The 72089-nt window shown below is 37.8% G+C and overlaps 1 protein-coding gene across 1 annotated transcript; it reads right to left on the bottom strand.

Annotated features, from left to right (window-relative positions):
• Positions 1–30469: 30469 nt before the first annotated feature.
• LOC149144376 (beta-fructofuranosidase, insoluble isoenzyme 1-like) lies at positions 30470–40217 on the bottom strand. The gene is made up of 6 exons (XM_089446362.1): positions 40208–40217; positions 32313–33169; positions 31725–31886; positions 31176–31420; positions 30977–31073; positions 30470–30774 (listed from the first exon to the last, which is right to left on the bottom strand). Exons 2-6 carry the CDS (start codon positions 33162–33164, stop codon positions 30586–30588), a joined length of 1545 nt encoding a protein of 514 aa, XP_089302488.1. The 5' UTR covers positions 33165–33169; positions 40208–40217; the 3' UTR covers positions 30470–30585.
• Positions 40218–72089: the final 31872 nt, after the last annotated feature.

Genomic DNA, 72089 nt, shown 5'->3' with positions numbered 1-72089 from the left:
ACTAGGAGCGTGTCGCCTATAACCTTCTTTAAACATGAAACATGGAAAACTGGGTGCACTCGAGAAGCTGCAGGAAGCTCCAATTTGTATGCCATAGTACCAATATTTTGCAACACCTTGTATGGATCGTAATACTTTGGTGATAATTTTTTATCCTTCTTAGCTTGCTTGAGGGACATTTGTTTATCTGGTTGTAGTTGTAGGAATACCTAATCACCTACATCAAAACTTCTTTCACTGCGATGTTGATCTGCCTGTTGTTTCATTCTATTCTGCGACAACACAAGGTTATCCTTTAAGAGTTGGAGGACTTGTTGTTGATGTTCGATGTGATGTTCCACTGCTTGAACCTTAGAATTTTCTCATAAATATGATGTGATGGATGGTGGCTGATATCCATAAAGTTCCATAAATGGGGTCATTTTTGTTGTTGTATGGAAGGAAGTGTTATACCACCATTCAGCCAGAGGCAACCATTTGACCCATTGTGTCTATTTATCAGATACAAAGAAACGAAGATATCCCTCCAAACATTTGTTTACTATCTCAGTTTGCCCATCAGATTGAGGATGATAGGATGAGCTATGAGCTAACTGAGTACCGAGACAAGAAAATAATTTTGTCCAAAAATTTCCAGTGAAAATGGGATCTCTATCACTTACAATAATCTTTGGGTTTCCATGTAGCTTTTGAATTGTTTCCATAAATGCACGAAACTGTGCATACTTGGTAAGTCTGTCAACTACCACCATGATGACACTCTTTCCCTCAGACTTGGGTAAACCTGTGATAAAATCCATTGAAACCTCCTCCCAACGTTGCCTTGGAATCGATAAAGGTTGTAATAGACCCGGGGTCTTAATTGTTTCAACTTTATTTTGTTGGAAAACCAAACATTCTGCCACAAACTTTTGAATATCTGATTTAAGGCCATCTAAAAAAAAGTCCTTCTTAACCCTGTGGTAAGTTTTTAAAAATCCTGAGTGCCCTCCTAAGGGAGAAGCGTGCAATTCCATAAGAATCTTTTGTTTGAGTTGGGAATTCTTACAGAGGTATAAGCGATCTTTGTACCATAATGAATCATTTTTCCATCTAAATGTATCATATGTATTGGAATCTTGTTGTAAATTTTGAATAAGTGCCCACATTTCTTCATCATTCTTCCATTCCTCCCTTGCTTCGTTTATCCAATCTGGTTGGATAATAGAAATGGCACACAACAATGCTTCCACATCCTCATCCTTTCTTGAGAGTGCATCTGCCACCACATTTTGCTTCCCTTTTTTGTAGTTGATTTCAAAGTCATAACCCATCATCTTTGTGACCCAAATTTGTTGCTCTTCAGAGGATAATATTTGTTCTAAAAAGTATTTAAGGCTATCATGATCCGTTTTTACCTTGAAGTGTCTTCCCATTAGGTAGGGTCGCCATTTCTTAAGTGCATGTAGTATTTTCAACATTTCCTTCTCATAAATGGCTTTGTGTAAAAACTTTCCCTTGATTGGACGACTTTCAAAAGCAACGGATATTTGATCTTGCATTAAAACAGCACCAATTCCATTTCATGAAGCATCACATTCCACAATAAAGGTTTTTGTGAAGTCTGATGTAGCTAAGACCGGCACTTGACACATTGCCTCTTTAAGAAGTTCGAAGGCCTTTGTTGCTTCTGGAGTCCATGAAAATGCATCTTTCTTCAATAATGTTGTTAGAGGTGCTGCTATTCTCCCATAATTTTTAACAAACTTACGATAATACCCTGTCAACCAGAGAAATCCTCGCAGATGCTTTATGGTTGTGGGGATTTTCCATTCCTTAATGACTTTAATTTTGCTAGGGTCTACCTTAACTCCTTCATGAGATACAATATGACCCAGATATTCCACCTCTTGTACTCCAAAGAAACATTTGGATCTTTTTGCATATAATTTTTTCTCCTCCAATAGTTGTAGCACCTCATCAACATGTTCAACATGATCCTTCCCAGACTTGTTGTAGATTAGTATATCATCAAAAAATACTAAAACAAATTTTCTAAGGAAGGGTTTGAAAATGGAATTCATCAAACCTTGAAATGTAGAAGGTGCATTGGTAAGGCCAAAAGGCATGACCAAAAATTCATAATGACCCTCATGAGTTCTAAATGTTGTTTTTGGAATGTCTTCAGCCTTCATTCTGATTTGATGATATCCTGAATGAAGATCCAACTTGGTGAAGTAAATTGATCCATGCAGTTCATCCAGTAATTCATCAATGACAGGAATGGGAAAATTATCTTTAATAGTGAGCTTTTTGAGCTCCCTATAATCCAGACACATGCGCCATGATCCATCCCTTTTGTGCACCAATACTACTAGAGCAAAGAAAGAACTTTGACTAGGTTGAATTATACCAGCCTCTAGCATTTCTACAACCATACGTTCAATATCACTCTTTTGGGCATAAGGATATCTGTATGGCCTGATGTTTGGAGGAACACTTCTTGGAATCAGATGAATAACATGATCATGATCATGAATAGGTGGGAGACCTTTGGGAGTCTCAAATACCTTGGAATGATTGTCCAAGACTTTTTGGAGATATGGAGAAATAGATGATTTCGATGTGGAAACATCTAGCGAACATAATTGTGCAATTACACCTCTTTGTTCCTTTTTTAGAAGCTTTGTCATACCGTTAGAGCTGATTATATTTCCTGGTTTCCCTGCAATACCCCTTAATTCAACTTCCTTTCCTTCTGTAGAAAATTTCATGAAATGTTTTTGAAAATTAAAATCTATTGTACCCAAGGATTGTAGCCAGTGGACTCCTAGTACAACATCAGCACCTCCCATTGGAATGAAAAGCATTGGGCTAGTCAATACATATTCTCCCATGGATAGCCTGATATTATGGCACTTTCCAGAGCAATTTATTATTCCTCCATTTTCAACCATCACTTGACACTCTGGTGCTGGATATAGGAAGCAATTCAATTCTTTTTCTTACAATGAATAAAATTGTGGGTACTTCCTGAATCAATCAACACTATTACCTTTTTCTTCTTGATTTGTCCTTCTATCTCGATGGTTTAAGGAGTGGTAATTCCTGCCAATGCATTACAAGATATGGTTGGATTCATTTCTTCTTTATCTAGGCTTTGTTCTTGGATTATATCCTCTTCTTTTGACCTTTCTTGCTCCTTTTTTTCTTCCTCTTGACAATCTATGTAGAATAATTTCTTCTCAGCACACTTATGACCTTTAGTGTATTTGCTATCACAACTGTAACAAAGCCCTTTTGCTCTTTTTTCTTCCAATTGTTGTGGTGTCAACCTTATAGGTTGTGGAAGACTAGGGGCAACAATACTTCCATATTTATAGTTGTGAGTGGTATGCTTCCTGGTTGCCATAATTTTGCTTTCCATTTTTCTTGCTATCCTGAATGCCTTCTCTAATGAATTAGGTTCCCAAAGGCAAACATCATGTTGGATATTATCCTTTAAAGTCCCTATGAACACATCAATCCTATGCTCCTCCGGAATATCTTTTACCCTTATGTTCAATTTTTGGAACTCTTCAATGTGATCCATTATTGAACCCTTTTGTTTGAGACTTATCAATTGGCTAAAAAAAGTGTTGCTTTTTGTATCCTCATAATGTGCTGCCAATTCTTCCGTAAAAATTGCCCAAGTGATAATTTGTTTACGAGAGTAAAGCCATTGATACGATACAAACTGATTTGGTTCCAAATATAAAGTTGCAATACGTACCTTTTGTGTGTTTTGCACATTATTGAGATCGAAAAATTGCTCCATCTGTAATATCCATGTTGCAGGATCCTTGCCATCAAACTTACTCATATCGATTTTGGAATATGGTGGGTCTTTGATCCAACATTAGAGTCTATGAAATCATGATTAATATTTCTTTTGTTCGCATCATGAGTTTCCTTTACTACCTTTTCACCATTTGTAAGTATTTCTTGTAGAAAATTTGTCAAATCTGTCTTCAAATCTGCCATGTCTGTCTTCAAATCTATCTTCAAATCTGCCACGTCTCTCTTAAAATATGTCTTCAAATCTATATTAAAATCATCCATCTTAGCTTCCACGCCATTCATCTTAGATTCCATGCCCTTTATCTTAGATTCCACGCCATTTATCTTAGCTTCTGTTAGCTTTTGTGAGAGTGACATTTGTTGCACTTGGTCTTGTAATTTTGATATATCATGTAGCATTTCTTCCTCTTCTTCATGAGTCATACTAGAGATTTTAGGTTTCTTACTAGGTGTTTGCATTTTCTTTCCTCGAGGCATTAGTTACTGATAGTAATGCTCTACTATGGCCTTTGAATTCCTTCAAAATAATTTTTCAAACCAAGCTTAAGCAAAAATTTAAAAAAATCTACACACCTTTTTTCACTTTGTAGGAGCTCGATGTTGCCTCTAATGTATCTCTGTAATTTTGGATCATCTAGTTCTGAAATTGCAACCTAAAGTAGCCCTTTGTGTCCTCTTTCCAATGCCACCAGTCTGATCCAAATTGGATTCTCCAAGGAAGAGTTATGCCAAATCTCCCACAGTGACCTAATTATAGACTAGTTTAGTAGAGCGAACTTGTACGACATGCCACGTGTCCCTGTTTCGACCTTTGGCTCTGAAAAATATATACAAGAAACTAAAATCCATCCTCTTTCTGTACTTTCTTACCAAACTTCAATCCAATGCTCAGAGAGAAAGTTGTGACGATTTTCCCCAGGTCACCTGTTTGGAATGTAATTCAGGAGTCTATAAAAAGACCAACTTCCTCAGATCATATCTCCACAAATATAGTGCAAAAAGCTCTGAAATTTAGACCCAAGGTTTAGTGTGATTTCTTCTCAAATGGGTTTTTTTTTGCTTCTGAAACGTCGTAGAAGAAAAGTTATAGCGAAAATGCCACGATGACCTATTTGGAGCAGCAAAACCCTAGAATCCAAAGCTCTAATACCAAATGTTATGAAACCAGTTCACAAAAAGATAGAAAAGATAGATTAATGCCTTAGAATTCAGCCTCTTCGAGGGGGCAACCTCCTTTACATTACACAAATGAATGATTCTCTTATGATTCAAATGACAAAACCTCCTTTCTATATATATGAGTCTAAGGAGTCACAATATAACCCATCCAACCTAACAATAATAATATAAAGGCAAAAATAACAATAGAGGGATTCTATGGGGCATAGTAATAACAATATGGGGACAATAGGGGCACAACAATATTAATAAGGGATATAACTACAATAGTAATGGGGTAATCACTAGTATTATAGGGACCTAACATGCAGAAGCCTTCAACTCAGCCACCATTTACTTCTTGGCCCGACACTCACTTGTATTATGAGTGGAGTGCTTAGGAACTCACACAATTATCCCATGTCCTTATTTATCTTCGCCCTCTTGTTGTTTTCTTGTGGCTTCAGTAGATTGTCCTTGGTAGCCCCACCTTGGCTTGGTCCTTTGTTTTGTGGCTTGGGGGCACCTTTTCCTCACTTTGGTTTTGCAGATCCGAAGTCCCGCTTCTTCTATTTAAACTTCTGCTCAATAGTGGCAGCGTACCGGTACACCGTTCTGAGTGAGGAAATTCCCAGGAACTCCATCTCGTCTTGGATGTACTTGTGTAGGTAGTCGCGGTACTTGAGCACCAAATTCCACTCAGTATCCTTGATACCCAACATTCAATGAAGAGTATGGAAAATATTTGTGAACTTCGACACATCTTGGTCCCTTCCCTGTCGTAGCGTGGTCCACTTTATGTATTTGTCTTCATAGCTCCTGATACAGTAATATTGTCCCTTGAAAGCATCTCGGAAAGAATCCCAAATGGGTGCGGCTGAAAACAGTGAGGCTTCAATCTTTTCCTTTTGTTCACAATAGATTTCCCACCAGTCCTTGACGTGTGGAGTGGCTTTGAGAAGTGAAAAAGTATACTTTTCCCAATTGGAAAAGTCGTGAACTAAAAAATATCCTTCTAATAGATTTAACCATTTATCTATGGCGTATGCATATATCAGGCCTTCAAATATGGGAATATCGAAGTTAACTTGTACCTTAAAAGGAGTGGCACCTCCAAAGTGGCTACTGAATGAAGATGCATTGCCTATGGGTATCTGTCAAAGGATCTGGGCAAAGTTATCCATCATCACATCCCTATGTTGCTCGAGGGCTTCCTCGAGCAACATTTTGAAAGAATCTCCTACCCCCTCATCTTTATTTTCTTTTTCAATGGGAGGTCGTTTGGTTTTGTGATGCTTATCTTGCAACGGTTCAACCAGATCGAGACCTAACTCCTTATACCCTAACCTCATTGGCGACATGAAAAGAAAAACAAAGAAAGAGTAGACTGCTCGAATACCACTGATCCGAACTTAAACATGAATGCAACAACTTACATATATAATCATAAATACAAAGATGCAGCAAAAAAACACTTCATTTCATTAATAGAAAAATATTGAGCTATGTTTACAAACATAATGGAAATAAGATATCTTGGGCGATGGTATCTTATCTTTGAGAAGAGAAGTGGCGGCTACATGCCTCTGAAATGTGTTAGAATGAGGCTCAAATGCCTATTTATTACTGAGAAATAATGGAAAACTCTAAACATCCAAAATCCTAACCCTAGGAGATGAAGTGCCAAAATTGTGGGCTTCGTTTGGGTAAATTGGTACATCAACTTCCCGCGGTCATATCTTTGGCATACGATCTCTATTTGGATATCATAGTATATCGTTTCAAAGATCTCGAAGAGAAGGCGAAAATCAAATGGGCTGCATTTTTTATCTCTTCGTTTTCCCTGAAAACGTGGTTTAGGGCCTCAAAACTGTTCTACAAGTTCAGGCGCCAGAAAAACTGCCAAGAATAGTAAATTGTGCTACAATTAAGGAAACCAAAAAACTGAAAGAGACAGTGTTGGGGTTCCAAGTGGAATAGGTGGGTGGCCACCAATATGCACCTGGATGATCAGGCCTGCACTCATCCTTGCTTTATCAATTGTTATCTAACATTGTCATAATTGAATGTGTCTTGCTTGAACAAGTTTAGATCCATTGATCTTCCTACCTTAGGTTTTGGGAATCCTGAAAGGGTTTCATGTCCATGTTGGCTTGAGGGGGCTTGACCCAGGTTTGGAGTTAATTATCCAAACAAATCCCTACACTATTGGCCCTTTTGGCAACAGCCCGCGATGCGCGAACTGAGGTCTCACCTGAAGTAGTATGGGGGGGGGGGGGGGGGTGCTGGAGCCAAGTTTCCGCACCCTAGAGATGTCTAAGGGGTCAATTTAGTCCAACTATGAATACCTTCACATAGGTCACTTCGTGCACTATCCTAACCTGCGGTATCTTCGCGATCCATTAGAATTGCCTTCGCATAGCCCTGCCCAGGGGCTGAGGTGCTTTTGCGCTACTAAGGCAACAATCTGCTATTTCCCCAAGTTACACCACGGATCTTACTTATCTTCTTATAACTGTTAGTTAACTTCACGTAAATAGATACTTTATCTTATATTCACTTAATCAACATAATCATATAAGTTCGTGCACCATATAAACAATGAAATTGCAATTTATACCCAATACATTCAATGCACAAAACAGGAAAAAGATACACATAAATGATATGAAACTTCTCTTTATTACTTCTCCAACGGTTACAGACTCGACTCACCCTGCGCACTTAGCTACAGGGGCCTGCGCACTCAGTTGCAGAGCCTTCTCCTACTCTACGACCCAAAGACCCGACTCTACACTTCAGACAAGACTCAATTATTCTATTTACTCCATTATTCCCCTTTACAGCATAGAGCCTTGCTCTATTTATACAATCCAATGGTCCATAGACCATGTGTAGATCTTTAAAGCTGACATTACATTATAAAGATGAGGGTGGACAACCCTATGACTCATTTACAAGCTCGCTCTCCACGCCCACAAAACACAGAGTCTTTACATCGGATTTAGTCAAAATCTGGGCTTTAAACCCCAAAACTTCACTTAGGGGATCCCGTTCTCAACATTCCATCTACACATGCATTAAATCCTACAACACATGGTGAGATGAATTTGATGAGTCCTAAGCATGGTGTAATTCATTTCATGGAATACAACTTGGTTATTATATCTTTCATGATGTTCCATGGAGGTGTTGCTGTTTATGTTGATGTAAAAGTTGAAGGCCAAGGATTTGAGTAGACAAACCCTAGGATGGACAAATATGTGTGAAGATTAGGAATCGAGTTGTATTTCCATGCACATGTGTGATGCAACATGGCTAGGGTTTGTAACCCTAAGGAAGAAAAAAATGCTAGTGTGAAGAGCATGTGATAAAAGCTTATTGAAGCCAAGGGAGGACTTCTTGGTATTGATGCTAGCTTATTGTGGAAATTTGATGGTGGTTAGTATTTCATGATTTTACCTCGATAGAGTTTAGAGAGATAGATATTGTATAAATTTTGTGATAAATTTGTTTATATGTATTTCATTTCTTATATATATATATATAAAGTATCTTTCTATCCAAAATTGCGTGATTGCAATTTTCTTTTTATTCTTGCAGTATCTTCATGATTAAGTGATTTCAAAGGATTATCATTTATGTTGATTTCATATAACATAGGGTTGATATTATTAAGTTATTTAATATATAACTCGAAAACAAAAAACATGTTTCTATAACATAAATTATTGTAATAAAGTGATTTTCAGTAGTGGTGTACACATGGAGAAGTGTGCCTAAAAGGATAAAACATGCTACAATTTGTTTGGAGACATCAACTAAATGTATCGCCAAGAATATGCCTAATTGATATGTCTTTAAAAACCTAATGCAAACACCTTCAACAATACAACATGACTTTAAATATACAAATGACATCTCATGCCCAGACATGATCATATGGCATGTGATGTCATATATATGAAATGGGTCTTATCCATCAATCATTAACCACTTCCATCCTTACCACTATCATTTGGATCCAAAAATTCGATCTTTCTCCTCTTACTAGAAGAAGGAGCTCAACTTTTTTCTTTTGTGGCATGCTTTGTTTTCTTTGGGGACTGCAAAAAGAAACAACATTCTCATATTTTTTCCATAATAGATTCACACTTGGAAAATAATATTTTATAGTTCAAGCCCAAAAAACTCATCGAAGATCCTATAATTTGCTGAGAGGGTTTTTTCATACTTTGCATTTGAAACCTTTTAGCAAACAACCCTACAATAGTCACAAGAGTCAATTCATATAATTTAAACAAAAAAATCCTAGAATCAATTCAATTCATCATAAAGAAAAAATCATCAATGAATGACCTCACCATGAATGAAGGAATTGTGGTGAATGATGTGGAGGGGCAAGAGAAGAGAATTGTGAAAATGGAGGAAACACACACACACACACATTTATAATATTTCAGTTAGTAAACAAAAATAAGATAATGAAATGAACATCTAAGAAATATAATTTGACACATGATACCTAAGAAGGGAAACATATGTCCACCCCAAGTGGTCATCGGTCCCCTCCTTATGTCATTGCAATCTATAAAAACTTTAAATGGACACTACAACACTCAAACCCAAATAATATATATTATGGACTAAAAACATATGAAAAGTTTCCAAAGAAGGATAGTTTTGATTCACCATACCTGGTTATGCAATACACTAAATGAACATGTAACATTGAATTTAACCTCAATGGTTGAAACTAGTACTGATAGATCAATAAGGAAAGGGGGAATGTTATCAGGATGTAACAAATATAAACAACTTATAACTATATCAATAAAGAAAACACATAATAATCTCTCTCTCTCTCTCTCTCTCTCTCTCTCTCTCTCTCTCTCTCTCTCTATATATATATATATATAGATATATATCTGGTCAAAATAATAACTTCTTGTTGGAAACAATGTTAATACTGAGAGGGGGGTGAATCAATATTAAGGCTAATTTTAAATTATTTATGCCAATTTACTTTTCTTATTTAACTTGGCATTCATCCATATAACCAAAAACAATATATAATGTGGCAGCAACATAAACTCAATACACAAGCAAACAAACCATAAGCATCATACACATCGACACAAGGGTTTTTCACATGGAAACCCTTTTCGGAAGAAAACACAAAGCTTGTTGTTGTTATTGATGTAAATAAGAGTTCCTACTCTATTACATCAATATGTTTTGTGAGCACCCACTCATAGGAAGCACCAACTCCATTTTATTGTTTGCTAGCACCGATTAGTAGGAAGAACAAATGTCCTCTTGTTGTAGACACCTATCCAAGTTACCAGAAGCACCATGTGAGGCACAAATCTCACATATTTGTTGCAAGAAGCAACTTGTAGGAGACACCAACCCCCAAGCCTTCTCAAGCACCCACTAGAGAATGGAAGCAACAACATCCTGTATGCAAGAACCCACCCACATTCAAATAAGAACTAGATGTTCTTTGTAGTTTGGAAGCCACTCTGCCTGATAACAACTTTGATTTCTGCTCACTCTGCTGCACTTTGCATCTCTCTATAGCAACCTTTAGCAGCCCTTTGATTTTCTTAATATCAGCAGTCACTCAAGTCTTTGCCTCTATGCTCTCCACAACACATAGTCTACCCTCGACCTTGCTTCACACAGCACATGCTCAGTTCTCTACCTTCTTCTAAGAGCATCTCACAAGATCCTTTGGCCTTTAACATAGTGCATAGGCACTTTAGCCTCAACTCACAACACAGACACTTTCATCCTTACACATACAACATAGGAAGCTATTGGCCTTTACAAACATAACACACAGGCACTTCATCCTCACACACAAAGTGCTGCTCTCAAGGTCTCTTTTCTTCTACATAGGCACTGTCAGCCTTTTCACACACAATTGGCTCTCACTTAGCCTTTCTCAGCAATGCACACACATAGAGCTCTTTCCTCTTGGCTCTCTTTGGCAGCTATGTTACATTCCCCCTACATTGCTCATTCGAGCTCCTGGGTTTTGTTCCTCCGTTTACTCCCTAATCGATGATGTCACACTATTCTCATTCAACACTATGCTTTGTACCTTAGCATGGAACTGCACTCTGTTGTCTGTGTCGACCTTGGTCTCTGCCATTGTATTCATTGAGAATGGGAACCTGACTGTCAGTTTCCTCCATACTGAGAATTAATTCTCAGTCCACTACACACTCAAACTAGGCATAGTCCTCTCTATTTGCCACTCTTACATCACTGAGGCTCTCCATGCTGAGAATTTAATCTTAGTCCACCTGCACACTCCACTAAGACTCTCCATGCCTCTTCATGGCTTATAGTACTTCGGCATGGATTTCCTATTTTTCATTTATTTACAATGCATGCAAGGGAGGTATTTGGCCATCAACATTACAATTATACATTCAAAACCAAAATTATTGATTCATACATCTTAATGGCACCTCATGCCATCATATTATATCTTTTCATCACAGTGTTGTGTAGTGGTGTAACACTATGAAATAGCCAATTTCCAACCTCCAATCAAGTCTAGCCCCTTTTTCATTAGACCCCTGCTATATCTCCACCATAGGACTTGGTTCAGTGACCGAGCGCCAACCATATCGAAGCCCCCTATATCAACATTTTTCATTTGTTGCCAATGTCCTAGCAACCACAAACCTGTGATCACTGATCTCTGATTTTTAAGCTCCTTCTGCTCAACCCTTACCACACACTTCTCACCATAGGACCGAGGGCGGTGACTGGGGGCTTGGCCTTAAGGTTCTAATTCTTTCAGTGCTCTTTTGGGGCCCTTTTTCTTTTGTTAAAGTTCCGAGCCTTTGGTTTCTTGTGTGTTCCACAACCAAGCGCTAACACCATTGGAGCCCCCTTATCGACGATTTCCATAATGCGACCAATGTGCTAACAGCCACAAAACTTCGATCATCGATCGCTGATGGCCCTCTATGTTCAGCCCTAACCCTTGCTTCTATATCTCTTTGCGACCATGCACCAACCCTTATATCAGAGCCCCTTAATCAGCAATTTCCAATTGTGACCAATGTGCCAACAACCACAAGCCTCTGGTCATCGATTGTCGATGTGACATCATCACTTTCCATGTGGCACTCTCTGATTGGTGATAGGTGTCACCTGGATATGGCCCATTAGGCCATCCAAAACTATTAAATATGCCTGCCACATTTCCTTCCTTACCTCCACATTATGATGATGTCGGCTACCACTTGGCCTTATCAGAACCAATTAGATCCTACCAAGTGTCCTCATCGAAGGTCACCACCTACTTCCACGTGTCCTTATCAGAGCTTATCTGACACTTCCATCTATCCTTAGCGAAGTCTACCACCATCTTCCATGTGTCATAGGAGCTCATCACCGACTTCCATGTGTCCTTATTGGATGCCACCATGTGTCCTGCTTAGAGGAGAGAGAAACTGCCTCACCAACCTTTGTTTTGTGATGAATTCTTTTGTTAATTTGCATTAATCTCTCCCAGGTGCATTAAAAATGAAGGCACAATCCCCACGTTTTAATGCAATTGGCCTTCACTGATCGGTGAATTCAAATGGCTGTAATATATGAAACTGTCACTCACTGATCTCCGATGCACCACTATGCGCCAGCTACAGGGACCTTCAATATGTGATATTGAAAATCACATATTGCACATTGTTTTTGCATTAAACCACTAATCCTCCAATCACCGATTGAGATTCGCCAAGACCTCCGATATGCGGGATCTCTGATATGCAATGCTTGTTGATCCTTTGATACTCCGATCTATGATTTATGGGAGTTCTGATATGTGGGATCTCTAATTTGCGGGACTTTTGATCAGCAGGATCTATGATGCTTTGACTTGCGAAACCTCCAATTTTCATTTACCAATATCACTGCCCCTCAATTTCTGATTGCCGATATGGCTTGGACTCCCATCTCTGATCTCTGATATGCTTAATTCCCCTGCTTGAGGCTTCAAACCCCTGAACTATAGTAGGTCATAACGTTTGAACCATAAGAGTCCATTTCTGGACTTCCACATATCGTTGGAAATCTCTTTCATATCACTTTCCAATGGGAAGGGTCCAATTAGCCATTGAGCCCATAGACCACCTCAAAATATGGCCCCAAACACACTACCATTATTTCTTCTCCTTGACTCTCGAGACATTGGAAACCACACCCACCAAGGTGATCCCGTGCATGAAGCTTGCAATGACCATAGAATCCATCTTGGGCCATGACTACTAGTCATCTATTGTAATAAGCATCCAAGCTTATCTGGTTGACATCAATGCCGACACTCTTGCCAATCAGTTAGGCACTGCCAACTACCCAACACACTCTAGCATCACTATTGACATCAATGCCAACACACTTGCAGATGCCTTCTCTAAGCCACTAGCCATCCACACTACACCAACTATCCAACAATCTCCCCCTTTGGCATTGATGGCAACACATCATCCTTCTCTCCAAGTGATGGCCAAACCTCAAGTTGCTTCCACACATCTCATGTCATGAGACACCAATGGCCTTCTTTCCATCACATCTTGTCCAGAACGTTTCTCCCCCCATGAAATCAATGGAAAGGAGATACATGTCGCCTTTCTCTCCCCATGCTCTCACTAACTGTCAAGACCAGAGTCTAGCTATCTGGATGTGCATTCTGCCTTGCAGACCTCTCTACCAGGATGATTGTTGCTACTTCTCCATAAATTGGGCAAATGTGATATGCTCCCCCTGAACATATACTGCCTCTAATTTGTCCTTCCAGTTTTGGACTTCTAATGGCTGCTAGTTGAGCACTCTGTCCACCAATGCATCCTTTTGTATCAAAGGATTGATACCCATTGAACTACTCATGGTATTGCTGTTGCTGCAAATACCAATTTATAATGATGAATTTTGGCTCGCCCTTCTTCATTGTTGTTGCTGCTTCCAAGGCTGCTCTCATTCTTGAGCATCTCCACTTCTCCCGTCAGGATCATTCTCATACTATGGTGATTGCTTCACAGCTCATACCAATTGCATCAAAATAAATGATACAAGTGGAACATTGTACCAAGAAAACTCTATTATTTGTTTTCTCATAAAGAAATGTCCATTCACACACATGGTTACTCAAAATGAGCCCATTACAACCAATTGAGGGTTAAGGGACATGAAAAATCACACACCAATTGTGTTTCATGAACACAAGACTGCTATACATTATACACTTACAACTTAAATGAAATAAGAATGTTTTATCAAATATGAAAACCATTCCTTTGCTCAGAAATCTTCCTTTCTGAAGCTTCCCATTATTGCCTGTTATTGCTTTGTCAAAGAAGCTCCCCTAAGCCAATGCTTCTTGATCTCCTACAAATCTTCCTTTCTTTTTCTTGGGGACTAATCCTGTGGACCTGACTAGACTGTGATCTTCCAATCATTACACACTTCCACTGCAACCCATCTTCTTCCCACAACAAAAGATATTGTTATGTATTCCTTGCGCTAACTACATTCCACCTTCATCAATAAGATGTTCCATTATGTTCATCTTCTTGGCCTCCTGCATCTGGCTTACTCAGCCTCCCTTGAGGCCCTTCTCTTCCTTTACTAAAGAGAAACAAAAGATCTACTCCCCCTGAGCAGATCATCCTCCTCCTTCCTACAGACCTTTAAAAGGTCAGGTTTTGATAGAAGCATTCCCATCTTGCTCCTTCTTTTCCCCTAGCTGGGTCTTCTCTCTGTTCCACATGGGTAGATGATATTTTTCATTCATCTCCTCTTTCTTCACCCAATGCCACTTGGAGCCTCTCTTCCTTTTATAAGAGACTGCTACAAGAGTAGGAGGATCACTCTTTCAACTTCTTCCTCCTCTATTCACCTTTCTCTATTGACGTAGAGTATTGAGGACATTCTTTCTCCTTGTCTTCAAATCCCAAGCTACTACATTCACATGCATATCCTGAGAAGCATTATGTTTCTTCTCATTTCTATAGTTAAATCTCTTCTGCCCAATATTGCCACTGTTGGAGTATTCAACATGGCCTAAGACCGAGGCAGAGGAATTACCCTTTTTGACAAATATTTTTTCAAAAATCCTCTCATGGCTAGCTTACCTACTTCTAGCCTTATTATGCAATCTTGGGTTGCTTCTACCCAACACATATTGTTTTCTTGCATGCCATTTACAATCTATGGATTTATGTCCAAACTTATTGCAAGAAAAACAATATCCATGAAAAGGCTTCTATTGATAGAGATTACCTTTTCTTTGTAGGATTTGTTCTTGAGGAGGAGGGTTCCTTTGCTGGCTCTTCTTATGCCTTATATGACATCAATGATTGTTGTCATGCACTCTCCCTTGTAGGTTCTTTGCCTTCTTTTGTTGCACTTGTTATTGTTGCTACTTCGGCTTCTACTGCACTACTGGTTGGTTCTTCTTAGCCTTATGTTGCACTACAAGCTACTTCTTCTTGGGCTTATGCTTCTCTAGTTGTTACTACTGCATCTTCTTCTCTTCCTGTTGTTTCTTTCCTTATTGCCACTGTTGTCCAACAACCTTTATTTTTTTGTTGTTGAAACCTTTGAGCTTCTGATATTGAGAAAAATATTTATTTGTCTTTTCTAAGTCATGTCTCAATGTGACTACATCATCTTGTAGTATCTCATAGAAACCTCCTTTATACTCAGATGATGGGTTAACCTCCCAGTCAGTCTGTTAGCCTCTTCTTGTTGATCACTTAGTTCAACTATTATTTTGCTCAAATTTCCATTCTCAATCTCATAGACTTTTAGTTTCTCCTATTTCTTGAGAATTTCGTCTAATATGTCCTTGACCTCCTTTAGAACCCAGGTCAACGTATTTCCAGAAAAGATCACTTCATCTAGATCCTTTTGTTCACCACCAGAGGTACTTTCTTTTGAGCAGCATGATCTCTCTTCTGAGATATTTTCCTCATCAACAGGAATGTGATGAGCAACAACTTCAACATGTTCTGGTTTATTTCTAGAGCAGTAGGGCTCCTTAGCCTCTTCTTGAGCTAACTGGGTATCTCCACAATACAGACAATGCAGTTTGTTTAGCACTTCCTTTTCTGACTCACAATTCCTTACTTCATCAACATTTAACTCAAATATCCCTTTTAGGATGACTTCTTTGGATTTTTCATTCTCTTCTCCATTTAATATGGAAAGACATATATCACCATCCAATAACATCAAGTAGGCTTCCATTCTAACCTTCCATATTTCATACCGGAGTTCATGGTATGATCTACCTAAGAATGGAACTTCTTCTTGTAGAAATTTCTCTATGGATTAGCTAGCTTTGATACCATGTAGAATTTCCCACTAAAGATCACCTGATAATGCAAAATACTAAAGCAAAATACTTGATCTACTTCTACAAACAAACTTGCAGAAGCTTAATCGATTTTGACCAAGATCAAATAAAAAAGATAAAAAAGAGAATGAGAAATGAATCACACATAACACAGAAGAATAACCCAGGGAAAGCCTTAGCCTAAAACCCCAATCTCTGAATTATCATACAAGGGGAAATATGTTCAAGTTACAAAAAGAATTAGCTCTCAAGCTATCCTGCTCTTTCTGCAATCAAACAATATAGCTCATAGACTGAATAGACAATGTATATGTCCTCCTCAAGCCCTCCAAGCCTCCTATTTCATTGCATAGTTTTTCTTGGGGTCCAGTGAAGCCACATGTGTGAATTAGCCTCATCACACTCACAAAACCTGAAGAAGTAACTACGCAATCCTCAAGGAAATAATTCCTTCTGCATGCAAGGGATATTCACAATGGAATATTCTAGCAACTGATAGTACACTGTCCCTCCATCTGATCTCAACTAGGTCTCTGTCTGAACCGACATGCATGAGTTATTTATGAGAGAATGTTTAGTTATCTGAAGTGTAGCAATTACATGCATGCATGCATTAACTAACTAAACTCACATTAATTCAACAAATTGATTGAATTAATCTAACTGGACTTGACTCAATTAATTGAGCCAACTAATTACAACTCATCCTTATCTCTTTAACTAATGGATAAATTCCTCAATTAATGGAGAAACTATTGCATGTCCCCAAATAGACTTCATGTTTGATTTTGCTTAACTAATTAACTCATGGTGAATTAATTAATTATTTTACAAACAGTTGCTAAGATCAAATTCGAATTTTACTTCTCTATTTTAGTTTAGGGACTGACTAAAATAGGAAGGTATCCCGAAATGCTATAGCAGTACTAAATTTAGCACTTCTATATTTACAATTTCTGGTTGCTATTTTCAACACTTCCTCTCAACAAGAAAGGGATTATCAGTAACCCCAATCTTGTCTTTATGGAACTCAAACTTGCATTTTGACAATGCCTTTGTCAAAATATCTACATCCTATTCTTCGGTCAAAACATACAGCAACAACATGATCCTCTTGACCACACAGTCTCGAAGATGGTGATACTGGATATCAATGTGCTTGGACGTGCCATGAAAATCTGGATTCTCAGAGAGTTTGATACAACTTTGGTTATCGCAGTAGATCACTATAGGATCCATCCTCTAACCAAAAAATCCGACTAGAATCTTCCACATCCAAATGGCCTCACACGTAGCCTGACTAGTAGCCATGTATTCAGCCTCTGCTGAGCTAAGTGCAACTGATCTCTGTTTCCTGCTGTACCAGGAAACTGTAGTTGAACCAATGTTGAAGATTCCTCCAGAAGTGCTCTTCCTATCTAATGGATTCCCTGCCCAATCCAAATCTATGAAGCCATGAAGCTTCACTCCCTCTGTTTGTCTATTCCATAATCCAAACTGATATGTGCCTATGAGGTATCTCAGCACATGCTTCGCTGCCTTCCAAAATAGCTTGGTAGGCTGAACCATAGCTTGACTTAGCTGGTTCACTGCAAAGCATAAGTCAGGTCGTGTGTTCACTAGATACATAAGTGGACCCACCAACTACTGATAAATAACATCCTTCTTCCTCTAGTTCCCAGCTAGAGGAGTCTACATGGGCTTGCACTTCTCCATGTGAAAGCACCTGAGTATCTCATTGGCATACTTGCCTTGAGACAAAAATACTTCACCATCTTTTTGCCACACCTCCATGCTTAGAAAGTAGTGCATAAGGCCTATGTCCTTCATCTCGAACTCTCTTGCAAGGTCCTCCTTACAAGACTGTATCAGCTGATCATCACATGTCAAAATCTGATCATCGACATAAAGAACAATGATCAATGGTTTACCTTCTACCATGATGTGGTAAAGGTTCACATCTGCTTCACTCTTGGTGAAGCCCAAATTGGTTAAATAGCTATCGATCCTGGTGTATGAAGCACGAGGTGTTTGCTTTAGCCCATACAAAGCCCTCTTGAGTCAGCACACATGCGACTCACGATCGAAGGTCTTGAAACCCTTTGGCTACTCAATGTACACCTCCTCCTCAATATTGCCATTGAGGAATGCTGTCTTCACATCCATCTGGTGGATCTTCCACCCCATCTAAACTAATAGTGCCAACATCGATCTAATCGACGAGTACCTTTCTACGGGAGAAAAAGTCTCATCATAGTTGATCCCCTTGGCCTATGAGAAACCCCGGGCAACAAACCTTGCCTTGTGTTTCTCAACACTGCCATCAACTGCCTGCTTTACCTTGTAAAGCGATTTAGAACTCACCACTGACTTACCCTGAGGTCTTGGGAAAACATCCCACACACTGTTCCGAATGATAGAGTCGTACTCCTCTACCATTGCATCAACCGAGACTGGTTGCTGCACTGCCTCCTCGAATGAAGAAGGTTTGGTATCTACACACTCCCCAACCAAGGCCATGTACCCAGTGTACCGCTCGGGCGACCTCTTTTATCTTCACTGGGAAGATGGTTGTCTCACATTCTCCCACACATCCAACATCAACTTGTTAGGTTCCCTTGAGTGTTTCCACCCATCTCTGGAAGTATCAACATGAGTGGATGCCTCCACTCCTAGATCCTCTACATGCGGCTGCTCCACATCAATCTGAGGCTCTTCCTCCTTAGGAACTGAAAGTTCCTCCTTTTCATGCAACTTGAGCTCCCTCTCAAGTGACACTTGCATGGCTTTCTGCTTGTCGAACTTCAGATCCCTATGTACCACAGTCCTCTGAGTGGAAGGCAGGTACACCCGATAGTTGTGGGATGTATCCGTGTACCCCACAAGTATTCCCAACTTGGTTGTGGGGTCTAGCTTCTTCTTGGCATCTTTGGTCACATGACAATAAATTGATCATCCAAAGATTTGAAAGTGACTTACATCAGGTCGCTTCCTGGAATAGGCATCCATAGGTGTCTTCATTCCCAGTGTACAATGTGGGCTTCTATTTTGCAAGTATACTGCTATATTGCATGCCTCAACCCACAAATGCAGTGGTGGGCTTTGGTCATGCAACATCACTCGAGCTGCTCCCACAATCGATTTGTTCTTCCTTTCGGCCACCCCATTCTACTTTGGGTTATGGAGTGCCATCAATTCCCGTTTAATTCCTTCTGCAGTGCAGAATTCTTTAAACTATCAGGAGACATACTCTCCACCATTGTCGCTATGCAAGGCTTTTATTTTCTTTCCAGATTCTTTCTCTGCCAGGGATTTAAACTCATAAAACCTCAAGAAGGTCTGAACCTTCTTTTGCATAAAGTAGATCCAGAATCTACGAGAAAAATCATCAATAAAAATAACATAGTACCTTTGTTTAATAGTGGAGGATGTAGAGAAAGGTCCACAAACATCTGAGTGAACTCTCTCCAGGATTGCTCCAGCTCTATTGTCTCGATCTAGAAAGGAATATTTCGCATACTTACCCAATGTATAATCCTTGCATGTAGTCATCTGCTCAATTTTTCCCTTGGGTAATCCGGTAGAAATTTGCTGCATGATCTTTAGGGCTCCATGGTGCAAGTGGCCCAGTCTTCTATGCCATAGCTCGCCAACATCTTGGCTCTACACCATCTCAACTTTGGAACTCAAACAAGCACAGTCATCTACCTCCAGCTTGTAGAGATTCTTAACTCGAATCCCTATTTGCTTTGTCTGTCCAGTACCGATATGCCTCAGGAATACATTTCCTTTACTAAAGACTACATCATAGCCTTTATCTTCTAGCATAGCGACTGACACAATATTCTTCTTCAGACCTGGTACATACTTTACATCAGTCAGGGTGAGGGGAGCTCCATGCTCCCTCTAAAACACAACCATACCTTCACCTGAAATGTGGTACTTTCCATCATTTGCCATCTCGATCCGCATTTGGAAATCCTTCTCCTCCAAGGTACTAAAAATATTCTTGTCACCTGACCTATGGAATGAAGCTCCACTGTCTAGGTACCACACACATCCCACCATGGATGAAACCATGCATGCGATAAGCGAGAAATCCAGCTCAAACTGTGAGGCCAGTGCCTCACCATCAGATCCCTTCGAGGAAACCTTCTTGGATTTCTTTGGTGGACAATTCATAGCATAATGACCCACGTCATGACAATGAAAGCATCGCACTTTCAATTTTTCAATATTCTTCCCATCATGGGAAGAACCGGATTTGGGATGGGACGCCTTCCCTTTCCCTTTCCTCGCCTTACTCACTAAGGCTAGATTTTCCTCATCATCTTGCTTCGATGAGGATCCATCTCTTGTGCATCTTCTTATTTCCTCCTGCATCAGATCCGACCAAAGTCGTTCCTAATCTGGTAGTTTTTCTCTTCCATTAACCAAGTCTTGGTAGCTATGCCAACTCTTAGGAATATCGAGGAGTGTAAGACTCACCATGTCGTCATCAACAGTCTTCATCCCTACACTTCCAAGCTCATCCCTGCAGGTGGTGAGCTTGTTCAGATATGTAGAGATCGTGTCGCCCTTTTCACACTTGATCTTACGAAGCTTGTCTTTCAGCACCATCTTCCTCTGATCGTTGTTGTTCTGATATAGATCTTTCAATGTTTTCCACATCGAAAATGGTGTCTCCTTCCCATGGAGGCTTGAGACAATGTGGTCTCGAACTCCCTCCAAGAGGATTCTCATTGCTTTAGCTACACATTTCTTCCATTCCGCCAATTGAGTAGCATCAGTCGGCTTGGGGACTTCTTGATCAATGAAGTCCTTTAGACCATTATCCTCTAATACTGCTTCCATGTGATCCTTCTAGGCTATATAATTTGAGCTGCCATCAAGGGCATACTCGAGTCTTAAACCACTGAAATCCATTGGTGAAATTGAGATGTGATAAGAACTCGATTTCTATATTTAGAACCTCAAACTTCAAACTTCTCCTTCTTTTATACTATTCTTTGCCTTGATCACCTTTGCTCTGATACCATGCAGAAATTTCTCTATGGATAAGCTAGCTCTGATACCATGTAGAATTTCCCACTGTAGATCACCTAATAATGCAATAAACTAAAGCACAATACTTGATCTACTTCTACAAACAAACTTGCAGAAGCTTAATCGATTTTGAGCAAGATCAAATAGAACACATATAATAGAGAATGAGAAATGAATCACACATAACACAGAAGAATAACCCAGGGAAAGCCTCAGCCTAAAACCCCAATCTCTGTATTATCATACAAGTGGAAATATGTTCAAGTTATAAAAAGAATCATCTCTCAAGCTATCCTGCTCTCTCTACAATCAAACAATATAGCTCATAAACTGAATAGACATCGTATATGTCCTCCTCAAGCCCTCTAAGCCTCCTATTTCCTTGCACAATTTTTCTTGGGGTCCAGTGAATCCACATGTGTGAAGTTGCCTCATCACACTCACAAAACCTGAAGAAGTAATTGCGCAATCCTCAAGGAAAAAATTCCTTCTGCATGCAAGGGATATTCACAATGGAATATTTTGGCAACTAATAGTTCACTGTCCCTCCATCTAATCTCAACTAGGTCTCTGTTTGAACTGACATGCATGAGTTATTTATGAGAGAATATTCAGTTATATGAAGTGCAGCAGTTACATGCATGCATGCATTAACTAACTGAACTCACATTAATTCAACAAACTGTTTGAATCAATCTAACTGGACTTGACTCAATTAACTGAGCCAACTAATTACAACTCAATATTACAACTCATCCTTATCTCTTTAATTGATGGATAAATTCCTCAATTAATGGAGAAACTATTGCATGTCCCCACATAGATTTCATGTTTGATTTTCCTTAACTAATTAACTCATGGTGAATTAATTAATTATTTTACAAACAGCTGCTAAGATCAAATTCGAATTTTACTTCTCTATTTTAGTTTAGGCACTGACTAAAATAGGAAGGTATCCCGAAATGCTATTTATAGCAGTACTAAATTTAGCACTTCTATATTTATCATTTATTGTTTCTATTTTCAACACTTCTACTGCTAGCCAAACTTCATTAGCCATTGTTTCCCTTTGATATACCTTCTAGCGATTAAGCTATTTCTGAAGGAACTTGGCTCTCATACCAATTATCGGAAACAATGTTAATACTGAGAGGGGGCTGAATCAGTGTTAAGGATAATTTTAACTTCTTTATGCCAATTTACTTTTCTTATTTAACTTGGCATTCATTCATATAACTAGCATCAATATACAATGTGGCAACAACATAAACTCAACACACAAGAAAACAAACCATAAGCATCATACACATAGACACAAAGTTTTTTCATGTGGAAACCTTTTTAGGAAAAATTCACAAAGATTGTTGTTGTTATTGATGTAAATAGGAGTTCCTACTCTATTACATCAATATGTTTTGTGAGCACCCACTCACACGAAGCACCAACTCCCTTTGATAATTTTCTAGCATTGACTAGCAAGAAACACCTACTCCCTCTTGTTGTATACACCTGTCTAGCTTATTAGAAGCACAATGTGAGGCACCAACCTCACGGATTTGTTGAAAGAACCAACTTGCAACTCCTTGGATTTTTGCAAGCACCAACTTGCAGGAGGCACCAAATGCCAAGCCTCCTCAGGCACCCACTAGAGAATGGAAGCACCAAATTCTTGTATGCAGACACCAACCCACATTCAAATAAGAATTGGATGTTCATTGTAGTTTGGCATCCACTCTGCCTGATAACAACTTTGATCTCTACTTAATCTGCTGCACTTTGCATCTCTCTATGGCAATATTTAGCAGCACTCTAATTTGCTGAACATCAATAGTCACTCAACTCTTGGTCTCTCTGCTTTCCACAACACATAGTTTGCTCTCAGCCTTGCTTCACATAGCACAAGCTCAGCTCTTTACCTTCTACTCACAACAGCTCACAGGATCCTTTGGCCTTTAGCACATCACATAGGCACTTCAGTGTCAACTCACAGTGCACAGGAACTTTAGCCTCACACATACAACACAAGAAACTATCGACCTTTACACACAGAGCACACAGGCACTTTAGCCTCACACACAGAGTGCTGCTCTTGGGGTCTCTTTTCTTCTACTTAGGCACTGTCATCCTTTTCACATAGAACTGTCTCTCACTTAGCCTTTCACAACAGTGCACACACACAAAGCTCTTTCCTCTTGGCTCTCACTAGCAACTATGTTGCATTCCCCCTACATTGCTCATTCGAGCTCTTGGGTTTTGTTCCTCAATTTACACTCCAATCAATGTTTTCATGTTGTTCTCATTTAGTACTATGCATTGTACCTCGACATGGTCCTGCATTCTATTTTTTGCATTGGTCTTGGTCTCTACCACTATATTCATTGAGAATGGGCACCTAACTGGCAGTTTCCTCCATAATGAGCATTAATTCTCAGTCCACTGCACACTTAAACTAGGCATAGTCCTCTCTATCTTCCACTCTTATGTCAGTGAGGCTCTCCATGCTGAGAATTTAATCTTAGTCCACCTGCACACTCCATTGAGACTCTCCATTCCTCTTCATGGCTTACCATTATTCCGCATGGATTTTCTATTTTGCATTTATATACAACCCATGCACGGGAGGTCTTTGGCCATCAACCTTACAATTTTGCATTCAAAACCCCAACTACCTATTCATACATCTTAATGGCACCCTGTACCATCATATTAGAGATTTTCATCGTAGTTTTGTGTAGTGGTGTAACACTATGAAATAGATGATTGTCGGCCTTTGATCAAGTCTAGCACCTTTTGCATTAGACCCATGCTATATCTCCACCATAAGACTTGGTTCAGTGACTGAGTGACAACCATATTGGAGCCCCCTATATCAACATTTTTCATTTGTTGCCAATGTGCCAGCAACCACAAACCTGCGATCACCGATCATCAATTTTGAAGCTCCTTCCGCTCAACCCTTACCACACACTTCTCACCACAGGAATGAGGGCAGTGACCGAGGGCTTGGCCTTAAGGTGCTAAGTCTTTCATCACTCTGTTGGGGGCCTTTTTATTTTGTTAAAGCTTTGAGCCATTGGTTTCTTGTGTGTTCCACAGCCAAGCACTAACACCATTGGATCCCCCTTATCTATGATTTCCATATTACGACCAATGTGCTAACAACTAAAAACCTCTGATCGTCGATCATTAATGGCCCTCTATGTTCAGCCATAGCCCTTGGTTCTATATCTCTTTGTAACTACACACTAACCATTATATCGGAGCCCCTTAATTGGTCATTTCTAATTGTGACCAATGTGCCAATAGCCACAAACCTCTGATCGTTGATTGTCGATGTGATGTTATCACCTGCCACACGGAACTCTATGATTGGCGACATGTGTCCTTCCAAAACAATCAAATATGCTTGCCATGTGTCCTTCCCTACCTTCACGTCATGCTGACATTAGCTGCCACTTGGCCTTATCGGAACCAATTAGATCCTGCCATGTGTCCTCATTGGAGCTCACCATGTGCTGTCATGTGTCCTTATCGGAGCTTACCAGATGCTGCCATCTATCTTTATCAGAGGGTACCACTAGCTGCCATGTGTCCTCATCAAATCTCATCACCAGCTTCCATGTATCCTTATTGGACCCAATCGGATGCCACCATGTGTCCTGCTTAGAGGAGAGAGAAACTGCCTCGCCAACCTTTGTTTTGTGATGAATTCCTTTATTAATTTGCATTAGTCTCTCCCCGAGGATTTAACAATGAAAGCACAATCCTAGCATTTCAATTCAATCATTGTTTGCTGATCGAAGAATTCCAATGGCTATCATATATGAAACTATTGATGCCGATCTCTGATGCACCATTGTGCACAGACTGCCAAGACCTCTCATATGCGATATCACAAATCACATATCACACATTGTTGTTATGTTGCACCATTGATCCTCCAATCATCAATCATGATTCACCGGGACCTCCGATATACGGGATCGCTGATATGCAAAGCTTGTTGATCATTCAATACACTGATCTCTGATTTGTGGGAGTTCTGATATGTGGGATCTCTGATCTGTGGGACTTCCGATCTACGGGACCTCTGATGCTTTGAATTATGAGACATCTGATTTACAATTATCGATATAGCTACCCTCTGATTTCCAATTTCTAATATGGCTTGGCCTATGCTCTTCGATCTCCGATATGCTCAATTCCCTTGCATGAGGCTTCAAACCCCTGAACTTCAGTAGGTCATAAATTTTGAGTCACAAGTCCATTTTTTGACTTCCACATATTGTTGGAATCTATTCTAGAGCACTTTCCAATGGAAAGGGTCTGATTAGCCATTGAGCCCATCTACTACCTCAAAATATGGCCCCAAACTCACTGCCATTCTTTCTTCTCCTTGACTCTCCAGACATCAAAAATCACACCCACCAAGGTGATCCCCTGCATGAAGCCTACAGCAACCATGGACTTCCATCTTGGGCCATCACTACCAGTCATTTGCTGCAACAAGCATCCAAGCTTGTCTAGTTGACATCAATTCCAACACTGTTTCCAATCAATTAGGCACTGCCAACTTCCCAACACACTCCAGCATGACTGTTGAAATCAATGCCAACACACTTACAGATGCCTTCACTAGGCCACTGGCCATCCACACTATGCCAACTGTCCAACACCTCCTCCCTAAAGTTATGTTGATTTCCTCCCTCCATGTAGCCATAACAAGTCTATTGAAATTTGGTGCATATGTGAGGGTCAAGTGAGCCTCCACATGGATTCTATTAATCAAGTCCTGTTTTAGAGTCATATGATCCAACCACACTCACAATATTAGTTTTTGGTGGCTCCTCACATGATGATGCTACCAAGTTCCCATGTTGCACTAGTGTGTAAATCAATATGGCTAGCATCGTCTGGGTCTCAGTAATGCTATCCATAACTAGAATTAACTAAGAAATGGGTTAGCCCTACATCTAAGTGGATGAGGACCTAATATTGGGTTGCACCTAGCATTTTGTCTATCTTCTGGAAACACACGACCCACCCTCTAGAATTTTCCCATGTCAAAGTAGTTGACGTGGAGTCTAAGTTGAAAATGAACCCATAACTTCCTCAAGAAGTATAGAGGTACCTCCCTATTATTACAAGGAGGTTTATCGAATACAATAAACCACCTATCCATCAAATTGTCTAGAAATGGTTGGTAGGTGCACTAGTCCATTCATATGTTTTATGTTAACTGATAAAGGTTGGTTTTTTCTTAGGTCAAGAAACAGAGACAAAAGATATTTTTTATTAATGTTGAGTCTATGATATGATCTTTATTTAAATCAGTTCTATAGTGTTCATACATTCTAGCGTTATAATCAGAAATATTTATTAGCTAGCTTTCCACATTGGAGATGGCTGATACAATTAAGTATTAGACTTTGCAAGAGACACTCATGATGTCTCTCCAATGTTTTGGAGTCGAGTATCAGTGACCTCAATGTAGCTAAGGATGCATCAATTTCATCATTTGGATTTCTTGGTTCTTGGTTTGGGTTTGGTTATTCTAAATTTTGGTTTAGTGATGGTGGGTTTGGGTTATGATGAGGTTCCATATTAGCCAATTTCCTTGCCATTTAATAAAATGATTATGTTCAAGGTATTATTTTGGTTTTTTCCCAATTTAAAACCAAATTTAACGACAAAAAAGAACATTAGAATGCTTATATGGATTCCAAAGACAAAGTATGGTGTTCATTTGGTGCTCAAGGTTGTTCGAGAAGCAATAATTTAGCTCAATGTCTCCCCAAAACATGTTGTGTTGTCCCAATATGATAAAAAAATGGTGTTGTAGGCACATAAAAAAAATCTTCTCAAGAATGCGTGTCTATTCCAAAGAATGTGTGTACGTTCCTAAGTCATTTTGAGTTGGCATCCTAGTTGGTAGATTAGGCCTTGTCGGTCCTAGACACCTAGGAACATGCATGTGTTCCTGCAGGTGCATGTTCCTAATGGCCCCTATTGCCACTTTTAAGGTGGTCATCTTTGTGTGCCTACCCATATATATAAAGTTTTTTCTAATTAAAAGGCTTCACCGGTATGTTGTTCAACGAAATTATTAGGGGATCATTTTTGTAGATGTGCTAATTCTCTATGTTTTTTCCTATGTTTTATAGCGTAAAATTATTTTACCTTAATATTCACCAAATTTTATAGAGACTACATAAAATCATTAGAAATTTGAATTTTTTACAAAAATATCATCAATCATTTTATAATTTGCATATAAGGGACATATAAGATTCACCCAAGTTTCTACACTTTAAAATATATTTCCATCTTTAAAATTTTCACTCGTGTTATTCGATATGAGGGAGATGCATAATTCCTGCCATGTTTGACATAGAGTTGACACATGGAAATTATGTGTGCGCACACACACACAAATAACATTAGAGAACTTTTGAGGTCTAAAATAGGCCTCCTAAGAAAAAATGTATAACCAAAATAAACTTTCCTAATGCCCCCCATTACCACTTTTAAGGTGATCATCTTTGTGTGCCCACCCATATATATAAAGTTATTTTATAGTTAAAAGGTTTCAATGATATGTTGTTCAATGAAAATATTAGGGGATCATTTTTGCAAATGAGGTAATTCTGGTAAAATTATTTTCCTTTAATGTTGACCAAATTTTATAGAGACTATATCAAATCATTAGAAATTTGAATATTTTTACAAAAATATCATCAATCATTTTATAATTTGTGTATTAGGGACATATAAGATTCACCCAAGTTTCTACATTTTAAAATCTATTTGCATCTTTAAAATTTTCACTCATGTTATTCGATACGAGGGAGATGCGTAATTCCTACCATGTTTGACATAGAGTTGACACATGGAAATTATGTTTGTACACACACAAAAATAACATTAGAGAACTTTGAGGTCTAAAATAGGCCTCCTGAGAAAAATGTACAACCAAAATAAAATTTATAAGAATTGATAGGATTTAAGATGATGATGTCAACCATGGGGGATGATTCACCATTTTTGGGGTAAAAAAGTAAAAAGATTAAAAAATAATAAAATAATATAACTACTTTTTCAACTTGTATTTTCATCTTATCTCTCTAAGGTTTTAGGGAGAATTTCAATTGCGAGTACTCGTTGGATGCAAAATTTAATTCCTCATCCAAGGAGTACCCATGTTGCATACTTTCAATGGGCCCTACTACACGAAAAATGAAAAATAAGTGAAAAATCATAATTGTAATCACGTTTTTCATATATTTCTCATTTTTTATGTAGCAAAGTCCCTTAAAAGTATGCAACATGGTTACTTGTTGGATGAGGAATCAAACTTTGCATCCAACGAGTGTTTCCGCTTGAAATTTAAGTAAACCCATAGGGAGATAAGTTGAAAATACGAGTTGAAAAAAATATTTTTTTCTTCTTTCTCTCTAAAATTTGATGATGTAATCTAATCTTATTTTATTATTTCCACTATTATTTTATAATTTCCTTAGGAGACCTATTTTAGACCTCAAAATTCCGCTAATGAATGTAGATCCATCTTAACCCCTAATCTATCAAGTGGAAGGAGAGATTAATTCCCTGAAAGTTAAGAGTTCTTTTAGATTAAAAAAATTGAGGAAATATTTGCACCTTTTGGGATTTGATCCCTCTTGATAATGATAATTTCGAAGTCAAGATGGATCTATGTTAGTATCTTTGCATTCACATTCAATATTTAAACTAGCTTAGATATATTAGAGAGCATTAACAAAACATCTTTTGCTTTTTAGGTCAAGAGGAATCGATAACTCATAAGGATATCCTGAGCAAATCTTAAGTTCAAAGCTAGCTTGTTTCCATTATAAACTTGAGGCTAATGCTGATAGTCCACAAACTAAAGCCTAGTAGGAAACTTATAAGGATGCATCTACCCATCTAACTTGAAAAAATTGCCAACCACCCATCATATCTTAAACAACATTCTTACCATATCTTTCCACCTCAATTCAATTTAGTAGTCCTTTAACTTGACCAATTATTTTCCCACTATTTACCTAATAGTGTTGTCTCGCTTTTTTTCACCCTTTGTTCTCATGCTCTCTTCTATAAAATCTTGACCCTTCATTCCATTCTCAATTTATTTGTTTTAAAATGTTCAGTAGTATTTATAGATGAGAAGTGAAAACATAAATGTTTGATTTATTTAAAAAAATGAGTTATAAAATATAAATATTTTTCAATTTTATTTGTTTTGAAAAGTTGGTTATGTGCAGTAGAAGTGAAAACCTAAATGCTTTATTTATTTCAAAAATCAGTGATAAAATATGAGTGTTTTATTTATTTACCTAATATGATTTTTTGAAAAAAGATTATATTTTATGGTATTATTTTAAAAGAGTATTGTCTAACTATTATATATTTTAGAATTTTTGATTAAAATTCTGTGAAATTGTTTTTATGAAATTTTAATTGTTATATAGATTTTTGGTTGTATATGTAGATGAACAACATGAAAAACTTTTAGAAAACTCAAATGGTAGAAAATTCACAACTCAAATTTGTAATTATAATTATAAAAGGAGAGAATAATTTATATAATAAACACTGCGACATAGAAATTTTATTTTATCTGACCAATACCCTTTAGCAAGTGCCACAATGTTACTGGCACTTCTTGCGCTTGTAAACAGAGCGCAGGAAAAGAGGAGTAAACTCGGCCAAACACAAAATCCACAACATTTTATTTTATCCGACCAATACCCTTTTGCAAGTGCCACAATATTACTGACACTTGCGCTTCTAAACAGAGCGCAGGCAAAGAGGAGTAAACTCGGCCAAACACAAAATCCACAACATTATTGAAGGGAAGGTCAGCAAACACATATAAAAGCTCTTTAACCTAATTCCATTGTTGCCCCACAATGTACACTCCGCGAAAAGTCTTCAGCGAAATCCACATTACATTGAACGATGAACTCATCACCTCACGTTGAATGCAGATTCTACGCGTCTTTATGTCGAACAGACAACTTGTCTTCCGCAAGGAAGAGAGAGCAACTGATTATAATGACCGTTTCAAAACACAGCTCCAACTAACTAACCACACCACGAAAATCTCCGCAATTTTTTGACAAATTGCAAAGTTTTGATTACATCTCATAAAACCCATTTATTTAGCGCAGAGTACTATGATTAGAGGAAGCCATTTCCCACGCGATTAATTTGCTGACCCTGACAGTGGTAGTGCCGTTATTGAAGGCGTAAAGATGGGCGTCTTTGCCTATTGCCAATGTGGGATAAGCTCTAGCAGTTATGCACGCCTTTCCCCCTTCTCCAAAGCTCTCCACGATTGAATGATCAACCTGCATTTTCATTTCATCGCCGTTGCAACAACAAATTTAAAAAAAAAAAATTAGTATGTAGTGGGAAAATATTAAAACCTATATTTAGTTTTTCGTGCTCTCACAAAGATACCGCACTAGCAGTTTAGAAATGAATAAAAATTGCTAAAATCTTTACACTTCACAGGCAAAACTTTAAAAAATTTATTGTCCAACAGCTTACCAGGACTCGCAATGAAAGGCTCTTCTCCTTGAAAGAACCCACATGATTCACGAAAGTTCCATATGTTGTCTTATCAATGGCGCTCAACAAAGACGATCTGCGAGCATTCACACAATTTGAAAAACATTGACGTACTGTCTTTTGTCTGGGATTGATTGATTCAGATGAATACGTTTTCACTATATTTATGAAGTTTTACCTGCTATGGTCACTGCACATTAATAACTTCAATTCTGTTCGATAGCGAACGATCTGAAAAAACACAGCAGTGCGTTCATTCAAGTCCTTGGAAGCTAAAACAAGCAACCCAAATGGCCCAACAACAGTCCTCGCAGCTGACCCCATCCGGCTGCACAGCTGTTGAGCTGTCGAATTTACTCCCACCTCGTCTTCAAACTCTGCCATTTCGACCCTTGGGAGATCAAATGAGACTTCCACATCGACCTAATAACAAATCCAATTTCACCAACTAAATTAAAAAAACGAAAAAAGAGATTATAAAAAGGGGAAAAATCTTTAAATCTCTGAGTCATGAAAGGGATCCTTGCTTCAGCCAAGATCATAGAGGGCCTGTTCGCTTTTCCGCACAAGAACTACTAACTTTTACAAGAAAAAGAAATATCAGAGCAATTACTTAGCCTAAATCAGAGGAAGGAGGCATGAATCCTTCTCCCCTGAGATTTTTAGGGGCTACAATTCCGAGGCAAAAAGTATTGAAGTAAAGGAATTTAATGTATCTAACGAGCACCTGCGCAGCGTTAATGCCTGCAATCTCTACAACGGATCCATTGCTGAGATCTATATTCTGTTTCAATGTTTTCTTTCCACGAAGAGCTTCTACTTCGGAAACTGGCCACTGTAAAAGCCGCTTTCTTGTGGCGCTGTCTAGCCAGATGGCTCTTGGAATCGCCTTTACAAGAAAACCACATACGTTAAAAAGAAAAAAAAAACGTAAAACATATAAATACAGCAACGCAGAATCAGATTCTTAGCTTGAGAGTGATTTCAATGAATTAAAAACGTTTCTAAATATTTGTTTCCTAATATTACACACTAAAATAAAAAAGGATTGGGTATGTACACTGGATTAAATTAATCAGTCAAATACGAGTCAGGAATTTTTGTCTGATCCCTTCTTTTCCGAATAAGAATTTCTCGTCTTGTTTAATAATCAAAAGAAGAGAATATTGCTAACCAAGTTAAGAGTCTTCACTCACAAAACAAAGGAAATCTAATGACTAGAAATGATAAAGTTTCACTAAGAAAGTCTCCTTATCTTAAAAACAAGAATGTCTTATCAGTCTCCCTCAACCTTTAATCTAATTACAGACTTTACCTGAACACCGGCCCAACCCTTGCTGATATCATCGGACACGCTATCCGATTCGTTGATCCATCCCCACAGAATTCGCCTCTGCTTATTTTGATCAAAAAATGTCTTGGAAGCATAGAATTTGCCATAGTCATATCTTAACCCATTTTCGTCATCACTACTGCTATTATCTGGCACGTATCGATCCATGTCCCGCAAGTAGGTTCCCACTGTATAATACTCGTACTTGTAATCGTCCAAACTCACCTTCAAAACATGTTTAAGTGAATGCCCAATAGCGGACGTGTCTAATCCTTCGTTCCCAGAAAGAGGAACGGGGTAAAAGTCTGGACATTCCCACATTCCGGTCAATTCCGACGAATGTAGAGGATGCTTGGCCTTCACCCAGTGGACGAAGTCCTTGCTTTTGTATAACAAAGCCACTCCTCTGCGATTCCTCTTATTTCCAACTAGAATCCTCCATTTTCCATCGTGGCCAAGCCATCCGGTGGTGGGATCCCTGAATGAGCTCCCATTGATCCCAAATTCTGGAATCAAAAGAGGATTCTGAGGGATCTTTACCCATTCCCTCAAAAGAGGATCAGTGGCATCCTTAGGAACAACCATGCTCTGCAACTGTTGGGATGAATTGGCCCATCCTGTGTACAGAATCACAGGCTTGTCTCCGGGCAGTAACGTTGCCGAACCGGACCAGCAGCCCTTTATATCATACCATTCGCTCGGAACAATGGCAGGATCCAGTGAATGCCAGTTAATGAGATCCTTGGAAACAACATGCCCCCAGACAATATTTCCCCACACCGCTCCTTGAGGATTATACTGGTAGAAAAAATGGTAGAATCCCTTGTAGAACATGGGCGCTGCAGAATGAACGCAATTTGTTGAAGATATAATTTCAACTGTGCAACAGTTGAGCCATGCAGCAGCATGAGGACAATAAACCATGCATTTCACCAAGGATCGGGAGAAAAATCGCTTCAAAAATAAGTTTGCAGGCTTAAAGATCCGCTTTAACCTCAGCCGTTAGATCTAACCAATCAACGGTCTAGATCGTATCGGCGTATCGGCAAGTCGGCATATCGGCGGTTTGGAGCATCGGAGACAGGTAGCGGCAGCGATATGAAATGTCGCCGATGAGCGATCACCGACATCGCATCGGCAAAGTCACAGCGGAGGGCTTACAAAGTGGTTTTGTTATTGTGCGATGAGCGATCGCCGATATCGCATCGGCACATCGCTATCGGCAATGTCATAGGGTCAGGGCTTTTAACATGAGTAATGTTGCGATGCGATGGAGTGGACCCGACAACATTATAAATAGTTTTTGATAAATTTTCAAGTCTGCGCTCAGGGCATTTTAATGTATTTCAGGTATATATATATATGATCGGAGGTATCGGCACATAGTGCGATCGGCATATCGCAATTGGGGAAACCATGGGTATACAACCATTTTTATATAAGTGCCATGCGATGAAGCCTGGACCCGATGGGTTCCCAAAGCATATTGGTTTAACATTTGAAGTCCGTCAAACGGAAATTTTATGAGTTTAGAAGTGCTGCTCATATATTTTAAAATATACGGAGAAACAAAGAATTGGCGCGGAGGCAGTTAAAGTGAGCATGGAACAGTACAACATAGTAGGCAGAAGCTTTCAATTTACAGCATGGTCGAGAAGGAAGCAGGTTGCGTTCAAAGCTCCTGCACATTGAATTTCCAGCGACCACAGTTAATGCTCTTTTCAGCCAAGGACGAGAAGGACAGCCTCGAGCAGTTCCCAGTATGGGACTCCATTTTTGTTCATTAAAACCATTCAGATTTTGTATGTAAGTTAGATGTGTGCATTGTAGTTTTAGGAGTGATAGTGTGTGACACAGGCGTGGTGCAACAACGCAAGTGAATGTTTTTTACGCAGCAGCGTAGACTGTAATGTAGTGTGAGTGTGTTTTCTTTTGGTGAATCCCTCTGAGCAGAAGAGGAAGAATATTGTATCATGTTTTTCATTTTTTTAATGAATACAGATCCCTGTTTATGCATGTTATACTATGTTCTCAGAAACAATCTTTTAAACTTCCGCTGTGTTAAAGATCCTGTGTGTAAAGAACAGAGCATTGTTCTCTATTCTGTGATGTTATATTGTGTTTTTGGGATTTTGACAGAAAAATCCGCAACAGTGGTATCGGAGCTGGTCCAGGCTCTTTGATGATGAGAGAGCTAGTTCAGGCTCTTTGAAGGGTTCAAAGAAGCTGAAGGAAGGATTCTTACTACAACAACTTCTCCAGCAGAGCGAAGTCTCAAGCAAAAGAATCTAAGGTATTTACCAGTGATTTTTAATACATAGTCAAGTATTGTAAGAATGGCTGGCACCAGCACCAGCAATAGTATGGGTATGCAGCTCCCATTATTTGATGGCAAAAATTATGATTATTGGGCAATAACAATGAAAGCATTGTTTGCTTCCCAAGACTTATGGGAAATAGTTGAGGATGGTTTTGAACAACCAGCAGATGAAAATGAGTTCAATGCTTTAACTCAGGGAGAGAAAGATTTGTTAAAGAGCCACAAGAAGAAGGACTCAAAAGCCCTTTTCTTCTTGTATCAAGCAGTGCATGGAAGCGTGTTTCCAAGGTTAGCAGTAGCTAAGACATCCAAAGAAGCATGGCAAACTCTCAAGACAGCCTATCAAGGCATGGAGAGAGTGAAGACAGCAAAACTACAATTGCTGAGAAAAGATTTTGAGAATCTGAGCATGAAGGAGTCAGATAATATTGACTCATTCTTCACACATGTGATTGGTTTGGTCACACAGATGAGGACTCATGGAGAAACCATTGAAGAAAGGAGGATTGTGGAGAAACTATTGAGGTGTTTACCCTCAAGGTTCCATGTGATTGTCACCACCATAGAAGAGACAAAGGATCTCTCAAACTTTTCAGTTGATGAGCTTCATGCATCACTGATTACACATGAACAGAGGTTGAGTAGAAATGAAAACTCATCTCTAGAGCAAGCCTTCAAGACCCAGATGTCCTTTGGAAGAGGAAGAGGTCAAGGCAGAGGAAATAAGAGAGGAAGAGGCAGAAGCCAAAACAGAGGTGGAAGGAACAGTCCAGCAAATGCTCAAGGAAGAGGCTGCAATCCAAATCAGAACCAAGGTCAAGGCAGCAGCCAACAAGGAGGACAACATCATGCTCAAGGACAAAGGTATGAAAAATCCAATGTCCAATGTTATTATTGTAAAAAGTATGGGCATTATGCCAGTGAATGTAGGAAGAAGCAGCATGATGTGAGTAATAGATCAAATGCAAATATTACTAGAGAAAATGTCAGCCAAGATAATGTGTTGTTAGCTTGTAATATGGCTGAAACAAATAGTGAAGATATATGGTTTCTAGATTCCGGTTGTAGCAACCATATGACAGGGAACTTAGCCCTGTTTTCTGCTTTAGATCAAAGTGTGAAGTCACAAGTCACACTTGGGACTGATAGCAAAATTTCTGTTATGGGTAAAGGAGAAGTTAAAATATTTACAAAGCAAGGTGAAAAGAAAACCATAGCAGATGTCTATTATGTTCCTGGAATGAGATGTAACCTCTTGAGTATTGGACAACTTGTTCAAAAGGGTTACAATGTTTTCTTTGAGAATGATGTATGCACCATCATGGATATAGCACCTAGCAAGCGATGCATTGCTGAAGTGAAGATGACGAGGAACAGGATGTTCCCTCTTAGACTAAGAGCAGATCTGAAAAATAAAGGAGAAATTGCAGCAGTCACCCAAGAGGCTTTCCAAAGCGTGCCAAAGGATGAAAATTGGTTGTGGCATTTGAGATTTGGACATCTCAATTTTGGAGGTCTAAACTTGTTGAGCAGAAAAGGAATGGTAAGAGGATTACAATTGATAGAGAAACCTGACAGCCTATGTGAAGGCTGCATATTGGGAAAACAACACAGAGAAAGTTTTCCAAGCGGGAAAAGCATAAGGGCAAAAGCACCCTTAGAAATTGTCCACTCAGATTTATGTGGACCAATGCAAAGTTCATCTTTAGCAGGCAGCCAGTATTTCCTAACTCTTATTGATGATTTTACAAGAAAGACTTGGGTTTATTTCTTGAAGAACAAATCGGAAGTGTTTGAAAAATTCCGAAATTTCAAAGCACTCGTGGAAAATCAAAGTGGGCTGCGCATCAAAGTTTTGAGAACAGACAGAGGAGGTGAGTATATCTCCAAAGAATTCCTACGGTTTTGCAGAGAAAGTGGAATTCACAAGTAGTTTACAGCAAGGTACACCCCACAACAAAATGGAGTTGCTGAAAGGAAGAACAGGACCATTATGGATATGGCAAGGAGCATGTTGAAGGCAAAGCATTTGCCAAATGATTATTGGGCTGAAGCTGTAAATTGTGCTGTATATATTTTGAACAGGTGTCCTACAAAAGCTGTGATGAACAAAGTGCCAGAAGAAGCATGGAGTGGGAGAAAGCAAGGAGTCACCCACATGAAAGTTTTTGGATGTGTGGCTTATGCACACATTCCAGATCAGCTAAGGAGGAAGTTGGACAGCAAAGGGGAGAAATGTATCTTCATTGGATACAGTGAGGAATCCAAAGCTTACAGGCTGTATATCCCATCCACCAAGAAGTTTTTTGTCAGCAGAGATGTTCAGTTCATTGAAGAGGAAGCTTGGGATGGAAGCATAGAGAAAACAGTGAATGTTAAAAACTGTTTGTCTCATGATGAAGATGATGAGGAGGTGGCTGAAATGCATCCCCAAACAGCGGCGCCAACACAAGGACAGCAAGTGACACCCTCAAGGAGAAATGAGAGTGCTTCTCCAAGCACACCACAAGGAGGAGATTCAAGTGCATCTTCAAGCACTTGCACACCAAGTGAAAGAGGTAAGAAGTTCAGAAACTTAAGTGACATTTATAATGAAGGAATGAATTCCCTATTTGCCTTGTATTGTCATGTGAATGATCCTATTCATTTCGAAGATGCTATAAAAGATAAGAAATGGATAGAAGCTATGGATGAGGAGATGAATGCCATAGAAAGAAACAAGACATGGGATTTGGTTGAGCTACCAAAAGGTAAAGAAGTTATTGGAGTCAAATGGGTCTATAAGACCAAATGCAATGCTGAAGGCAAAATTGAAAGGCACAAGGCAAGGCTTGTTGTCAAGGGATACAAGCAGCAGTATGGGAGAGATTATGAGGAGACTTTCGCACCGGTTGCAAGAATGGAAACCGTGAGAGTAGTGTTGTCTATAGCAGCACAAAACAAATGGAAAGTCTACCAAATGGACGTGAAATCAGCATTCCTAAATGTAGTGTTAAAGGAAGAGGTCTACATTGAACAACCTCTAGGCTATGAGAAGAAAGGTGAAGATCACAAAGTGTGCAAGTTGAAGAAAGCTCTTTATGGGCTGAAGCAAGCGCCAAGAGCATGGTACAGCAGGATAGATTCATATCTATTGGATAATGAATTTGACAAGTGTGAAGGAGAACCCACAGTCTACATCAAAGAAAAGGATGGTAAGATTTTAATAGTTGTCTTGTATGTTGATGATGTGATTTTTACAGGTAATAATGTCTACCTCATTGAAAATTTTAAATCAGTCATGAAAGAAGAATTTGAGATGACTGACATGGGTTCGCTGAGATACTTCTTAGGGATAGAAGTAGATCAAAATGAAAAAGGAATTTTTATCTCTCAAGAAAGATATGTAAATGAAGTGTTGAGCAGATTTAACATGCAAGAATGCAAAGCAGCGATCACTCCCACAGTAATGGGATTAAAACTCAGCAAAGAGGACAGCAGCAAGGATTTTGATCCTAGCTTGTATAAGAGCATAGTTGGCAGTCTTATGTATTTAACTGCAACTAGGCCGGACATAATGTTTGCTGTTAGTTTAATTTCCAGATTCATGGAGAGACCAAAAGAGGCACATTGGCAGGCAGCAAAGAGAATTCTGAGGTATGTCAAAGGTACAAAAAGATTTGGCATCTTATATACTTTTTCAGAAAGCTCAGATTTAGTTGGATATACTGATAGCGATTGGGCTGGAAGCGTAGATGATCGGAAAAGCACATCCGGTTATGTCTTTCACATGGGTTCAGGAGCCATTTCATGGGCTTCCAAGAAACAGCCAATTGTGGCATTGTCTACAGCAGAAGCAGAGTACGTGGCAGCTACAGCAGCGGCATGTCAAGCAGTGTGGATGAGAAGAATGTTGAGGAGCTTAGGCCAAGAGCAGGCAAGAGCGACAGTGATTTTTTGTGACAATAGCTCAGCTATTGCATTGTCCAAGAATTCTGTGTTTCACAAACGAACGAAACACATTGATACAAGGTTTCATTATATCAGAGAATTGGTAAGCAATGGAGAAATTAGTTTGCAACATTGCAGGACTCAGGAACAGGTAGCAGATATTTTGACAAAGCCTTTGGATCAGAAAAGCTTTGAATTTTTGAGGAAGTGTTTGGGTATGATTGAATGCCCGACAGTTGAAATTAAAGGGGAGTGTTGAAGATATAATTTCAACTGTGCAACAGTTGAGCCATGCAGCAGCATGAGGACAATAAACCATGCATTTCACCAAGGATCGGGAGAAAAATCGCTTCAAAAATAAATTTGCAGGCTTAAAGATCCGCTTTAACCTCAGCCGTCAGATCTAACCGATCAACGGTCTAGATCGTATCGGCGTATCGGCAAGTCGGCATATCGGCGGTTTGGAGCATCGGAGACAGGCAGCGACAGCGATATGAAATGTCGCCGATGAGCGATCGCCGATATCGCATCGGCGAAGTCGCAGCGGAGGACTTACAAAGTGGTTTTGTTATTGTGCGATGAGCGATCGCCGATATCGCATCGGCACATCGCTATCGGCAATGTCATAGGGTCGGGGCTTTTAACATGAGTAATGTTGCGATGCGATGGAGCGGACCCGACAACATTATAAATAGTTTTTGATAAATTTTCAAGTCCGCGCTCAGGGCATTTTAATGTATTTCAGGTATATATATATATGATCGGAGGTATCGGCACATAGTGCGATCGGCATATCGCAATCGGGGAAACCATGGGTACACAACCATTTTTATATAAGCGCCATGCGATGAAGCCCGGACCCGATGGGTTCCCAAAGCATATTGGTTTAACATTTGAAGTCCGTCAAACGGAAATTTTATGAGTTTAGAAGTGCTGCTCATATATTTTAAAATATACGGAGAAACAGAGAATTGGCGCGGAGGCAGTTAAAGTGAGCATGGAACAGTACAGCATAGTAGGCAGAAGCTTTCAATTTACAGCATGGCCGAGAAGGAAGCAGGTTGCGTTCAAGCTCCTGCACATTGAATTTCCAGCGACCACAGTTAATGCTTTTTTCAGCCAAGGACGAGAAGGACAGCCTCGAGCAGTTCCCAGTATGGGACTCCATTTTTGTTCATTAAAACTATTCAGATTTTGTATGTAAGTTAGATGTGTGCATTGTAGTTTTAGGAGTGATAGTGTGTGACACAGGCGTTGTGCAGCAGCGCAAGTGAATGTTTTTTATGCAGTAGCGTAGACTGTAATGTAGTGTGAGTGTGTTTTCTTTTGGTGAATCCCTCTGAGCAGAAGAGGAAGAATATTGTATCAGGTTTTTCATTTTTTTAATGAATACAGATCCCTGTTTATGCATGTTATACTCTGTTCTCAGAAACAATCTTTTAAACTTCCGCTATGTTAAAGATCCTGTGTGTAAAGAACAGAGCATTGTTCTCTGTTCTGTGATGTTATATTGTGTTTTTGGGATTTCGACAGAAAAATCCTCAACACAATTCAGATTCATCACAGAGAAATATATTAAATCTAATAACGATTGAATGCATGAGTTGAAACCGAATGAAAAGCTCACCATTTGGGTCTGTTGGGTATGCAGGCAATCACAAACAAACGAAAAGAAAGTTAGAAGATCTGTTTAAATCCCAAAACAGAAAATCTAAATGTGAAAACTTAAATAGGATGGAATATACAGACCATTCATCCAGTTTCTTTGAGGCTGAAAATGGTATCCTGTACGATACCGCTGTTCAACTCTTGTGCTCTCAGCGTTAACAATATGTGTCACATGGGAAGCCCGCGTAACAGCAGAAATGCTTAACCATAGCCATGCGATAACTATGGCATGGATCAGAACCCGTCGAGCCGAAGATCCCATTCTGCAAGCAGAACCAAATACTGCGAAATAATCGCTGGTGAGTACGAAGATCCTCTCGCATGCCTTGCCTTTATATCACTGGGCAGTATAAACAATTCGAAAAGAATACAAAGAACGTCAGAGAATATGAGTCAAATCAAAACGTTCACAGCAAATCACCTGTACTTTTAGGATTTTGTTTGTTATTTTAAAAGTGGACAGAGATCGATCGATCAGCGTTCTTGAGGGTTACTGCAATAGAAATATTCCAGACACATGCTCCAATATCCTTCTTTTTTTTAAGCCATGACCATACTCCAGATACATGCTCCAATTTGCCCCTTTTTTTTAAGCCATGACCTTCAAGGAGCAAGGATTGGTACTGGACGTAGGACACGTGACATGTCTCTCACTTCCCACAATTCTGAACTGTCTTCTGCGTTTCATTTGTCTTTTTATGTTTAGAGTTCCATGTAAATCGATTACTGTAAGGATGCACATTTGGCATGGGATTCATGGGATTCCACGATCATGATTTTTCTGGGAAGGGTAGGTCACAGGATGTTTTAAAGATTGTGGATATTTTTCGAAACCAATTATAAATTAAGATGAATTTTAATAGGGAGTGGTTCTTTAGCAATTATAAATTAAGCAATTATAAACTAAGATCAATTTTAATAGGGAGTGATTCTCTTGCAATTATAAATTAAGATGAATTTTAATAGGGAGTGATTTTTTTCCAAGAGTTTTTTATTTTTATTTTTATTTATGTATTTTTTTATTGAACTGTATAACTCTTTAAAATTGATTGTAATAATGCCGTATAGTTAATCTTTTCCTGCCATTTAGTTTAATTATTGAATTTTGAAATGTATGAACTAACTATTGTATTTTAATAAGAGCTACTTTGTAGATATTCTTGCTTATTTTAAGTACCCACGTATACACCAAATTACTAGCAGGTGTTACAGACTTCACATAGCACGGGTTATAGACTTTAGATATCTTTGTGTATATCTATGATGTAAGTAGGATAAAAAAAGTTCAATAATCTTGATAAGCTTAATTTCAAGATGCATGGAGCTATTGCCACAATGCTCTTCCTATCATGGATGATGGAGACCCTGAAAATCAGTTGGAAGTTGTTGAATATGTTGAAGATATATATAACTTTTACTTGAGGATTGAGGTGTCTTTCTGTCAATTATTGCCATTTTTTTGGGAATGTTAAGGTAATTTTTTATTTTCTTTTCCGTAAAAGTTTGTAGCACCATATGTCCATATATCCAGACCAGACCATTAGCTGCATACCTCCAGATTATATGACAAGGCATGTTGAAATCAATGAGAAAATGAGGGCAATCTTGGTTGATTGGTTGATAGAGGTAAAAATCTAGTCCTGTGCTAGTTACATTTGATGTCAAACTTGTATCTACAAGACATTTATATTGGCTATTTCTTAGGCTTGATATTGAAATCTTAAATTGGCATAAAATGTTTCACTTTGGGATTCTTAGTGCATTGTAAACTATTTGGATAGGCTTTCATAAATGAGTAAGAAAGATGAAAACACCAATCTATATTGTTTGGAAAATTGGTTTTGCAGTACAATTTAAAGTAAGAGTAATTAAAATTATTTAAATAATTCACCAAATTTATTTTTAATTATTTTTTGATGTTTTAAATTTTCATCTATTATTATTTTTTAAAGCTTTATCCACGATATTAAATTTGTATGATTATAATTTTTTTTAATGTTTTAAATTTCCATCTATTATTATTTTTTTAAGCTTTATATACGATATTAAATTTGTATCATTAGTAGTGAGTACTATTGCTTAGTTTAAATAAGAATAAATATAATTAAAATATTAATAATTTAGTTATTAAAATTGTTTAAAATATCATAATGACACAAATTTAATATAGAGGATAAAGCTTAAAAAAATAATAATAGATCAAAATTTAAAACATAAGAAAAAATCAAAATAACTTTTGTGAGTTATTTAAATACTTCTAATTTCTCTCACCTTAAAAAACCAAAACAATAATAATGTGGATTGAAAAATATAATACACTTAATACTTTAATTTAATTTATTTAATTATTTTATACTTTAATTTAATTTATTTAATTTATTTAATTATTTTAGATTAAAAATTATAATAAATATATTAAATTATGCAACATTATAAATAAATTATTTTAATAATCTTTATACTACATAAAAATTCAAAAACTTTTCAATTTACATATTAATTAGAAATCCACTTTGCAAATTAATTAGAAATGTCATATTTAAATTTAAGTTATTTCATGTTATAAAGATATGAAATATCTATTTTTATAAAACCAAGATACCAAACTAAAAAAAACACCATATGATATTGAACCGTTAGGTAACATAAAAATATTTACATAAATAATTTCTCAAATAAATATTTTATATACTTTATCATAAATACAAAAATAAATGTATTAACAAATACTTCTAACTTATAAAACATATTATTTTAAAATATCATTTTTTTTTTTAATAAATTGGTCAATGCAAGTCATTCAAACAAATTTGTAAATACCTTTTTAATATTTTGAGAACAAATTCACAAATTTGTGGTTGTCATGAATAGGGTTGTCTACTAAAATAGAATTCATCTTGCCCCTTTTTTATTTGTTAAATAAATTTCAAAGCTTTTAAACTTAATGCTCTCCTACATGGTTGCGAGTCGTGTAAACCTGGTTTGAAATTCCAACCCTGGAAGCGATCATCATCCATTCAGATGCCTCTCTTCACACTTGCACAGGTTTGGGCTTGAAAAAAATTTGCAACGCTTAAAAAATGATGGAGAGGAATAGTTGCTCTACAAATACATTCATTTTTTTTTTTACTTTTTGCCAAATATACAACAAGTGCTCCAATTAATATCAAAAAATAGATCACGCACTTCCCGATATGTATGAGTTGATTCATCAATTTTCATTATTGCTTGAGTTTGTGTTGATTATCTGGTATATAGAATGACGTGACATTTTTATTAAATTAATTGTAGAGTTGGTATATAGAATGAAGTGACACCAGTACTTTTATTGTGGGCTGTGCTGTAATTATTGTTTTTTATTAATTACATTGGTATAACAAAAGATTCTATGGTACAACAAATTACAGATTTTGTGGTACAATGTAATCATTGTACATTCAGAGGTGAACCAATCAAAATTGAAATAAATATATTTAAAAAAAAATAAAAATAAAAAAATAAATTAATTTTTTTTCAAAGGTAAACATTAGATAAGATCATTTAATTTTTGGTAAATTTAAAATTAATGTCAATATCAATATTTTTTGAATACTTTATTACCGTGCTATGACATGGAATAATAATAATTATAATTATTTTTAAAATATATTTATTTAATAATAAATTTATTAAAAATTAATATAATAGTTACTCATCCCTATTTAAATAATCAAATTACAATTAAAATTCCATTAAAAAAGAGAAGCTATAAGCATGTAAGATTTGTAACCACATGTTCTTGTTCTGTTGTTCTTATTATTCTTTATTCCATGAAGTGTAATGAGATGCCCTATTCTCTCTATCACATGTTCTAATTTATTATGTCATCATTCATTATTCTTGCCTTAATGAGCACCTATAAATATCATTTTATAATGTTCTTATCCCACACAATTATTAATATATTTCTCTTTTTTATTCTGGTTGATTGTTAATTGCAAACATAGAAATTACTTGTAGAGTTGGTGTATAGAAGTAAGTGACACTAGTGCTTTATTGTGAGCTGTATTGTAATTATTGTTTTTTATTAATTATTGTGGTACAACAAATTATAATTTTTGTGGGACAATGTAATCATTGTAAAATAAGAAGTGAACCAATCAAAATTGAAATAAATATATTGAAAAAAAAAAAAAAAAAAAAAATTTTTTTTTTTTTTTCAAAAGTAAATATTAGATAAAATCATTTAATTTTTGGTAAATTTAAAATTAATGTCAACATTACCCTGATGTGGCAGGGAATAATAAAGTTTTTAGTAGGTCTAATGTTTTATAAATACGTTTAATAATTTTATTTATTCAAAACTTCCAAAAATATCTTAATGGTTTTTCTTGAAGATTATTGGCAGTTTGGATTTTGAAACTTCACTTTAAAATAGACCAACATAGATCCATCTTAAATACGGATGTAACATCCAACATTATTTAAATGTTATGTTTTGTATAGTTATTTTTTTTTTGGATTTTTTAAAATTTTAATTTTGGCTAATATGAACAAAATTTCAACTTTGATGAAGGACAAACATCCTTACACATTATACTGGATTAATTTTCATGAAGGACGAACACCCTTACACATTACACTGGATTGTAGAATAAACCTCTCAACTTAATAAAACTTCGAGCTATATAATATTTTATAAATTGTTTTTATCTGTCTTATATAAATAAAGTATTTTATAAATTATTTTTATCTGTCTTATATTTTTTATTTAGTTTAATGTCTTATAAATAAGTTTATCACACTTATTAGTAATGTTCCATATGTCATTTAATCTTTTGCGAAATAGTGTATAATAATTTAACGAAAAAAAAATCCTCTTAAGGAGATATTCCACATTGATAATAACCTATCAAGTTGATCACAATCTATTGCATTGACCTTCCTAAATCTTTAGGAAGTAAATTTTGTAATAGGAATAAGTGTATTTTAATAAATTAATTATTATGATTTTTTATTATTTAAAATATATAAATAAATTTAATATCTTAATTTTTTTATATATAAATTACACCAAAATTTGAAAATTTATATAAATTTATTATTCTAAAACAAATATGTATTCAACTTTGAACAAAAACACAAACATCTACTAACTAAATTACGCTATTAAAATATGCCACATTGGCAACATTGATACGACACTCTGATAATAACGAAAGCAGATTGTTAACAACCACGAGAGGTGCCTAACGTTATAAATGAGTGGGGGAGGATTATAAATCACATTAAGTTGTACAGTGTGTGGTATTGAAGTATAGGCTAAAGCGATATAATGCCTTCAACAATAATGAAATGAAAAGGAGGGATCAACCTTCTCATAAATTTTTGTTGGCATTGCAATGGTGAATTAATGCCTTCCCATGTGAATGTCTCATCCAATTTCTGTTTGAAATATGGTCCGCTGAGTTAGTGTTTTTACTTTACAAATGTTGAAGCCGCAGTACTGCAAAATTATTGTTTTTTATTAATTATATTGGTACAACAAAAGATTTTATGGTACAATAAATTATAGATTTTGTGGTACAATGTAATCATTGTAAAATAAGAGGTGAATCAATCAAAATTGAAATAAATATATTTAAAAAAAAAAAAAAATTTAAATTTTTTTCAAAAGTAAACATTAGATAAAATCATTTAATTTTTGGTAAATTTAAAATTAATGTCAACATCAATATTTTTTGAATACGTTATTACCCTGTGGCAGGGAATAATAAGACAATTCGAAATCGTATTTTATTTAATGAAAGAGTATTAGATCTGAAGTTTCACATTCTCACACTTCATACCAACACATTTTATGATATCTCTAGTTGTTATCCTGATTTGAAACTTTTACGAGGTATGGATATAACATCTCTTTTACTAAAAGATAAATAATGATGGATAAAATTAAAAGTGTTGCAACATTCAATTTAAATAATCATCTTCAAAAGTTTGACATATCGAATGAAAATTCAGGTTAAGGGAACTATAATTCTAACCAAGTATGAGGGAAATTTTGAGTTCTTCATAAAGAGGAACATAATGTGGGTGCTTTAATAGATGTAGTCTCTACTAGATCTAGTTTGGTTATCGAATGAAAATTCAGGTTAAGGGAACTCTAATTCTAACAAAGTCTGAGGGAAATTTCGAGTTCTTCATAAAGAGGCACATAATGTAGTCTTTAGTAGACTTAGTTTGGTGATGAATTTCTCTAAAATTTCCTAGAACAAACATAATGGAGGGATATCAGGGATATCAATGAGAAATAATTTAGGTTCTTTACATTGAGGAATTTTGACAAATTTTTTATCAACAAAGATAGTAGAGATTAAGAAGTTGATGTTTCATTGCTTATGTTGGGGTTCACTTGTGCACCTAACGGTGTTGAAAGTGAGGTAGAGTTATAGAAGGGGGATGTGTTTGAGGAAAAAAATTGGATAATTTGTTTTAGGCAATGACCACCACTTTTTTATTCTTTCTACCTTGGAGACCTCTAACCAAGTAGTTTGATGAGACGTCAAAACTTGTAGTTTTGTCTCTTCAGAGACCATCCATAAAACACTCCAAGTTAGATCAATCACATCTTCTATTTTCACTATCAACCACTCAATGGAAGCACTAAAATCCTCCATTATGATGGTTTGGCATGACTTAGTCACAATCCCCAAAATATGTGTATCACAAATCTTCACAAAATGGTCCTAAAGTAGTGTACCCCCTCGTATGCCTTCTTATTCCATTACTACCACCAATCTCCTTTATCCAAATATAACACACCCACTTGAAGTTTTAGTTCTTCACCATTAATACCTTGTAGAGAAAAATAGTGTTTCATCTATATAACCCATCATGTTTGTTTGAATCAATCAAAGTTATTTAGATATATCTTAGTCAATTTGTTCATCATATGGTGTTGACTTTCATAAAAGGATGTCATAGTATAATGACCTTTTCCCATTAAAATTTTCTCACTATCAATTAGTCATATATGAGTATTCCAAATATGTAATTAATGGTTGATGATAATCATTAAATGGGTTAATTTATTTTCTGAGTTTATTTGTAATGTCATTTTGGAATGTATTTTTTGAGTTAATGAGTTTCTCTATTTTTCATCCATATTGGTGATTCACTACTCCCACCAATTAGTGTCATGAGACCACTTGGGTTGACTAGAAGAGTTACTAGTAAGATACGTCAATCAATAAACTTAATGTTAGAAGTATATTTGTGCTTGGGAAATTTTTTATAGTGGCAAAAATATTCAACTTTTGGATATCCTAGGTTTTGTAGGAATTTCAACAAAAGTTCAATGGGGTTTTGATTTGTAAACTATTGTGAATATTCCACTTGAAAAGCTCATCACAACAAGTTTGATAAAATTATTGAAGTCATTAGTGTTAATTTTCCCTTAGATTATAGATTCTTTAGTTAGTTGATTATCTACTTAATTAATTAAATTAGGTGAAATGTGAGAAATAGAAAACAAAGAGAAAATACACGCATCATCCATAATAGGCACAAACATTTTCCCTAGAAACCCTGACTAAAGAAAACGCAGCTAGAAGTTGAGGCTACCTTTCTCTCTTTCCTTTGGTATGGAAAATGTGTAAGTACAAAGAGAGATACTCTCTATGGAGTTACTTAAGACCTATGACCTATAAGGCTACTATAGAATCCTAACCCCCTCTATTTTTGTATATTACTTCCCACTGCCAACTAATTTTATCAACTATGGAACAAGATACAATAACATAGAATGAAATCACTACTCTTCCTAGCTACCTAGTATTAAACATAGTCTAGTAGCCATGTATCGGTAAGCTTTGATTTCCTCAACCCTAAACTATTGATAAGGCTCTTAGACCTTTATAGATACTTCTTGAAATCCCACACATGGCTAGCCCTATATGTGTGAGTAAATGGGTCGACATGTCATCCACTCATACCATGGTGGTCAACCCGACAACTCAACTTGTGTGAGGCATGGATTTCTCATATTAGATATGATTGAAGTGGTTCTTTTGTCTTTAAAAATGTATAAATGTGTAGAATATGGAATCTTGGTCCATCATGAGTTTGGGACCACTGATTTTTCATTGAAGGCCTCAAAATGGCTTCAAATTTTTTTTTCCCCAATTTTCTAATCTGGGACCATCATTAAAATTACCGTGCAAGTTGATTCCTCTAATTTTTTCCACTATGAAGCATCAAAACAGATAAAAATTAATATAATAATCAATTCTAGATTAAGGTATTCAGTGAAAATTAATGTCATGCACCAAAATCTCTTTTGCATACCTTAAGGTTTCCAATAGTGCACTCGAACACTCTCTTATAGTTGTAACTAAGGAGGATAAATTATACCTTGTTCCACACCACCCAAATCCCTACTATGGGAGAGTGATATAAAATGCTCCTTTAAGGGGGGTTTCAAATATGCATAGGAGGATTTCAATATACCCAAGCGTATGTGGGAATATTGAATCCTTTGAATATATTATGACTAATGTGGTACTACTCACCAAATACCTAGGAATGTGTATAGTTCCCAATGTATCCAACTAAGGAGGATCAATTATACCTTGTTCTATACCACCCAATTTCCTACTATGGGAGATTGATCTAAAATACTCTTTTGAGGAGGATTTTAGATATGCCTAAGAGGATTTCAATATACCCGAGGGTATGTGGGAAGATTGAATCCTTTGAATAGTTGTTATAGAATCTTTCAGCACTCATGTACACTCGATGCTCTTGTGTGGCCTCAATAACTCCCTTTCGCTTGCAGACTTGACTTGATCTTTAAAAAATAATTTTGAAAATCCATATGCGACTCTGGCCACTACAAAAATGCATACATGTGTGGTTTATATGAACTATATCCACATACAACATTTTAAGATTTGAAAAATAAATAAAAAATGATTTTTTAAGTGAGGTTTACGCGTTTTACTAAAAGCCCACCTACAGGCACCTATGGCCTAACTGAAATAACCAATTTGAGGTCGTATATATACACCCCTTTGGTAGGCCTAAGAGAGATCATATGAGATATATTGATATTATACCCAAATTCCCATAGATCAAGTCTGCATTTTTCCTGTGCCTCTTACACTCCTAGTCTATAGGAAACTCTTATTTTCCTTGCAACGATGTCCAGTTCTCTTATCTAGCATCCCCTTGGCATTTATTATAGAGGAAGTCTATTTTGGATCAATTTGGATGGATCCAGAGGAACGTTTCATCAGTACCTTTCGCTTGAATAAGGTTGTAGCTTTCCTATACTTGTTGTTGTTTATTAATAAAGAAGCTCATGTCTTGTTCCCGAAATATGGTGTCATCTTATGAATGTTAACATACCATATAATTTATGATCATCTAACATATAATATGTATGTACTTCGAATTCTATTCTATGCCTATGCTTTTGTAATTGATTTGCAGTTCTACACATTTTGGAGAAAGTAGAGGGTTTAGACTCTACGAGATCTACCTCAAACATAGGACCCCCGAGTACATCTCCTACCCAAACTATTGTGAATTCGAATGTTTGACATGCTTGCATGAGAGTTCTTTATTGTTTTATATTCTACTTTGTTGGGGCTTTCAACCATGGCTCTCGGGAATCTTTTCCATCAACAGAACTGGTGACACCATTGGGAATAGTTTTGAAGTATTTCCTAAAAGGGTTCTTTTGATTGATTTGGGTCCTTGGTTTATTACTTTTCTCTTTTTTTTTAGTATTCTGGAATATTGCATGACTTGGTTTCTCTGCTTGATATTTTAAATATGGGCTTGTTCTTTAAATTTATCTCAGTTTACCTTCTATACATGTTTTCCTTTCTAAACAGTCACATACATACGCAGTTGCTTCTGTTGCAACTCATGTATACTCGGGTTTCTTTACTTACAATTTCATATATCCACAAACGTTCTTTTAAACAATAATGTATATCTCTGGAAAAAAAATTCATTTCCTGAGTTCTTTGAAGATGTGATCAAGTTTCTCTATGCTTTTGAAGTCCCACTGAATCTTGAATTTTTTTGGTTAACCGTCCTCTTTGATATCTTTCATTTGTGTGAAGAAAATCTTGTGTCAACCTAGGATTTTCATCTCGGTGAAGCCTATTATGTGTGAAATTGGATTCCAGATCTTCTCTGTGAAGTATCTAGTTGTTTCTCTACTTTGGAACAAATTCATATTTCTTTTAAAGCTCTAATTTACCTAATCGTCCCCTTGTTTCCTTTCATGACATAAATGTTGATCTTGTTTTTTTTCTCTTTTGACTTTGAAAGTGTTTGAGGTTCTTTTGTAGATATGAGTATTTAGTTGTTTGAGGTCTTTCTGATCTTCTAAGTCTCTTCCATCTTTCTTTACCAAATTCTTGAGGGTTTTATGCTCTTGTTTGCACTAGTCTTTTCAAATTCTATGTTTGCAATTTTGAATTGCTAAACTTGATTTTTCTTCATCTATTTGGTTTTTAGGTCCTTGAATTAATTCTTTCTTTGAAGATTTGGATTTCAAATTGATTTAAAAAAACATCATTTGCTTATTTTTTTTCTTTTTGTTTTCTTGGTAATTTTAAGGTTTTGTCAAACATGCAAGTGTTTGTGGAAAATTCAAACATTGTTTTCTTTGAGAAGTGTCATTGGTTTTGAAACTTCTTTTTGCCTCTTTGATTTTCCATTATCTTGTTGATAATGTTTTCTTTTTTTTAATAATTGTGTCTAAATCATGAATTTTTCATACTAGTGTGCATTAGGTTAGATGAATTTTGAATGGTCATTTAGTAATTTTATTATATTTTGAAACTGTGAGTGCCTATTGAAAAAGAAAAGTTTTTTGTTTTGTTTTTTCCTTAAGTAGAATCTTGTAGAACCTTGTAGCAGCCACTTTTCATTAAAGAAAAGAAATTTGCATTTGTATGTAGCCTAGGTTTTCTTCTTGCTTTCCTTTTGCATCAAAATACCAAAATTTTCACTTCCATATCCCTTGTCCTAAATAAAAGACACTAAAATGAAACTGTAATCTAAAATCAACTAGACCTTTTTCTTTTGTCGTAGGAACATCAACTAGTCTAGGGACTTTAGGGCCTTGGAATAGATCTGTGGAGAGTAAACTCTCCAAGGCCACGTAAACTCAAATTTAGAAGTTAAGTAAAGAGTGTAAATCCATTGTCATATAGGTTGTCCGAGAAAGCTCCTCTAACACAGGAGTCAAGCATGAGGATGTACGAAGATAAGGAAAGAGAGATACCCCTTCTCCTACTTGTCCAACTACGTGCCCATGAATGTTCCCCCTGACTTCTGACTATGAACTAGTAACCTTAGTTGTGTTTCCTATGGACCACACAAGTGATTGCAGGGGTGAACACCCATGGTACTTGATAGAGAGGTTGTATCACTTTCATAGTACTTTTGTAGGGTGCCCCACGAAGTGAGAGTACTTGCATCGATAAAGGCTATTGTCTAGATGTCATCATCATTGTTTCTCATACCTTCATTGGTAAGACTTGGGCCCTCATCATTCAAAATTGCCTCTAGAAGGCCCCTTTATCCACTTTCTCATATTTTGGTGTTTGGCCATAACCACTAGAAGTGGAAATACTTGGAAGTTGTTTGCTTGTCTATATCTTTAGGAATTTATAGTGGATTTCGCTTAGCTCTTTGTATTTAGTTGGCTTTAGGTATGTTTTTTTTTTCACTTTTGTATCTTTGATCCTGATTGACTAACCAACCACTCCACTGGTCATAAAAGGGTTTTGTTCTTTCTCTTGAAATTGTGGAGTTGCCTCCTTAAGGGAAAATTTGTGATTGTGTATCTCTCTTGCTTGAAAAGTCATTTGAACAATCCTGTAAGGGAATGATATTTGTATAAGTTGCGTATGGCCAATGTTCCTATGGATACCAACCAAGGGACCCCTTCGAAATGGGATCCTTGTGCTATTCCTTTCTTTAGAAACGTTGATGCCCCCTTGATGCACACTTTGAATATTCCTAGATTGAATGTTACACTACCAATTTGGTTGTGGTCCACTTCGAATATTCCTAATGTTCTTCAAGCTTCTTAGATGAATGCCTTATTTCAAGGGCATCAAATGGGTGTTAATTGTTAATCTTCTTCGATAGATAAATCTGGGCTTTCTCTTTCTTCCTCGTTGTAAGATTCCAAATGATAAAAAAATTCGATAGATCTAGAACATCTTAGTGTTCTAATTTAAAACAAATTTTCATCAAGAACAAGAACACAAACATGATCTACAAATTCAACCCTTTTATTTATATTATTAGTTGAAAACAAAATACATGCCCATATAATAAAATTGGAGCTCTTGCAAATAGCATGTACATCTGCTTGTTAAAAGACTAATCTAAGACACTGAAGTTCAATTGTGGACCCCGGATGGATCCACCAGATAAATTCACCATGGGGTTTTCATCTCGGGATCAAATTAGAATTGGCCATGCTAAGTTCTCAACAAAACACAATAGGATAGATAACTTAGAATGATCCAAATGCCTATCTTTTGTCCCCTTTTAAAGGCTTGATCGACTCTCTAGAACCTTATTTTATTATTTTCCCTCGAAAACCGAAGGCAAATATGATGGAATGATACCATGGAATAATACCAAAATAAATATTGTGGGCAGATCCTGTCCAATTTGACCATATCAAGGAAGGGAATATTACAAATATTCCTTCCCAAAGATTGCTTGCCCTCAAGAAAACCACTTCTATACAGAGCAAAAGCATTCATACATTGATACCAATATCCTCTACAAACTAGTGTGCTATCCAATGCCTCCATGCTAAATGATCCTGAATGGATCCTTCAATACTTGGATCCCAAACAATCCTCCGACCAATCTTTCCCTCAATAGATTTACCTGGATCCCAATGCGACCTAAGCCATGGGAGCTATGGGTTATGATACTACATCATTCATCCATCATTGACTGTGCCTAAGAGCCCACGTTGTGATATCCCCTTGGTTGAGAGTGTCCTCCTTAGAATAATCCCATCAATAGAGTACCAACTCATAATCTCTCACCAATCCATGTTGTGGGAATGACGAATACATGGAACAAATCTACTATGTTGATGTTTCTTGATGTCCCACTCATGTTTCCCTACCCAGTCACTCAACATGATCCATTTGAATAATTCTGCCCTGCTCTTCCCAATGTATAGAGGTGGGTTGGTAGTGCTACAAGCCTTATCTATGTACTCCTGTAGAGGGTTGTTCTGGAACTCCCCACTGTACTCCTCTTGCTACCTTGTGAGGGACTTGAGTCGCTCCTCAACACTAGACAACTTGGTCGTTGATTTGGCACATACTCTTATGAGCCCCTCAATTTTCATATTCTCCTATAAGGCAATGCCTCAAACTGACCAGACTCTCTACTTCAAAATCATAAGATCTGTCTTAAAATGCATGATCTTTTCCTAAAATTTCTCTACTAGAAATTGTGGTGCCCTGTTGAATGTCTCTATACTTGTCTGCACTAGATGTCAAACAACCACAACTTCAATTTAGGCTTTTGACTAATTCTCCGGGAATGGTTTATTTTTCACATTATGTCTTTCATGCTGCTCCTCATTATCCTTCTCACCATGTTGGTTCATTATTGCTAGCTGCTCACTCAAATTTCCCTAGCCTCCTCCATCTGTGAAGAAAATATGTTCTTAATGCTCTCCAGTTGTCGAACATAGATGTACTAGTGGGCTATTATCTACACTTGATTTCTCATACTCTTCATGGATGCCCTCTTGGATATCTATAGACTCAATTATACAAGAGTCTACAATATTGTTAGGAGGAATTACCTCCTTCCTTTCCCCATGTACTTTGTCAAGTTGATTGGTTATCATCAGCTTGTCCTGCAAGTATCTTGGAAAAACATTGTGCTACTTCTCACCATTTGTACTTGAGTGCTTAGATCCTTTGTGGGTGCTCTCTTGAAAACTGATGAACCCAACTATATATGAATCCCCATGATTTTCCCTTGTTGCCTCCTTATCACCTTGACATGAATGGTTAAGGGCCCAAGGTCCCTTGGAGATAAAGCATAGTCCTCTACTCCTTAGTTCATTCTTGTTGCAGATTTTGTTCTTGCTTGTTCCATCAATCCTTCTCAACTCCTTCCTAGTCAGCACCCTTCTGAGCAATTTTATGTTTTTACTGACCAAATGCTTGACTAGATCATAGGCAGCTGGTGGTACCATTGGTTTCTTCCTCCAAATGGTCAACAATTTGGATCTTAGTATCTTTTGTATGTTTGCATCTCCTTTTAAGAAAAAAGACACAATATTTTGCATGCATGTCTTGATATGGTTTGAATGAGTTGATGTAATGCTAGTGTAAAAGTTTTGGAGCAACTGAAATATCAACTCGCCACACTCCAGATTCAGCATGAATGTGCCAAAGATGAACTCTACCATTAGTTCAAGAATTTTGTGCTACTTTTGAATGGTAGGAACCATGATGTTGTTCAACCCTTGGAGGGTTTCTACTATTAGTTGCAATATCTCACCCATAATATCATTGTTGTAAGGTAGTAGTGGCAATGTTATAGCTATGATCATGCAGAGACAAGAGGCAACTGCGAGTCTAACCCTTTCACAAGAATTCTCCAAGAACATGGACTGCATCAAAGAAATCATTGATGGCTCCAAGGCCCAACCTGAACTTTTCCAATCAGATTTCTTTATCAGGGACAAGTCCATATCTAATGTGTCCAACCATAACAATACATCTTTAGACTTTGTATACTGCAATTTGGATCCAAGTTCAAAGAGACACTTTCTTTTTACAACTTTCTTCTGGATATCCTTTGACAGTTGAAGGATAGCATGGACCTTCCAGAAGAGAGGCTTGTTGTTCTTCTTTTTCTTCTCATTTGTAAGTTGTTTCCATTTTTGATTCGTAGAAGTAGTGTAGCCCAAAGGATAGGCTGATGTATTACCATGTTGATTCCTGAAGTGTTTCCAAAAGTAAAATGATGACATATTCACTCTCCTCGAATTTCTTCCCTCCTTTTTTTTATATAAAAACAATCCCCTTTAAATTCACCTTTCAAATTTCTAACTCCAATGTGAGCTTAAGAAAATTTTCCAGCAAACTTCACAAGCCTGTTTCCCCACTACAATTATATCCCCCTCATTTTTTTTTAGATGATTATTTAATTATAACTCTTATATATCCCAAAATCCTTCTATCTTCAATAATTATTTTATATTTGGCCAACAAGATTTGGCTATTTGACACCCATCTATTCACAACATTGTGGTGGTCTATATGACGTGCATGGCTCTCCTTCATCTGCAATCACAATTGTTAATTATGTGATCCGACCAATTGATAAGCCAATGCCTCCTATGCACATTTGAATGCTTGACCGACGAGTTGATGCTCCTACACAACCAACTGCTTGACCGATGAGTTGAACCTGTGGCTCAATCTACTGTGCGCTTTGTCATTCGACCTTTCTCCTATGTTCTCATCCTCGTTGGAATGGCCTGCACTCCCTATCTATCTTGAAATATAGGGCTCAGTGTTCGGTCCCAACACACAGAGTCTGATTTCTGTATGAGATGGCCGCTCAAATCTTTATAGTATTGAAATGTGGATTTCTACATTGACCCTTGTATGGCTCCATGACTAGTGTTGAATTGCTAGTAGGTGGATGTATGGTCCCTACAACGTTGGCTCCTCTACCTCTATTATCTCTGTGTTGAACCTCCAAAGCCAATATCTATGTATTGTGACCACTCTTCCTTCACAAATATGTCATCTCAACTATTTCTGAGATCCATTGATGATACTACAATGTCCAAATAGTCTGATCAGTCCCTGTAATGATAACTCCCAAATCTTGGGTATATAAAACTTTGTAGTGGTTTGAATAATATTGTCAATGATGTTGAACAGATCGTATTCCAGGATGATCCGGATTTAAACAGGAATGAAATAAATTACAGAGATAACCATAAAGACAGATATGCAGTGGAAATAATACTTCATTTCATTAATGTAAAATACTGAGATATGCTTACAAATAGAAAATGGAAATAAATAGCTAGGGCAATGGTAGCTTATCTTTGAGAAGAGATGTGGTGGCTACATGCCTCTGAATTGTGTTACAATGAGGGTTGAAGGCCTATTTATTGTTGAGAAACAATGGAAAACCCTTCACATCCCGAAACCTAACCCTAGAAGATGAAACGCCAAATTGTGGGCCCCGTTTGGGTAAATTGGTACATCAATTTCCCGGGGTCATAACTTTGGCATACGATCTCCATTTGATGAGTACAATAGCTCGTTAGAGAGATCTATTCGAGCACTACAACTTTGGGAAGAGAAACATCGGTCCATGGACCCATGTTGCCCTCAGATTTCCCAAAAAACATCATTTAGGGCCTCAAAACGGCTCCGGAAGTTGAGGACCCGAAAAACTGGTAAAAATAGTAAATTGTGCCACAATTAAGGAAACTAAAAAACTGAAAGAGACAATTGTGGGGGTCCAAATGGGATAGGTGGGTGGCCACCAACATCCACCTGGATCATTCCTCCCCCCTTAGGAAGCAATGGTCCCCATTGCATTGAGTTCCTCCATCTGCTGAACTTGGTCCCTGGTGAGTTGTTCTGCAATCTCAGATGTGTCCAGTAATGGTGAGAAGCATGGTCGAGGGCAGTACACATTGAACACTTGGTGTAGGTGAAGGAATGGAGGAATGTTGTGCTCCAAAGAATTATTTCCCATAGCCTTAGTAATGGTGTAAGGACCATGTCGGCGTGGTCGAAGCTTCTGATGGGCTCTTGTAAGGCGTTCTTTCTACAGATGCAACCAGATTTTGTTGCCCACCTGAAACTTGTGTGGTACCCCTATGGGTGAGGAGAAGTTTTTCCTGTGTTCTTTCATGACTGTATCCCTCTGTTGCTGCTGCTGTGTGGAGGAACCCTTTGCGAGGGTCATGGATGTGGTGACGATCTTCCCCTTACTTTGGGAGCGAACTAGACAGATGAATTTCCTGGTCTGGGAGATGAGCTTGTTGCCCTTCTTAGCAGTGATCAAAGAGGTGGCAGTAGGTGGGGCTACCTCTGGTATCCTGTATAATGAATCACCCAAAGAAATAATGACAGCGCGAGGCCTTGACTCGTACATAGCATGTCACCTCCACAAGTATGGCTGGCCTAATAGTACATCACAAACATCCAAAGGTGTAACATCACATAAGACCTCGTCTATGAAGCACTTTATGCTGTAGGGAAGGTGGCACTGTTGGCAAACTTTGAGACCTCGTCCTTCATGAAGCTACCTGATACTGTATGGTTGTGGGTGTGGTGTAGTCGATAGGCCCAACCGCTTCATGACATTTGCCGAAATGAGGTTCTTTTGGCTACCACTGTCAACAATGAATTGTAGCGACGAACCCTTCACCCACATTTGTGAGTGGAAAAGACGTTCCCCCTCCTCTAGCTCTTCGGGCTCATTTTTATGGATCTTGGTAGTGGCAACAGTGGCGCTGGGATCCGCATCAATGATCTGCTTCCCTTTGCCATTCCCCTTGTTGGGTTTTGGCTCAGGGTCAGAACATGCATCTGATTCGGAAGCCTTCAACTCAGCCACCAGCGATTGCTTGGTCTGACACTCACTTGTGTTATGAGTGGGACTCTTGTGGAACTCACACCACTTTCCTGTGTCCTTCTTTGGCTTCGTGGTGTTGTTCTTTTCTTGCGACTTCGATAGGTTGTCTTGGGTCACCCCGCCTTGGCTTTGTCCTTTGGTCTTCGGATTTGCAGATCCACAGTCTTGCTTCTTCTGTTTTAACTTTTGCTCGATTTTGACAGCGTATCAGTACGCCATTCTGAGCGAGGAGATGTTCAAGAACTCCATCTCTTCCTGGATGTATCTGTGTAGGCAGTCGCAGTATTTCAGTACTAGATACAGCTCAGAATCTTTGATACCAAACTATGTGCGAAGGGTATGAAAAATGTTTGTGAATTCTGGCACATCTTGGTCCCTTCCCTGTCACAACATGGTCCACTTTATGTATTTGTTCTCGTAGCTTTTGATAGGGTAGTACTACTCCTTGACGGCATCCCGGAATGAATCCCAAGTGGGTGCGGCTAAAAATAGTGAGCCTGTGCTCTCATCCTTCTGCTCGCAGTAGGTTTCCCACCAGTCCTTGACGTGGGGGGTTTCTTTGAGAAGAGCGAAAACAATCTTTTCTTGACTCGAAAATTCATGAACAGAAAAATACCCTTCTAGCATATTTAACCATTTATCTACAACATTTGCATCTATTTGACCCTCGAAGATGGGGATTTCAAAATTAACTTGTACCTTAAACGGTGTGGTGTTTCCAGAATAGTTATTCGAAGCTGATGCATTGCCTCTGGGTAGCCGTTGAAGAATCTGCGCAAAGCTATCCATCATCGTGTTCCTTTGCTACTTGAGGGCTTCTTCGAGCAAGATTTTGATAGGATCTCCTGCCCGCTTGTCTTTCTTTTCATCCGCCATGGGAGGCCGTTGGGATTTGCGAGGCTGGTCTTGCAAAGGTTCGACCAGTTCAAGCCCTAACTCCTTATATCCCGACCTCGTTGGGGACATGCAAAGAAAAAAAGAGAAAAAGCAGACCGCTCTGATACGACTGATCTGGATTTAAACAGGAATGCAACAAATTACAGAGATAACCATAAAGATAGATATGCAGTGGAAATAATACTTCATTTCATTAATGTAAAATAATGAGATATGCTTACAAACAGAAAATGGAAATAAATAGCTAGGGTGATGGTAGCTTATCTCTGAGAAGAGATGTGGTGGCTACATGCCTCTGAACTGTGTTACAATGAGGCTCGAAGGCCTATTTATTGTTGAGAAACAATGGAAAACCCTTCACATCCCGATTCCTAACCCTAGAAGATGAAACGCCAAATTGTGGGCCCCGTTTGTGTAAATTGGTACATCGATTTCCTGGGGTCGTAACTTTGGCATACGATCTCCATTTGACGAGTAAAATAGCTCAGTAGAAAGATCTATCTGAGCACTACAACTTTGGGAAGGGCAACATCAGTCCATGGACCCATGTTGCCCTTAGATTTCCCAAAAAATGTCGTTTAGGGCCTCAAAACGGCTCCAGAAGTTCAGGACTCAAAAAACTGCTAAAAATAGTAAACTGTGCTACAATTAAGGAAACTGAAAAATTGAAAGAGATAGTTGTGGGGGTCCAAATGGGATAGGTGGGTGGCCACCAACATCCACCTGGATCACAGGATGATGTCTAGCAGTTCTCATTCATATTTATTCCAAAACAATATAATTTTCATAACTGTTGCATGGTCTTCTTCACCGTTTCTCTTGACTACTCGTCCTTCAGTGCCCCTGAAGTCTGACTAATGGTTAAAGAGGGCCTACCAGATTCCTGTGCATAAGAGTATGGTTTATCAATTTTTGATTCTCCTTCGATGAATTTCACACCTTCCCACGACTTTGTGGTGTGTGAGGTCTTCAAGCCACTGTGCTTGGCACCCATGACTTGTTAATAGATCCACCCTTCACTAACAATTTTTGAAGTTTATCATCCCCTCTCATTGATCTGTATGCACAAAGCATGGGGAAGTAATTCAAATCGTCCTCGGCTAAGCAATGAGCCGAATGGAAGGATTGTCACCCAAATAATGGGTTCAAGTTCTAGGCGATGAATCTAGTGGCTCATGACTACTTAGTTCCCACGCTCTTCTACAATCCACTGAAACATGCCTAATGGATGGATTGTCACCCAAGAAAATGATACGCTCAAGTTCTGGATGACAGGTCTACTGGATAATCTCGATTGTTCCCTCTACTATTGGATCTGTGACAGTGGGCATACTTAGAAAGGTTAGAAACCTCACTGCACAACTCCCTTACGCTGGTAAATGGCCTCACAAGCTCCTGATCTGTATGACTATAGTCTTTCTATCATGGCTTAGCCGCCTTCTTATGGGTGTTCCCTATCTGATAGGTCTTTGGAGAACTACACTTCATTAATGTTGATCTTAGGAATGATGGAGAAATTTCAGCCTTCTCGATCTTCAAAGCCACAGATCACATCAAACATCCTTCGATCTTGAGAATGAGTAACAAAAAAAAATCAATTCAGATAAGATAAAATCTGTTGAGAATCCCTAAGGCCAATATCTCTAAACCTATAAAATCATTGATGCCAAAAAAAAACCCTAAATAAAATTTTAATCTAGACCTTATGCTCCAATAAATATCTACATCCGTTATAAACAAACTGATAGTAGTAAAAATTTCCAAAATATATCAACTAGGGTGATATTAGATACCACCAAAGATGAAAATGTCAGCTTGGGTGAGAATAACTCTCACTAAAGTTCTCTGCATAAAACCCTCAAGCTGGCAGGATGCACAACTCTGATACCACTGTAAGATTCCAAATGATAAAATTTTGATAGATCTATAACATCTTAGTGTTCTGATTTAAAAAAAGTTTTCATCAAGAACAAGAATAGAGACATGATCTAGAAATGCAGTCCTTTTATTTATATTATTAGCTGAAAACAAAATACATTCCCATACTCTGAAACTAGAGCTCCTACAATTGGCAGGCATGACTACTTGTTTCATCCCGGGATCAAACTAGAACTAGCCACGCCAAGTTCTCAAGAAAACACAATAGGATAGATAACTCAAAATGATTAAAATGCCTATATTTTGTCCCCTTTTAAAGTCTTGATCGACTCTCTAGAACCTTATTTTATTATTTTCCCTCGAAAATTGAAGGCAAATACCATGGGTTGATACAATGGGAAAATTGTGGGCCCCGTTTGGGTAAATTGGTACATCAATTTCCCGGGGTCATAACTTTGGCATACGATCTCCATTTGATGAGTACAATAGCTCGTTAGAGAGATCTATTCGAGCACTACAACTTTGGGAAGAGAAACATCGGTCCATGGACCCATGTTGCCCTCAGATTTCCCAAAAAACATCATTTAGGGCCTCAAAACGGCTCCGGAAGTTGAGGACCCGAAAAACTGGTAAAAATAGTAAATTGTGCCACAATTAAGGAAACTAAAAAACTGAAAGAGACAATTGTGGGGGTCCAAATGGGATAGGTGGGTGGTCACCAACATCCACCTGGATCATTCCTCCCCCCTTAGGAAGCAATGGTCCCCATTGCATTGAGTTCCTCCATCTGCTGAACTTGGTCCCTGGTGAGTTGTTCTGCAATCTCAGATGTGTCCAGTAATGGTGAGAAGCATGGTCGAGGGCCGTACACATTGAACACTTGGTGTAGGTGAAGGAATGGAAGAATGTTGTGCTCCAAAGAATTATTTCCCATAGCCTTAGTAATGGTGTAAGGACCATGTCGGCGTGGTCGAAGCTTCTGATAGGCTCTTGTAAGGCGTTCTTTCTACAGATGCAACCAGATTTTGTTGCCCACCTGAAACTTGTGTGGTACCCCTATGGGTGAGGAGAAGTTTTTCCTGTGTTCTTTCATGACTGTATCCCTCTGTTGCTGCTGCTGTGTGGAGGAACCCTTTGCAAGGGTCATGGATGTGGTGACGATCTTCCCCTTACTTTGGGAGCGAACTAGACAGATGAATTTCCTGGTCTGGGAGATGAGCTTGTTGCCCTTCTTAGCAGTGATCAAAGAGGTGGCAGTAGGTGGGGCTACCTCTGGTATCCTGTATAATGAATCACCCAAAGAAATAATGACAGCGCGAGGCCTTGACTCGTACATAGCATGTCACCTCCACAAGTATGGCTGGCCTAATAGTACATCACAAACATCCAAAGGTGTAACATCACATAAGACCTCGTCTATGAAGCACTTTATGCTGTAGGGAAGGTGGCACTGTTGGCAAACTTTGAGACCTCGTCCTTCATGAAGCTACCTGATACTGTATGGTTGTGGGTGTGGTGTAGTCGATAGGCCCAACCGCTTCATGACATTTGCCGAAATGAGGTTCTTTTGGCTACCACTGTCAACAATGAATTGTAGCGACGAACCCTTCACCCACATTTGTGAGTGGAAAAGACGTTCCCCCTCCTCTAGCTCTTCGGGCTCATTTTTATGGATCTTGGTAGTGGCAACAGTGGCGCTGGGATCCGCATCAATGATCTGCTTCCCTTTGCCATTCCCCTTGTTGGGTTTTGGCTCAGGGTCAGAACATGCATCTGATTCGGAAGCCTTCAACTCAGCCACCAGCGATTGCTTGGTCTGACACTCACTTGTGTTATGAGTGGGACTCTTGTGGAACTCACACCACTTTCCTGTGTCCTTCTTTGGCTTCGTGGTGTTGTTCTTTTCTTGCGACTTCGATAGGTTGTCTTGGGTCACCCCGCCTTGGCTTTGTCCTTTGGTCTTCGGATTTGCAGATCCACAGTCTTGCTTCTTCTGTTTTAACTTTTGCTCGATTTTGACAGCGTATCAGTACGCCATTCTGAGCGAGGAGATGTTCAAGAACTCCATCTCTTCCTGGATGTATCTGTGTAGGCAGTCGCAGTATTTCAGTACTAGATACAGCTCAGAATCTTTGATACCAAACTATGTGCGAAGGGTATGAAAAATGTTTGTGAATTCTGGCACATCTTGGTCCCTTCCCTGTCACAACATGGTCCACTTTATGTATTTGTTCTCGTAGCTTTTGATAGGGTAGTACTACTCCTTGACGGCATCCCGGAATGAATCCCAAGTGGGTGCGGCTAAAAATAGTGAGCCTGTGCTCTCATCCTTCTGCTCGCAGTAGGTTTCCCACCAGTCCTTGACGTGGGGGGTTTCTTTGAGAAGAGCGAAAACAATCTTTTCTTGACTCGAAAATTCATGAACAGAAAAATACCCTTCTAGCATATTTAACCATTTATCTACAACATTTGCATCTATTTGACCCTCGAAGATGGGGATTTCAAAATTAACTTGTACCTTAAACGGTGTGGTGTTTCCAGAATAGTTATTCGAAGCTGATGCATTGCCTCTGGGTAGCCGCTGAAGAATCTGCGCAAAGCTATCCATCATCGTGTTCCTTTGCTACTTGAGGGCTTCTTCGAGCAAGATTTTGATAGGATCTCCTGCCCGCTTGTCTTTCTTTTCATCCGCCATGGGAGGCCGTTGGGATTTGCGAGGCTGGTCTTGCAAAGGTTCGACCAGTTCAAGCCCTAACTCCTTATATCCCGACCTCGTTGGGGACATGCAAAGAAAAAAAGAGAAAAAGCAGACCGCTCTGATACGACTGATCTGGATTTAAACAGGAATGCAACAAATTACAGAGATAACCATAAAGATAGATATGCAGTGGAAATAATACTTCATTTCATTAATGTAAAATAATGAGATATGCTTACAAACAGAAAATGGAAATAAATAGCTAGGGTGATGGTAGCTTATCTCTGAGAAGAGATGTGGTGGCTACATGCCTCTGAACTGTGTTACAATGAGGCTCGAAGGCCTATTTATTGTTGAGAAACAATGGAAAACCCTTCACATCCCGATTCCTAACCCTAGAAGATGAAACGCCAAATTGTGGGCCCCGTTTGTGTAAATTGGTACATCGATTTCCTGGGGTCGTAACTTTGGCATACGATCTCCATTTGACGAGTAAAATAGCTCAGTAGAAAGATCTATCTGAGCACTACAACTTTGGGAAGGGCAACATCAGTCCATGGACCCATGTTGCCCTTAGATTTCCCAAAAAATGTCGTTTAGGGCCTCAAAACGGCTCCAGAAGTTCAGGACTCAAAAAACTGCTAAAAATAGTAAACTGTGCTACAATTAAGGAAACTGAAAAATTGAAAGAGATAGTTGTGGGGGTCCAAATGGGATAGGTGGGTGGCCACCAACATCCACCTGGATCACAGGATGATGTCTAGCAGTTCTCATTCATATTTATTCCAAAACAATATAATTTTCATAACTGTTGCATGGTCTTCTTCACCGTTTCTCTTGACTACTCGTCCTTCAGTGCCCCTGAAGTCTGACTAATGGTTAAAGAGGGCCTACCAGATTCCTGTGCATAAGAGTATGGTTTATCAATTTTTGATTCTCCTTCGATGAATTTCACACCTTCCCACGACTTTGTGGTGTGTGAGGTCTTCAAGCCACTGTGCTTGGCACCCATGACTTGTTAATAGATCCACCCTTCACTAACAATTTTTGAAGTTTATCATCCCCTCTCATTGATCTGTATGCACAAAGCATGGGGAAGTAATTCAAATCGTCCTCGGCTAAGCAATGAGCCGAATGGAAGGATTGTCACCCAAATAATGGGTTCAAGTTCTAGGCGATGAATCTAGTGGCTCATGACTACTTAGTTCCCACGCTCTTCTACAATCCACTGAAACATGCCTAATGGATGGATTGTCACCCAAGAAAATGATACGCTCAAGTTCTGGATGACAGGTCTACTGGATAATCTCGATTGTTCCCTCTACTATTGGATCTGTGACAGTGGGCATACTTAGAAAGGTTAGAAACCTCACTGCACAACTCCCTTACGCTGGTAAATGGCCTCACAAGCTCCTGATCTGTATGACTATAGTCTTTCTATCATGGCTTAGCCGCCTTCTTATGGGTGTTCCCTATCTGATAGGTCTTTGGAGAACTACACTTCATTAATGTTGATCTTAGGAATGATGGAGAAATTTCAGCCTTCTCGATCTTCAAAGCCACAGATCACATCAAACATCCTTCGATCTTGAGAATGAGTAACAAAAAAAAATCAATTCAGATAAGATAAAATCTGTTGAGAATCCCTAAGGCCAATATCTCTAAACCTATAAAATCATTGATGCCAAAAAAAAACCCTAAATAAAATTTTAATCTAGACCTTATGCTCCAATAAATATCTACATCCGTTATAAACAAACTGATAGTAGTAAAAATTTCCAAAATATATCAACTAGGGTGATATTAGATACCACCAAAGATGAAAATGTCAGCTTGGGTGAGAATAACTCTCACTAAAGTTCTCTGCATAAAACCCTCAAGCTGGCAGGATGCACAACTCTGATACCACTGTAAGATTCCAAATGATAAAATTTTGATAGATCTATAACATCTTAGTGTTCTGATTTAAAAAAAGTTTTCATCAAGAACAAGAATAGAGACATGATCTAGAAATGCAGTCCTTTTATTTATATTATTAGCTGAAAACAAAATACATTCCCATACTCTGAAACTAGAGCTCCTACAATTGGCAGGCATGACTACTTGTTTCATCCCGGGATCAAACTAGAACTAGCCACGCCAAGTTCTCAAGAAAACACAATAGGATAGATAACTCAAAATGATTAAAATGCCTATATTTTGTCCCCTTTTAAAGTCTTGATCGACTCTCTAGAACCTTATTTTATTATTTTCCCTCGAAAATTGAAGGCAAATACCATGGGTTGATACAATGGGAAAATACCACAATAAATATCATGGGCAGATCCTGTCCAGTTTGACCATATCAAGAAAGGGAATATTACACTTGTCTTGTAATCAAAAATATAAAAATAAGAGAAAGAGGAGGAATAAGAAGAAGAATAATTCTCTCCACAAATCATCACCAACCTCCACAAGTCATGTTGGAGATGAGCCTTCGGTTGCGGCAAGTCATGCTAGGGGCATAAGTCTAGTCACTACTATTCATAACAGCAATAGGTGACCTACCTCTATGAGTCATGTTGCTGATAAATAACCTACTTTTGTGGGTCAGGTTTGGGGCACAAATTCCATCTCTCTTTGGAAAGAGTCACTAACCTTTACAAGTAATGTTGGACACCCACCACCATCCATTACTAGTCACATTGGGGGCATTGATGGTTATCAGATACGTAGGTGTAGAAGACTTAAGTTCCATTGTAGTTTATGTAAGGGAAAGAATCTTACTTATTTGTGCCCTAAGATTTCAGTTGTACCAAGGTTGTGGTCTGGGTCTGAAGATTCTTCTACTACCAAACCTGTTATGGTTTCTCAACAATCTACTCAACCATTGGTTGATGAAGTGGTCGACGCAATGCAATCTTTGGCCGATCCCACTCCTCTTTTCAGGGGTGAAGTGTCTACCAACAAAGTCTTCTTTATTTCTACTTTAGAGTCTTCTAGACTAGGGGGCATGCCATTCTCTTCGAATGTACCCCCTCCAAGTTCTAGAATGTTTCCTTTGACTGTGATAATCTTGTTGAGCGTCATCTTCCTTCTTTTTCACTCTTTCAAATAAAGGTTAAAGTTAATTCTAAATTGTTTTATAGATTTTTAGTGGATGAAGGATCCTCTACAAGTATTATATCCTCCTTGTCTTGGAAATCTTTGGCTTCTCCAAAGTTGTTGGCAGTTGATAGTCAATTACTAGCCTATGATAGAAGACATGGTGAATCTATGGGTTTTCTTCCTCAATATACTATCACTTTTGGTGGGAAGATTGTCTTAATCAATATGGTGGTGGTTGATCACTCTTTAGAATTTACTATGCTCTTTGGGCATGATTATGTATATGTCATGAATGTTATGGTGTCTTCACTCTTTCGAATGATTTATTTTCCTCACAATGGAATTATTGTCACTATTGATAAGCTTGCATATGATAATCACCATCCTAATTTGAACTTAGTTCATAATATCCCTTGGTGTGTTCCAAGTGTTCAAGTAGACTTTTCCTCACCATGATTGAACTATGTGACATTATATCCTCAATGCTCAATTTCTTATTGGAAGGGTCCTTTGAACTCTTATTTTACTTCTTGGGACCTGATCCCAGTAGTTGATCTAGTGATTTCTCCTATATGGGCATGGGAACCCTCGCTTCCCCTTTTTTATCCTTCTAGTTCTCATGATTTCTTAGATGTTATGTTTCCTTCATAGGAGTATCTACACTACCAAAGGATTCTTTGGCCTGAGTCCCACGAGGGGCTTGTCTTGAAGATCTATTATTCATAAGCCGCAAGGCTGCATGGTTCCTTGTACCATATTGTACATATAAGGTACACATTTTCAATTTTTGTATTTTGTAACACAAGCTTTTACTTGAAGTTTAGATATGGGATGTATTAACTTCTTGCCTAGTCTTCCTAATTATGTCTACAGAACTTTGAAGACTTCTCCTTTGGGTATTTTTATGGCCAATCTGCTGTGATAGGTATTGGATCTCGAAACTGGCATATAGGTTAGGTTTATCACATGCATTGTGCGTTATCAGTGTCTTTTCCATTTTTTGCCTTAGGATTGACCCCACCAAGCTGTGTCATGGAACCTTCTCGCTGCTTAGAAGTGTCATAACTTGAGTGGTAGATCCTACCTTATCATGGGAGCTCTAGATACTACCTTGTTGTCACTTGGCACCCGTGCTAAAGTTTTGTTCTTATGCTTGGGAATCCTCTTTAGTCTCGTCATGACTTTGTGTTGAAGCTTCATTCTTATTCCTCACTCTTGTTTTGAATTTATACCCTAGAGGCTCCCTTGTGTTGAGTTATACTATTGCATTACATATTGACTACTTGCACCCATTTTGGCCTTAAGCCGGGTTCAATGGACTCTTGTATAAGCCGCTTTTGACCATATATTTTATACATAATCAATCCATGCCTTCATACTTAACGACTTTTTTACCTTCGAGGGAATATTCCGCCAGTGTCGATGATCAATGTTTGTAACCTTGCATTGAGCATAGGAATGTTCTAGTCCCAAGAACTAGTTCACCTTCCTTTGACACTTGTTCCCTCCACTATACTATAGGATTTTCTTTATTACTTTTCAGGATTTATAATATGAAAAATAAAAAAAAATTAAATATTCCAAAAAAAGAGCAGAAAAAGACAATTTCTTCATCATTGTTGGCAGCAAGTGTTAGTTGTGTCACCCTTGAACAAATCACTTAAAAAGCACGAGTCACCCCTCCATAAGATTGAGATTATTGGACTTTAGGGAAAGACAAAACCTTCTTTTAGATTCAGTACTCCTTTGGTTGGTTACTCCTTCAATCATATGGAGAGTTTGTTGTGGCCTCTTGTATCGTAAACATAGACAAAGTTAATTTTATGTTTTCTTACAAGTCACAAAGTATTATGATTTTGTTTAAGGGAATTTAGCCTATGTGTCATCCCTTATGAGGTCGTTTCTTGACTCATTTTTGTCGGCCACACCCAGTCTGTGAAGTTATTCTCAGTGTCAAATCATTTTTTTTGTCCTTTACTCGTGTCAATTAAGAAGGTCCCTATTAAATTCTTGTTGACGTGTCTTCTCTTACCGAATCTCACAAATTGCTCTGAGAGTAGGCCTAGAGTCGCACCATGACCCTACTTACATCATTGATAGATGAACTTGCACTTGACATCAATCAGTATCATGGGTCTTTGATTGATTGGTTTCCCTTGTGTTCGACATTAGCATACATTATCACACATTCAGATTCACATAATACCTTGGTTTCCATTTGAACCTATTGGTGGATTCCTCACCTCTTTGTCAACTTTCATTATTGGTTGGTTGAGAGGTGCACTAGCTACATTTTGTGCACACCGGAAATGTACATGGTGGTGGTTACTCCATATTTATTCATATGGCTCCTTCCAAATTATTGGCCTGTGGGTTACACTCATGTTGGTTCATGTGGGATGCCTTAATTCCTTCCTTCTAAAATATATTTTCCCATCGACTCCAACTCATTACTTTGAGAAAAATGTCTAGAGTTTTTTTTTAGTACTGTAGGGTTTTCAGTCATGAGTAGCATACTCCTTCGATATCGACAGTGAGAATACATCAATGTCTCTTGATTTATAGATTATTTAAGTTTTCAACTTCAAGACATCTATTCACACTTGTTATATTGTACTCGGGCACCTTGACACTCATTATCATTATTGGTGAGTTGTCTCATGTTTGTTAACTATATACATCAATGACCAGTAATCGAAAAATTTCTCACATGGTTGAATTTAAATCATTTATTACCATAGTGTAGAAATGTACCATCTGCAGTCGGTGAAGACCTAAGACCTCAGGTTGTGTCAACATCTTAGTTCAATTGACAGTTCCTTCAGTTTTCTGCCAATGACATCCTCTAGATTTATATGTTTCGCACTCTTTTAGAAACATCTTATAAATTAGCACTTGATTTTTATGCAGTACCACTACTCCATCTACATCACTTGGTACCTTTTTTAGGGATTAGTTATGCAACATGTTTTTTACATATATCCTCCAATATGATACTGAGACATAGCTCGATTGTGTTGTTTCATGGATATGATCTGATGTTCCATTATGTATTATTCTTATCATTACCATACTTATGTATACATCATGGATCCACTTTATACTTGATCAACAAACATGATTTATTATCTTTGAGCATGGGTATGACGAACTTAGACATGAGTCTTCTTTCTAACTCCTTCCTCAGGTATTTGATGGACTGGAATATGGTGATCCCCTCTTGAGTTTTTCAGAACACTCCTCTCTTATACTAAATGTATTTTGGCCATCAACCCCCTTCTAACCTCATACATTAGGGGGCATCTATTATAGTATCTTTCAACACTCTCGTAGACCACACACTCTTGTATGGCCTGGGCATCCCCCTTTCCCTTATAGAATTAACTATATATTTTAAAAGATATTTTCCAAATCCATACACGACTATTCCCACTAAAACAACATGTACATATGTAGTTCCTATGAACTATATCCATGTAAAACATTTTAAAATTTGAAAAAATAAATAAAAGCTTATTTTTCAGGCAAGGTTTATGAGTTTTACCGAAATCACACCTAGATGAGCTCGTGGCCTAACTAAAATAACCAATTTGAGGTGGTATATATACACCCCATGGGTAGGCCTAAGAGAAATCATATGAGAGGTATTGATATTATACCCAAATCCCCCTAGATCAAGTATGCATTTTTCGTGTGCCTCCTGCACTCCCAGTCTATAGGAAACCCTTGCTTCCTTACTGAGATGTCCAATTCTTTTATCTAACATATCCTTTGCATTTATTATAGAGGAAGTCAGTTGGAATTATGGTGTGCATGGTTCCAAATAGTTGATGTTAGCATTGGCTCATGATGGAAGCTAGCTCATGTTGGTATTGATGTCAACCTTATGTAGACTAGCTGACGTTTGGATGCCTTCCTTGTAGCATGGTTGCCACTAGTTGAGTTGGAATTAATGTTAGTTGTATGATGTCAACCTCATGATGTTCAGATGTTGGCATTGGTGTGGTTGGTGGTTTTGCATGTGCTAATGGTGTTCATGACCTAGTGCATGAATCATGACCTAGTGTAGGATTAACCTAGTGCAGGAATTGGAGGTGACCTTGATGAAATAGTTTGCTGGTCTCATGATGATGATGTAGATGTCCTACAGTGGGTTGCAGAGATGTTACAATTCATTTCATATGTGTTGCATCTTGTGCAGGTGTTTGAGGAGAGTTGAGTACTTGTTGGTAGTCTTGTCAATATTTGTTTGTTGACCTTTAGCTCAACTTGATAGTGACACTTAGTAGACAATTTTGATCCATTTGGAGAGGTGTAAAAGGACTTTGAAGAGGTTTGGAGGCTTGTACAAATGATTATAGAAGAAGAGGATTAGATTCAGGAAGTTTGGAGCCAAAGTAGAGTTGAAAATTTGGTTTTTGAGGGCATACAGAGGTTTCCTTCATAAGAACCATGTGCATACATAGGTTTCCTTCATAAGAGTCGTGTATACACTATGGAAGTGATTTTTCTCTAGATTCCTTGTGCACATCTAAAGTATTTCAACTTGTATGTTGGAGAAAGCTTATAAATTAATTGGTAAAGGTAAAAATGGGTTGAAAGAGTCCTCCAATGGATGTGAACACCTCTAATGCACAAGTAGTGATGATAATGGCTTGATTTCATTAACTTTGTGCACTCTTGATCCTACTCCAAAAGCGAATTTCATCCTACATGTTTTATATTTTTCATTTTGGAGTTGTGTGATGGTTGGATGAGTGTATATGTGTATATGTAACATTAGATTGTAGATCAAAGAAGCAAATAATTGTAGCAGAGGTGTTGGTAGTGATGGAGATCTTCGTATAACTTCATATTTAAGATTCTCACACTTGTTTTTACATGAGTTGTTGATGCATTTGGCACATATCCATTGTGGTTTATGTTATTGATTGTATCATGAAACATTCATATTTTGGTGTGAGGGTTTGTTATTATGGTTGAGTATGAGTTTTATTTCAATTGTTGGTGATAGTATTATTTAGATCTGATGCATGCATTGTGGCCACTATTTTTCTTGTGTGGAGAGCATAATTGTGATATTGTTTATTTCTTAATGGTGTCTTGTTGCTGGAGATTATATTACAGAGATGAATTGGTTTGAGAAGAAAGTCTTGGATCCATTATGAAAATAGATGAAATGAGGTCCTCATAGAGTAGAGGAGTAGTGACTTCATGGGTGTGGAGTAGTGATTGCAAAGTTTCATTGAAAGGAACAGTTTCTCCATCCAATTAGAGTTGGATATTCTAATTAGAGTTGGGAAAGGATCATTGATTGTTGTGGCTTTCAGCAGATAGTAGTCTGTAGATCCGTGTGAGAACATAGGCTTCTAATTTGATCAGTAGAATCAAGTCTCTTGGATGATAGGAGTCACTTGATTGTATATGAGGCTGAGTCTCCATGCTGATGGGGGTCAACAATTTACGTAAAAGACACATTTTTCTTAATAAAATATTCAGAGCAGCACAACAACAACAAGGGGGGGTTTTTGCTCAATGAATGGTTTTCCAATAGATATATTGTGCCTCTTGTGTGGATATATTTTGATGTGTTATTTACTATTTC

This window comes from Pinus tabuliformis, chromosome X (assembly GCF_031772625.1).
Source record: "Pinus tabuliformis cultivar Carrire ecotype Pingquan chromosome X, CPIR1, whole genome shotgun sequence".
Lineage (NCBI taxonomy): Eukaryota > Viridiplantae > Streptophyta > Pinopsida > Pinales > Pinaceae > Pinus > Pinus tabuliformis.
Note: the sequence above shows the minus strand (reverse complement) of the source record. Positions and strands in the feature narration are given on the sequence as shown.

Coding starts and splice junctions, on each gene's coding strand:
- LOC149144376 (XM_089446362.1), bottom strand. CDS start 33,164: ATGTTCTACAAGGGATTCTACCATTTTTTCTACCAGTATAATCCTCAA. Junction 31,421..31,724: donor CAGGCATTAACGCTGCGCAG/GTGCTCGTTAGA, acceptor ATTTGTTATTAG/GTCGATGTGGAAGTCTCATT. Junction 31,074..31,175: donor ATGTGCAGTGACCATAGCAG/GTAAAACTTCAT, acceptor GAATGCTCGCAG/ATCGTCTTTGTTGAGCGCCA.